This window comes from Oryx dammah, unplaced genomic scaffold, assembly GCF_014754425.2.
Source record: "Oryx dammah isolate SB20612 unplaced genomic scaffold, SCBI_Odam_1.1 HiC_scaffold_2, whole genome shotgun sequence".
In the NCBI taxonomy this organism is placed as follows: domain Eukaryota; kingdom Metazoa; phylum Chordata; class Mammalia; order Artiodactyla; family Bovidae; genus Oryx; species Oryx dammah.
The window spans coordinates 102,291,377-102,363,465 of record NW_024070186.1 but is presented as its reverse complement, the minus strand read 5'-3'; the positions used below and the strand labels follow the sequence as shown (position 1 = coordinate 102,363,465).

General features: G+C 40.8%; 2 protein-coding genes and 1 pseudogene across 2 annotated transcripts; all 3 read right to left on the bottom strand.

Annotated features, from left to right (window-relative positions):
- Nucleotides 1-24,255: 24,255 nt before the first annotated feature.
- DPPA2 (developmental pluripotency associated 2) lies at nt 24,256-45,559 on the bottom strand. The gene is made up of 7 exons (XM_040265672.1): nt 45,518-45,559; nt 34,621-34,768; nt 33,031-33,191; nt 32,661-32,714; nt 32,001-32,256; nt 27,680-27,875; nt 24,256-25,214 (listed from the first exon to the last, which is right to left on the bottom strand). Exons 1-7 carry the CDS (start codon nt 45,557-45,559, stop codon nt 25,106-25,108), a joined length of 966 nt encoding a protein of 321 aa, XP_040121606.1. The 3' UTR covers nt 24,256-25,105.
- An 8,453-nt stretch (nt 45,560-54,012) lies between these two features.
- Nucleotides 54,013-55,506, bottom strand: LOC120881957 (annotated as a pseudogene).
- Nucleotides 55,507-55,813: 307 nt separating this feature from the next.
- Nucleotides 55,814-64,095, bottom strand: DPPA4 (developmental pluripotency associated 4). Its single transcript, XM_040224937.1, has 7 exons — nt 64,075-64,095; nt 62,104-62,254; nt 60,814-60,983; nt 60,677-60,727; nt 60,279-60,558; nt 57,552-57,747; nt 55,814-55,844 (listed from the first exon to the last, which is right to left on the bottom strand). The coding sequence occupies exons 1-7, from the start codon at nt 64,093-64,095 to the stop codon at nt 55,814-55,816; spliced, it is 900 nt and encodes a 299-aa protein (XP_040080871.1).
- Nucleotides 64,096-72,089: the final 7,994 nt, after the last annotated feature.

Below are 72,089 nucleotides of genomic sequence, written 5' to 3'. Positions count from 1 at the left end.
TCTAGAAATTCTGCCACTGTATATACATCTGAGGAAAATGAAAACACCATTTTGAAAAGATACATGCACCCCAATGTTCATTTACAATAGCCAGCTATGGAAGCAACCTAAGTGTTTATCAACAAATAAATAAAGAAGATGTTATATACATATCTATTTAGAAGTTGAAATTTTATACAACAGTGTGTATTTGCATTTTTCTGACAAGAAGGTGTATACATTTTACAAGATTATCAGGAGATGAGGTCCCAGAGGTAATTTAAAAATTGGCCCACTGTGGGGGGGGTGGCGGGGAACAACTTATGGTATTTTTTAAATCACATTCCTGCTTTGTGTGCACTGTTCCCTGTATCAAAATGTCTTTAATTTCTCTTTCTACCCCAAACACTGCTTGGTTCGAATACCTAATTTGGATTGATACCTCCCTTCTGGAAGATATCCTTTCTTACTCTAAAAAGAAATGTACAGTTAGGTACCTTCTGTGAATTCTCATAACACCTGTGGCTCCCATATTATGTATATTATATATGAATATACATACATTCTGTCCTTTGAGACCGAGTTGCTGGAAGACAAGGATTTTATCTTGGTGTGAAAGGTGGAATAACACATTCCCAAAGATACCCTATTCCCTAAAACCAGTGAATATGTTAGCTTACATGGCAACAGGGACTTGGCAAAAGTGATTCAGTTGAGGATTCTAAGATAGGGAAGTCATCCTGGTTTATACAATGCAATCATGTGGTCCTTATATGAGAAATAGAGGTGGGTCAGAGTCGGAAAAGGAGATGTAACAATGGAAGCAGAGGTTGGAGTAATCAGACAGAGGGGTTCATAAGACAAGGAAGGCAGATAGTGTCTTGCATTCAGCCTAAAAAGGCAAGGGGCAGGCTAGGACATATTCCCTTTCAAAGCCTCAAAAAGCAAGGAATGCAGTCCTGCTGACATTTTGATTTTTAAGACTTTTGAACTCTAGAACTGTAAGATAATTTATTCTAAGCTGCTAAATTTGCAGTAATTAATGACAGCAGCACAAAGAAACTAGTACACTTGATAATGTACAGCCAATCATAGTGTAATAACATTGTATGGTGACAAATGACAGCCAGACTATATTGGTCATTTTGCAATGTATAAATATATCAAATCACTAGGCTATTTACCTGAAACTAACACAATGTTGTAAGTTAATTATACTTCAATAAAATAAAAAGAAACTGGTGAACTTGGTAATCTGTGTATTCTAGATCCTAGTACTGAGTTTAGAATAAATAAACTTTTCCTAGAAGAATTTCTCTCTAGAGCTAAGTGTGGTTGAAGTCCTGACCATGTTGGTTACTCATTTTATGCCTAAGCTAACTAGCCACTTTCTTCAATTTAAGTCTGAATTTAGCAATAAGGAGTTCATGATCTGAGCCACAGTCAGCTCCTGGTCTTGTTTTTGCTGACAGTATAGAGCTTCTCCATCTTTGGCTGCAAAGAATATAATCAATCTGATTTCAGTGTTGACCATCTGGTGATGTCCATATGTAGAGTCTTCTCTTGTGTTGTTGGAAGAGGGTGTTTGCTATGACCAGTGTGTTCTCTTGGCAAACTCTATTAGCCTTCGCCCTGCTTCATTCCATACTCCAAGGCCAAATTTGCCTGTTGCTCCAGGTGTTTCTTGACTTCCTACTTTTGCATTCCAGTCCCCTATAATGAAAGGGGTGTTAGTTCTAAAAGGTCTTGTAGGTCTTCATAGAATCATTCAACTTCAGCTTTTTCAGCGTTACTGGTTGGAGCATAGGCTTGGATCACCACGATATTGAATGGTTTGCCTTGGAAATGAACAGAGATCATTCTGTCGTTTTTGAGATTGCATCCAAGTACTGCATTTCGGATTCTTTTGTTGACGATGATAGCTACTCCATTTCTTCTAAGGCATTCCTGCCCACAGTAGTAGACATAATGGTCATCTGAGTTAAATTCACCCAATCCAGTCCATTTTAGTTTGCTGATTCACTAGACCATTCAGGTATGACCTAAATCACATCCTTTATGATTATACAGTGAAAGTGAGAAATAGATTTATGGGACTAGATCTGATAGATAGAGTGCCTGATGAACTATGGAATGAGGTTCATGACACTGTACAGGAGACAGGGATCAAGACCATCCCCATGGAAAAGAAATGCAAAAAAGCAAAATGGCTGTCTGGGGAGGCCTTAAAAATAGCTGTGAACAGAAGAGAAGTGAAAAGCAAATGAGAAAAGCAAAGATATAAGCATCTGAATGCAGAGTTCCAAAGAATAGCAAGGAGAGATAAGAAAGACTTCCTTAGTGATCAATGCAAAGAAATAGAGGAAAACAACAGAATGGGAAAGACTAGAGATCTCTTCAAGAAAATTAGAGATACAAAGGGAACATTTCATGCAAAGATGGGCACAATAAAGGACAGAAATGGTAGGGACCTAACAGAAGCAGAAGATATTAAAAAGAGGTGGCAAGAATACACAGAAGAACTGTACAAAAAAGAGCTTCACGACCCAGATAATCATGATGGTGTGGTGACTCACCTAGAGCCAGACATCCTGGAATGTGAAGTCAAGTGGGTCTTAGGAAGCTTCACTACGAACAAAGCTAGTGGAGGTGATAGAATTCCACTTGAGCTCTTTCAAATCCTGAAGGTGATGCTGTGAAAGTGCTGCACTCAATGTGCCAGCAAATTTGGAAAACTCAGCAGTGGCCACAGGACTGGAAAACGTCAGTGTTCATTCGAATCACAAAGAAAGGCAATGCCAAAGAATACTCAAACTACTGCACAATTGCCCTCATCTCACACGCTAGTAAAGTAATGCTCAAAATTCTCCAAGCCAGGCTTCAAAAATATATGAACTGTGAACTTCCAGGTGTTCAAGCTGGTTGTAGAAAAGGCAGAGGAACCAGAGATCAAATTTCCAACATCCACTGAATCATTGAAAAAGCAAGAGAGTTCCAGGAAAACATCTATTTCTGCTTTATTGACTATGCCAAAGCCTTTATTTGTGTGGATCACAATAAACTGTGGAAAATTCTGAAAGAGATGGGCATACCAGACCACCTGACCTGCCTCTTGAGAAACCTATATGCAGGTCAGGAAGCAACAGTTAGAACTGGACATGGAACAACAGACTGGTTCCAAATAGGAAAAGGAGTACATCAAGGCTGTATATTGTCCCCCTGCTTATTTAACTTATATGCAGAGTACATCATGAGAAACTCTGAGCTGGAAGAAGCACTTGCTGGAATCAAGATTGCCAGGAGAAATATCAATAACCTCAGATATGCAGATGACACCATCCTTATGGAAGAAAATGAAGAGGAACTAAAAAGCCTCTTGATGAAAGTGAAAGAGGAGAGTGAAAAAGTTGTCTTAAAGCTCAACAATCAGAAAGCGAAGATCATGGCATCTGATCCCATCACTTCATGGCAAATAGATGAGGAAACAGTGGAAACAGTGACTGACTTTATTTTTTTGGGCTCCAAAATCACTGCAGATGGTGACTGCAGTCATGAAATTAAAAGATGCTTACTCCTTGGAAGGAAAGCTATGACCAACCTAGACAGCATATTAAAAAGTAGAGATATTACTTTGCCAACTAAGGTCCATCTAGTCAAGGCTATGGTTTTTCTAGTGGTCATGTATGGATGTGAGAGTTGGACTGTGAAGAAAGCTGAGCACGAAAGAATTGATGCTTTTGAACTGTGGTGTTGGAGAAGACTCTTGAGAGTCCCTTGGACTGCAGGGAGATCCAACCAGTCCACCCTAAAGGAGATCAGTCCTGGATGTTCATTGGAAGGACTGATGCTGAAGCTGAACCTCCAATACTTTGGGCACCTCATGCAAAGAGCTGACTCATTGGAAAAGACTCTGATGCTGGGAGGGATTGGGGGCAGGAGGAGAAGGGGATGACAGAGGATGAGATGGCTGGATGGCATCCCCGACTCGATGGACATGTGTTTGAGTGAACTCCAGGAGTTAGTGATGGACAGGGAGGCCTGGCGTGCTGCAATTCATGGGGTGGCAAAGAGTCGGACATGACTGCACGACTGAAGTAGCCACTATTGATTAGTAATTTAATCAAACACTCTTTCTTGACTACTTATGCCTACTCAAAAGCAATCTATCTTAGCCCTCTTGACCTCTTGGAAGAGGTAGAAGTATATGAAGAATGAATTAACTAAGAAAAGTGGTAGACTATGGCCCTGTTCTGAGAAATTAATGATTGATTTAGAATCTGAACTATAAGTAGCTTTTAATGAGGCAGAAGTTCAGGAAGAGTATTCAGCCATTGGAGGTGGCTTTTCTTTCATAAAGGAATGAAAAGAAAATCAGATCAACTGAAGGCTCTAGAGAGCAAGGAAGAGAGGATATGACATATAGAAGATACAGGAAGAGGAGGATTCAAAAGTGCTTTATAAGGGAGTTCTTACTGGCTAAGAACAATGGAAAAGCATTGAAGGGGGATTTTAAAAAGGGATATGGGTGGGGATAAGGAATGACAAGACTTTAGGAATCAAGATATTGGATTAGGACAGATGTGCATTAAAGGGAGGGGATCTGAGGATTTGCTTCTTTGTTTTAGACAAAATTTTTAATTGACTAAGAAGACCTCTGCTAATAATAAGAGAAAGAACGTTTACATATATATAAAACTGAATAGCTTTGCTGCACAGCAGAAATTAACACTTTAAAATCAATTATACTTCGATAAAGAATCTTCTTGCAATATAGGAGACAGAGGTTTGATCCCAGGGTCAGGAAGATATCCTCGAGAAAGGAATTCTTCACTCCAGTATTCTTGCCTGGAGAATCCCATGGACAGAAAAACCTGGCAGGTCTATGGGGTCACAAAGAGTCGGACATGAATGAGCAACTAACACACACACACATACTTCAACAAAATAAATTTCTTTTAAAAAGTCAAGCCTTGTTTAATTCACCTATAAATTTGATATCATTCCAATAAAAACTCTAAGAAGAGACATTTTTTTCTTCTAGGAGCTAAACAATTTTAAAGTTTATATATAAAAATAAATGATAGCTTAGGAAAAAAAATTAAATAAAGGTAGGAGAATATGCCACTCCAAAATATGCAGCTTTGATATATGATTTTGAGTTTTCATTATTGCTGCAAAACAATAAACACAGGCAGAGGCTTTCTCTGAACTCCTAATATCTGCCTAAAGAGCTCAGCTGTCATAAATGCCCTACCCAGGAATTTTATCAATCAGAGAAAACTGACTCATCACTAGAGAGGAGACTAGAAGCCAACACCAAACTCAGTCATAAACTTATCATCAGTTCAGTTCAGCTCAGTCACTCAGTCATGTCCGACTCTGCAAACCTGTAGACTGCAGCACGCCAGGCCTCCCTACCCATCACCAACTCCCGGAGTTTACTCAAACTCATGTCCATTGAGTCAGTGATGCCATCCAACCATCTCATCCTCTATCATCCTCTTCTCCCACCTTCAATCTTTCCCAGCATCAGGGTCTTTTCAAATGAGTCAGCTTTTCACATCAGGTGGCCAAAGTATTGGAGTTTCAGCCTCAACCTCAGTCCCTCCAGTGAATATTCAGGACTGATTTCCTTTAGGATGGACTGGTTGGATCTCCTTGCAGTCCAAGGGACTCTCAAGAGTCTTCTCTAACACCACAGTTCAAAAGCATCAATTCTTCAGCGCTCAGCTTTCTTTATAGTCCAACTCTCACATCCATATATGACTACTGGAAAAACCTCCCATCTATTCTTCCAAGGGCCCATTCATCTTTTCTAAAAATCACTTACTTTCCCCTCAGAGGCCTACATCTCCCCTCCCTTTGCCTTATTAAGATATTTAAACCGAAATTCTAAGCCACTTACTTGAGTTACTCATTTGTTTGTGGATATCTCCCACGTATACATGAAATATTGGGCTTCCCAGGTGGCACTAGTGGTAAAGAACCTGCCCACCAATGCAGAAAATGTAAGAGATTCAGGTTCTATCCCTGTGCTGGGAAGATCCCTTGGAGGAGGAAATGGCAACCCACTCCAGTATTGTTGCCTGGAGGATTCCACGGCAGAAGAGCCTGGCAGCCCACAGGGTCGTAGAGAGTCGAACACAACTGAAGTGACTTAGCACGCATGCGTACATGAGATATATGTTAATAAACTTGTTTGTTTTTATCTTTTTAATCTATCCCTTATTACAGGAGTCTCAGTCAAGAACTCAGAAAGGTAGATTGAGGGTTTTTTTTTTTCTCTCCTACTATATTAATTATAAATCTACATTTAAAAAATACCAACCTATGACTTCCCTGGTGGTCCATTGGTTCAGACTCCACCTGCCAATGCAGGGGATGCAGGTTCAGTCCCTGGTCCAGGAAGATTCCACATGCCGTGGCGCAATTAAGCCCGTGTGCCACAACTACCAAAGCCTGTGCACCCTAGGGCCCCCACACTGCAGCTACTGAGACAGGCGCCCCTAGAGCCTGCGTTCTGCAGTAAGAAAAGCCATTGCGATGAGAAGCCCATACACCACAATGCTGGAATGAGGAAGGAGCAGGCCCTGCTCACTAAGCCCACGCACAGCAATGAAGACCCAATGCAACCCAAAATGAAAATAAATGATTATTTAAAATGCTAACCTATGAATATTCTTATGAATCAACAGATCAAAATACAAAGCCCAGATATAGACTCACATACACAGATGCATTTATATATTGCTTTTCAACAACAAATATAAAGGTAGCATTTCAATTCAGAGTGAAAATGGTGAGTCCATAGCTCACACCTTACACCATATATAATTCCAAGTAGATATAAAAACTTAAATATTTGAAACAAATCTCTAAATGTAATCAAAATAAATCTCAAAAATTTGTCTATTTATATGCACACATGTAATATCTAGGAATGAGGAAAAGCATTCTTCTAAGTAAGAAGAAATCCAGAAATCATTCAGAAAAAAGAATAGATAAACTAAAATACATAAAAACAAAATGGTATGGCATAGCAAACAAAACAAAATGCCCAAATAACCTGATGGAAAAAACAGACAACAAATTTGAACAAATAGTTTAAGGAGAAAGGAAATAAAAATGACTCTTTAGTTTATGAAAAAATGCTCAGTCTCAATAGTAATCAACTAAAACTGTACAGATAATTTCCCATGCAGAAAATTCCAAATAATATATTCTGATACTCATTCTTTAAGGAGATGGAGCAGGATTCCCCATCCCTTAAGGACAGGCTGTACATAGTAACTGTACATGGTAACTTCTCTCAAACAGTACGATTTGGATAAGAGGCAGGGGAAACCTAAACTTAACAGTGCAGAGACCTTACAAACACTAATTTAATCAGGTGACCAAGGTCAATGTCAATAGTAATATGGTGCTGACAGTATGTACTCTTTATGTGTGTGTGTTGATAGTATGCACTCTTGATATGATGTGATGAGAATAGTAAATAGTAATTTATCTCTGTGTTCTTCCTCCCCAAAGGGTCTTCAAGACCAATCTAATCATGAGAAAAATAGACAAAATTGAATAGAGGGACATTTTAAACAAAATACCTAACCAATATTCCTCAAAACAGTCAAGATGATCAAAAATAAGGGAAGTCTGAAAACCTGTCATAGTCAAGATAAGCCTAAGGAGATATGAAATTTAAATGTGAAGTGGTATCCTGGATGGAATCCAGGAACAGGAAAAGGGCTTCAGAAAAACCTAAGGATGTCTGAATAAAGTATGGAATTGAGTTAATAATAATGTATCAACACTGCTTCATTAATTGTAATAAATGTACTGTGCCAATGTAAGATATTAATTAATAATAAGGGAAATTGGGCAGGGGGTATATGAAAACTATCTTCACAATTTTTCTGTAGATCTAAAACTACAATAAAAAATAAATTTTATGTTAAAATAAAGCATTCTGTACAGATATGCCATTTTCAGTTATTAGATTGGCAATGCTTAAAATTTTATTTTATACTTCTTTGGTGAAAGTGTAAAGAAACAGGTGTCTTTATACATTATGAGGTGAGTAGAAGCATACACTTCTTTATGGAGGGCAATCTGGCAATGCATTTTCAGTTAGTATCTCTTCCCTTAGCAATTCCATTTAAAGGAATTTATCATAAAAAAGACTCATGGGATTTTGTCATTTGAAGCAACATGGATGAACGTGGAGGGTATTATGAAAATGAAATAAGTCAGACAGAGAAAGACAAATACTGTATGATGTCACTGACATGTGGAACCTAAAAAATACCACAAACTAGTGAATATAACAACAACAACAAAAAAGACAGACTCATAAATTCAGAGAATAAGTTAGTGGTTATCAGGAGAGGAAAGTGGGGAGAGGCAATATAGGGGTAGGGGGATAAGAGGTACAAACTATTATGTATAAAATAAACTACCATGATATATTGTACAACATAAGGAATATAGCCAATTTATAAATTACTATAAATGGAGTATAACCCTCAAAAACTGTGAATCATCATATTGTACACCTGTAACATAAAATATTATACATCAACTATATTTCAGTAAAAAAGAGATCAATATTTAAAAGAAGCAGTTCATTACAAAAATTTATCATCATTAATTTTATTTTGATCTTTTCTCACTGTTTATCTTTAGGGTTGCTTTATGAATACATTCTTTCCAAACATAACCCTAATGATGTTAATATTTATTCCTAATTCTCTTTCACCAACACGCTCCTTTATTGCCTTGGCAACCCAAGTTGTCTAGTTTGTTTGTCAAAGATTTGAAAGCAAGCCTCTCCCTCCTTTTGAAAATGACTGTTATAATGCCTTTAATGTTCTACTCTTTTTCCTATAAAAGCTCAGTATTTCAAGCGAATTTATTTAAGTGCCAATTATGTGTTAGATTTAAGAAAGAGTGATAGAAATGTAGCCCCTGCCCTTGAGAAGTTCACCCTCTGGGGAGCTACTGAGTCATTAAATAGCAGCTATGATTTTGGAGTCAGTTCAGTTCAGTTCAGTCACTCAGTCATGTCCGACTCTTTGTGACCCCATAAACCACAGCACGCCAGGCCTCCCTGTCCATCACCAACTCCTGGAGTCTACCCAAACCCATGTCCATTGTGTTGGTGATGCTATCCAACCATCTCATCCTCTGTTGTCCCCTTTTCCTCCTGCCTTCAATCTTTCCCAGCATCAGGGTATTTTCAAATGAGTCAGTTCTTCACATCAGGTGGCCAAAGTATTGGAGTTCCAGCTTCAACATCAGTCCTTACCATGAAAACTCAGGACTGATCTTTAAGACGGACTGGTTGGGTCTCCTTGCAGTCCCAGGGACTCTCAAGAGTCTTCTCCAACACCACAGCTCAAAAGCATCAATTCTTCAGTGCTCAGCTTTCTTCACAGTCCAACTCTCATATCCATACATGACCACTGGTTAAACCATAGCCTTGACTAGATGGAACTTTGTTGGCAAAGTAATGTCTCTGCTTTTTAATATGCTATCTAGGTTGGTCATAACTTTCCTTCCATAGAGTAAGCGTCTTTTAATTTTCATGACTGCAATCTCCATCTGCAGTGATTTTGGAACCCAGAAAAATAGTCAGCCACTGTTTCCACTGTTTCCTCATCTATTTGCCATGAAGTGATGGGACCAGATGCCATGATCTTGGTTTTCTGAATGTTGAGCTTTAGGCCAACTTTTTCACTCTCCTCTTTCACGTTCATCAAGAGGCTCTTTCGTTCTTCTTTACTTTCTGCCATAAGGGTATGGCATCTGCATATCTGAGGTTATTGATATTTCTCCTGGCAATCTTGATTCCAGCTTGTGCTTCTTCCAGCTCAGCGTTTCTCATGATGTACTCTGCATATAAGTTAAATAAGCAGGGTGACAATATACAGCCTTGATGTACTCCTTTTCCTATTTGGAACCAGTCTGTTGTTCTATGTGCAGTTCTAACTGTTGCTTCCTGGCCTGCATATAGGTTTCTCAAGAGCCAGGTCAGGTGGTCTGGGATTCCCATCTCTTTCAGTATTTTCCACAGTTTATTGTGATCCACACAGTCAAAGGCTTTGGCATAGTCAATGAAGCAGAAATAGATGTTTTTCTGGAACTCTCTTGCTTTTTCAATGATTCAGTGGATGTTGGCAATTTGATCTCTGGTTCCTCTGCCTTTTCTAAAACCAGCTTGAGCATCTGGAAGTTCACAGTTCACATACTGCTGAAGCCTGGCTTGGAGAACTTTGAGCATTACTTTACTAGCATGTGAGATGAGGGCAATTGTGTGGTAGTTTGAGCATTCTTTGGCATTGTCTTTCTTTGGGATTGGAATGAAAACTCACCTTTTCCAGTCCTGTGGCCACTGCTGAATTTTCCAAATTTGCTGGCATATTGTGTGCAGCACTTTCATAGCATCATCTTTCAGGATTTGAAAGAGCTCAACTGGAATTCCATCACCTCCACTAGCTTTGTGCGTAATGATGCTTTACATCACTAAGTGATGTTCTCACCTTAGTCTTAAAAAATACATTGCAAATCATACACACTCATATTCTCAAGCCTACAGAGTTGTGACTGTAAACAATAAAAGTGTAAAAGGTGCAAGTACTTTAGACCATAGACTAACCCTTCTTTGCCCGCCTTTTATCCCCACAGAGCAGAGGACAAATTATAGCTAGCTAGCTTTAAAAACATAGTTATGAAATAGAAGCATATGGAGAGAGTACAATAACCAAAAGCTGATTGTTTGGGTGAAGGATCAGACATAAACATTAATAGAAAGGAAGAGCATTTGGCAACTGGCTGGGACAAAAGTAACAGTGGCATAGGTAGGCTTTCCTCCCACTTTGATCCTGAGCTGACCCTGGAGATGGTGGGATCTTGCTGGCTTGCTGAGGAGCAGATCTACTGCCTTTTACAGTAGCATAAATTTACTCTGGGCAAACAGAGAGAAAAGGAAGAATCTAGAAACTCCTTAGTCTAGACTCCTTCCATCTGGCAGATGTCTTACCAAGGTTAGGACTCAACACTTTCACTGCTGTGGCTCAGGTTCAATCCCTGGAAAAAGAGATTACGTTGGCCCAGTAGACAAAAGAATAGAGTTTGTCCATTTCAAGGTTATAAGATACAAATAATAATACTGATCAGAAAATGGATTGAATATAAGTGGGCCAATGATTTAACTCAAGAGAAATTACAACTCAAGCTAGAAAAAGAGCCATTGAATAAATTCAAAGAACCATGTGTGCTTAGTCATCCAGTTGTATACAACTCTTTGTGACCCCATGAACTGCAACCCACCAGGCTCCTCTGCCATGGGATTTTTCAGGCAAGAATACTAAAATGGGTTGCCATTTTCTCCTGGATCTTCCTGACCCAGGGACTGAACTCATGTCTCCTATGTCTCCTGCACTGCAGGCAGACTTTTTACCCACTGAACCATCAGGGAACCATAGAGGAAGGAAAAAATAAAGATAATAACAGAAATTAAGGAAATAGACAACAAAACAGTATACAGAGAGTGATCAAAAGCAGAAATCAACTATAATGGACTTGGACATGAGTTGTGCAGATTCCTCTTCAATGAAAGAGGGTGTTGTCAGAAGACAGTCTCCAATGTCAGCCCCTGGAAGAATCCTTTAGCTGCAGGCAAATGCCCTTGCCTAAGGTCATACCCTTCCCTGAGCAGCCCACAACTCAGTAACTTGGCTAGGACATAGGGCAGAAACACTTGATTTAACGTGGGCTCCTGGAATGTGAAGTCAAGTGGGCCTTAGAAAGCATCACTACGAACAAAGCTAGTGGAGGTGATGGAATTCCAGTAGAGCTGTTTCAAATCCTGAAAGATGATGCTGTGAAAGTGCTGCACACAATATGCCAACAAATTTGGAAAACTCAGCAGTGGCCACAGGACTGGAAAAGGTCAGTTTTCATTCCAATCCCAGAGAATGCTCAAACTACCGCAAGATTGCACTCATCTCACACACTAGTAAATTAATGCTCAAAGTCCTCCAAGCCACGCTTCAGCAGTATGTGAACCATGAACTTCAGATGTTCAAGCTGGTTTTAGGAAAGGCAGAGAAACCAGAGATCAAATTGCCAACATCCGCTGGATCATGGAAAAAGCAAGAGAGTTCCAGAAAAACATCTATTTCTGCTTCATTGACTATGCCAAAGCCTTTGACTGTGTGGATCACAATAAACTGTGGAAAATTCTGAAAGAGATGGGAATCCCAGGCCACCTGACTTGCCTCTTGAGAAATCTGTATGCAGGCCAGGAAGCAACAGTTAGAACTGCACATAGAACAACAGACTGGTTCCAAATAGGAAAAGGAGTACGTCAAGGCTGTATATTGTCACCCTGCTTATTTAACTTATATGCAGAGTACATCATGAGAAACGCTGGGCTGGAAGAAACACAAGCTGGAATCAAGATTGCCGGGAGAATTATCAATAACCTCAGATATGCAGATGACACCACCCTTATGGCAGAAAGTGTAGAGGAACTAAAAAACCTCTTGATGAAAGTGAAAGAGGAGAGTGAAAAAGTTAGCTTAAAGCTCAACATTCAGAAAACGAAGATCATGGCATCTGGTCCCATCACTTCATGGGAAATAGACGGGGAAACAGTGGAAACAGTGTCAGACTTTATTTTTTTTGTGCTCCAAAATCACTGCAGATGGTGACTGCAGCCATGAAATTAAAAGACGCTTACTCCTTGGAAGAAAAGTTATGACCAACCTAGATAGTATATTCAAAAGTAGAGACATTACTTTGCCGACTAAGGTCCGTCTAGTCAAGGCTACGGTTTTTCCAGTAGTCATGTATGGATGTGAGAGTTGGACTGTGAAGAAGGCTGAGTGCCGAAGAATTGATGCTTTTGAACTGTGGTGTTGGAGAAGACTCTTGAGGGTCCCTTGGACTGCAAGGAGATCCAACCAGTCCATTCTGAAGGAGATCAGCCCTGGGATTTCTTTGGAAGGAATGATGCTAAAGCTGAAACTTCAGTACTTTGGCCACCTCATGCGAAGTATTGACTCATTGGAAAAGACTTTGATGCTGGGAGGGATTGGGGGCAGGAGGAGAAGGGGACGACAGAGGATGAGATGGCTGGATGGCATCAGTGACTCAATGGACGGGAGTCTGAGTGAACTCCGGGAGCTGGTGATGGACAGGGACAGCATGATGGCATGCTGAGATTCATGGGGTTGCAAAGAGTCGGACACGACTGAGCGAGTGAACTGGACTTAACTGAAATGACATTTTAGCACCACAACTGGTGCCAGAGGTTCTTCAGAGTCTACTTCCTGAAGAACCCTACCTGGACATTGGTCTTTGGAAAAATTAATACATGAATAAACCTTTAAAAAGGCTGAATAAGAAAACAAGAGAAAAATCAAATAAACAAAACATAGAATCTAACAAAAATCAACCAACAGAGCAGAAAAATAAATCTACAGTGATAACTTTGAAAACCTGCAAGAAACAAATTTTTGCAAAAATATGAAATAAGTAGCATAAAAATAGGAAACTTAAATAAACCAATAATGATTTAAGAAACTGAAATGATCATCACCTATTTCCCTCAATACAAATCATGCCTAGATGTTTTCACACGTGAATCACAAGCTTTCAACCACTAAACAATTCCCTTATTATACAAATTGTTCCAAACTAGAAAGAGATATTTCCAAATTCTGTAAATGAACCCATATAATCTACGTTCTTAAAAAATTGGTATGTAAAATATATTATCAAGCTAATCACTCATGTAAAGCAAAAGTTTCAAATAAAATATGAGCTAATTGAATCTAAGAGTTTTTAATGCATTGTAATATTAATTGGTCATAGCACATAATCAAAAGTTAAATATAAAAATAATTCTAATTAAAACATGAATAAATTTTTAAAATATTTTTAATCATGAGGCCATAATGGTACTCAAAAAGGAAAGAGGGAAAGAAAAGTTCTTTACAGTAGAATGTCAGCTAAAAATTGAATAAAGACTGATAAGATTTCGCCACCTTCTGTAATTATTGATTCAAATATGGATGACTGTTGGTTGCTAAAACTCATTAAGGAAAGGTTTGTTGGGAAGAGGCAAGGCAGTCACATAGTATCAAAGTATCACCTTAAAGAGTAGTTGCAAATTCCAAAATGAAATCTGCATCTAGACTTTGGAGAAATCTGGTGGTTACCACTTTAGTGTTAATATTTTTAATATAATGATGAGACAATCTGAATTGTGTACCTTCTCACATAATGCAGTATAAAGTCCTCAATCTCATGCATGAAGTATTCTTGTCAAAAATGTTTTATCTGAGTCTAATCAAGCTTCAGGCTTAATTTCTAGGTTACAGAAAACATAGAAAATTAGTCAAACAACACTATAAGGAGAAAAACAAACCAGAATATAGTCTACTGTACAAGAAAACGGACCTTTTCTCTTCAAAAGGTCAGTGTCATTAAAAACAAACAAAAAGAAACACAAGATCTTTTTTCATTAAAAGGAACTAAAAAGATATAAGAATCAAATAGAATGCCTAAGACTCTATTCAAGCCTAGATTTTTAAAAGAAAACTACAGAACATATTCTGGGGACAATTAAGCATATTTGAATATGAACTAGACATTAGATTCTATTATGGAATAGCTATTTATTTCTTAGGTTTCATAATGATAGCATGATTATGGAGAAGAATGTCCTTATTCTTAGAAGATGTATTGAGGGGCCAAGAATGTGTCTGCTTACTCTATTTGGCAGGGAATCAACAACAAATAGAAAATGAGGTTAATCAAATATGGCCAAAATGTTAACAAATGGTAAATTATTTCTGTACTCTCAACTTTTCTTTGGTTCAAATTTTTCAAATAAAAAATACAAAATATAATAACAAAATGAATCATGATACGCTAGCAGTATAAAAAAATACAAGTGTGTTTCAACATTTGAAATTGATCAGTTTGGGGTTTTTGTTTTGTTTTTATCACACTAATTAACTAAGGGGAAAAAGTAATTTCTTTCAGTAATGCTTTATAGTTTTCTGTGTACAAGTCTTATGCCTTCTTAGTTTATTCTTTAGTATTTTATGTCCTATTTGATGCTACGGTAAATTGAATCATTTTAATTTCCTTTTCAGATCATCAGTGCTAGTATAAAGCAATACAACTGACTTTTCCACGTGTTGAGTCTTATACTCTGCAAATCTAATTAGCTCTGATAGTTTTTGGTGGATGATTTAGAGTTTTCTATATGTAATATCATGTTGTGTGTGTACAGACATAAATTCATTTCTGCCTTTCCAAGTAAGATAATGTTTTTGTTTTTTGTTTTCTTGCCTAACTTCTCTGGTTAGAACTTCCAGCACCATGTTGAACAGGAGTGGTAAAAAATGGGCGTTCTTGCCTTGTTCCTGATTTTAGGAGGAAAACTTTCAGCTTTTCGCCTCTGAGTATGAGATTAGCTGTGAATTAGAATTAGTTCCATTCTATTCCTTGATTATTCAATGTTTTCATCATGGAATAGTGTTCTGTGCATGCGTGCATGTGAAGCCACTTCAGTCTTGTCAGACTCTTTGCTACTGTATAGACTGTGGCCTGCCAGCCAGGTTTCTCTGTCTATAGGATTCTTTAGGCAAGAATACTGGAGTGGGTTGCCATGCGCTCCTCCAGGGAATCTTCCTAGATTTTGTTAAATGCTTTTTCTGCATCAATTGAGATGTGTTTTTTTCTTCCTTCATTCTGTTAATGGGTATGTTATATTGATACTTCTCCAAAGAAGACATGTAGATGGCCAAAAGGCACATGAAAAGATGTTCAACATCACTAATTATTAGAGAAATATCAATCAAAACTACAATGAGGTAACACCTTACAGTGGTCAGAATGCCCATCATCAAAGTCTATAAACAGGGAATTCCCCAGTGGTCCAGTAGTTAGACAGTGAGTTCACTGCTGGGTGCCCAAGTTTGATTCTTAGTCAGAGAACTAAGACCCTGCAAGGCCAGCAGCCCAGTGGGGAAAAAAATAGTCTACAAATAATAAATTCTGGAGACAGTGTGGAGGAAAGGGAACCCTTTTATATTGTTGGTGGAAACATAAACTGGTACAACCACCATGGAGAACAGTATGCAGGTTGCTTAGAAAACTAAAAACAGAGTTGGCATATGGTTCAGCAATCTTATTCTTGGACATATACCCAGAAAAGACAAAAACTAGCTGGAAAAAATACATACACCCCAATGTTCATAGTAGCACTATTTACAATAGCCAAGATGTGGAAGCAATCCAAATGTCCAACAACAGATGAATGGATAAAGAAAATGTGGTGTGTGTGCATTGGAATACATACCAATGGAATATTACTCAGCAATAAAAAATAATGAAATAATGCCATTTGCAGCAACATAGATGAATCTACTAAATGGAATATATCACACAAAAGCAAATATCACTCATATGTGGAATCTAAAAAATAATGACACAAATGAACTTATTTACAAAACAGAAATAGAATCACAGAAGTAGAAAACAAATTTAAGGTTACCAAAGAGGAAGAGGGAGGAGGAATAAACTGAGAATTTTGGATTAATGAGTACACACTACTATATATAAAACAGATAGAGGCCTACTGTATAGCACAAGGAATATTTTATATCTTGTAATAATGTATAATGGAAAATAATCTGAAAAGTATACTTATGTATGTGTGTATGTATATGTATACCTGGGCTTCCCCATGGCTCAGTGGTAAAAGAATCCACCTGCCAAGCAGGAGACATGGGTTCAATCCCTGGGTCAGGAAAATTCCCTGGAGAAGGAGATGGCAACCCACTCCAGCATTCTTGCCTGGGAAATCCCATGGACACCTGGTGGGCTATAGTCCTTGGGGTCACAAAAGAGTTGGACATGGTTGGACATGACTTAGCAACTAAACAACAACAACAAATATGTATACCTATAACTGAACCACTTTGCTATATACGTGAAATATTATACATCAACTATACTTTAAAAAAAAGTAGGATCTTCTGCAAAACAACTGACTAGACTCTTCAAAAAACACTGTAAATGGGAATTTCCTGGCAATAGAGTGGTTGGGACCCCACACTTTCACTGCTCAGGGCACACAGTTCAATCCCTGGTAGGGGAACAAAGCTTCTGCAAGTCACATAGTGAGGGCCAAAAAAAAAAAAAAAAGAATATAATGAAAATAATGGGGAAATTGATTCTGAAAAAGATTTAATAACAATATAATGTGTAAACATTGACTGGATTTTGCTTAGAAACATTTTGAACAAACGTGAAAATGAAATACTCTGGTTACTAGAGATTATGGATGTGTATTATTTTCACCAAGATGATAATGGTACTATGCTCATGTAACGATTATCTTTTTCTTAAGAATTACATGCAGACTTTTTTGGTAAAATATCATTCTTTCTACAAGTTTTAAATAATTTAGTAAAAATTTGTATATGCTAAAATAATACATACCAAATATAGAAAAATATTAACACATTAAATTTAGGTGGAGGGAATATAGGTATTCACCATATTGTTTTTTCAATTCTATGTATTTTAGTGTTTTCATAATGAAGTGAAGTGAAATTCGCTCAGCTGTGCCCAACTCTTTGTGACCCCATGTACTATACAGTCCATGGAATTCTCCAGGTCAGAATACTGGAGTAGGTAGCCTTTCCCTTCTCCAGGGGATCTTCTGAACCCAGGGATTGAACCCAGGTCCCCTGCATCGCAGGCGGATTCATTACCAGCTGAGCCATAAGGGAAGCCCAAGGATACTGGAGTGGGTTAGCCTATCCCTTCTCCAGCAGATCTTCCCCACCCAAGAATCAAACCGGGGTCTCCTGCCTTGCAGGTAGATTCTTTACCAACTAAGTTATCAGGGATGGAAAGAGAAATAATTAGGAATATACTGTTCACAGTTTCATATACAGTTTCATAATGAATGTCTGGAGAAGAAAGTGGAAATCTATGACCTCTCCCATTAATGTATCACAGCCTTGTCCTGGTGAAGGGGCTTGCCCCATAAATGACTACTGGAAAAACAAAAGCAAAGACATCACTTTGCGGACAAAGGTCTATATAGACAAAGCTATGGTTTTTCCAGTAGTTATGAATGGATGTGAGAGTTGGACCATAAAGAAGGTTGGGCTGAGCACATAATTGATGCTTTCAACTTGTGGTGCTGAAAAAAACTCTTGGGAGTCCCTTGGACTGCAAAGAGATCAAACCAGTCAATCCTAAAGGAAACCAACTCTGACTATTCATTGGAAGAACTGATGCAGAGGCTGATGCCCGGATACTTTCTTTGGCCACCTGAGTTGAAGAGCCAACTCATTGGAAAAAACCCTGATGCTGGGAAAGGTTGAAGGCAAAAGAAGAGGACAGCAGAGGATGAGATGTCATGGACTCATCACTGACATGATTTAAGCAAACTCCTGGACATAGTGAAGGGCAGGGAAGCCTTGCAGGCTTCAGTCCATGGGGTCACAAAAAGTGGGACACGACTTACCAACTGGACAACAACACGACTTCTCTTCAGGAAATATGCAAGTAAGAAAAAGAGTGAAGTGATATTTAAAGTACCCAAGGGGGGGAAAAATAGAATTTTGTGTTTGGCAAAATTATCCTTCAAAAGTGAAGGAGAAATACTTTCTCAGACAAAAACGGGGACCTGGTCGGGGTAGATCGGTCTCCAAAGAATAATTAGAAATTTTTCAGAGGAGGGTGCGGAAAGAGTGGAAAGGCTGAAAAAAGTTTTCCGAAGGGTGGTGGAAGAGGCTGGCCATTACTGGACCTTACCAGTTTCTGATGTCGGTGTTTCAGCGCGGCGAAGTCCACAAGATGCACAACCCGAGTACCTGTGCAGCCCAGTCTCCGTGTGCCGCTGGGTTAATTCCGACCGGAGCCACAAGTGGAGATGTGGCAGGTTCCGGAAAGGTGGCTCACGCCTCTGGATGAAAGAAGAGAGCGGACTCCGGTTCCCTCTCTCCTGGGGCCCCGCCCACTGATACATTTCAGGAGCAAACCCCGCCCAGCCAGGGATCTTTTGAAGGTGCTGAAAGAGCAATGTCTCACAGAAAGGGAACTCTGAGGGGAGCTTGGGAGAGACTCTATCAGTTCAGTTCAGTTCAGTCGCTCAGTCGTGTCCGACTCTTTGCGACCCCATGAATCGCAGCACGCCAGGCCTCCCTGTCCATCACCATCTCCCGGAGTTCACTCAGACTCATGTCCATTGAGTCAGTCATGCCATCCAGCCATCTCATCCTCTGTCGTCCCCTTCTCCTCCTGCCCCCAATCCCTCCCAGCATCAGAGTCTTTTCCAATGAGTCAACTCTTCTCATGAGGTGGCCATAGTACTGGAGCTTCAGCTTTAGCATCAGTCCTTCCAAAGAAATCCCAGGGCTGATCTCCTTCAGAATGGACTGGTTGGATCTCCTTGCAGTCCAAGGGACCCTCAAGAGTCTTCGCCAACACCACAGTTCAAAAGCATCAATTCTTCAGCACTCAGCCTTCTTCACAGTCCAACTCACACATCCATACATGACTACAGGAAAAACCATAGCCTTGACTAGACAGACCTTAGTCAGCAAAGTAATGTCTCTGCTTTTGAATATACTATCTAGGTTGGTCATAACTTTTCTTCCAAGGAGTAAGCGTCTTTTAATTTCATGGCTGCAGTCACCATCTGCAGTGATTTTGGAGCACAAAAAAAATAAAGTCTGACACTGTTTCCACTGTTTCCCCATCTATTTCCCATGAAGTGATGGGATCAGATGCCATGATCTTCGTTTTCTGAATGTTGAGCTTTAAGCCAACTTTTTCACTCTCCTCTTTCACTTTCATCAAGAGGTTTTTTAGCTCCTCTTCACTTTCTGCCACAAGGGTGGTGTCATCTGCATGTCTGAGGTTATTGATATTTCTCCTGGCAATCTTGATTCCAACTTGTGTTTCTTCCAGTCCAACGTTTCTCATGATGTACTCTGCATAGAAGTTAAATAAGCAGGGTGACAATATACAGCCTTGACTCTATAAAGGTCCCTAATCCAATTGGGGTTTCAGGGAGGATCGGGAGCTGACTACTGAAAGAGTGATCTAGGCAAAGAGGAATGGGAAGAGCCTTCTGGGCAGAAATTGATGGTGAAAGGTCTTGAGGTAGAAAAAAAGCGGAGCTAGATTTGTAGGCAGAGGCGGATTTATAGTGAAGCTAATGAAGCTGAAGTTTCAGAACCTGTCATTTGCACTACTTTCAAGGCTTGGTACCAAGTTTTGCATTATTTTTCTCAAAGAGGAACTCTAGAATTGTGTAAGGTTTAGACCTCACAAAATGAGTCCACATAGGGAGCCAGTGGAAAAGAGGAACATGATCAGTTAATTGTTTATAAGAATGATCATCTGATAGGTGATGATTGGAGTAGGCAGGAGTAAAGTGGCGACGTCAGATGAGAATCAAGACAGTGGTCTGGATTACTGCGGTTGCAGTGAAGATGGAGAGAAGAAGATGGATTTCATATACAGTTAAGAGAGAGAAGTGCAGGACTTGTTCACTTACTGACCCTATCTATAAATAAAACAGTACCTACTATGCCATCAGGCTTCCCTTGTGGCTCAGCTGGTAAAGAATCTGCCCGCAATGTAGGAGACCTGGGTTTGATCCTGGGGTTGGGAAGATACCCTGGAGAAGGGAAAGGCTATCCACTCCAATATTCTGGCCTGGAGAATTCCATGGACTATACAATCCACGGGATCACAAAGAGTCAGACACAACTGATTGACTTTCGCTTTCACTATGCCACCAGTTAAGAGCTGTGATCTTACCCTGCTTCTTATAGTAATAGTAATTTTCAAAAGGTTGAAAACAAATGTCTCAAAAAAGTATAAAATGAACACATGACAAAGATTTTACTCATCATAATAAACTATTCATCCATTATTATCTTAAATAATGAGGGAACTAGTAATATGGTAGGTAAGACTTGTTCAAATGAGAATTTGTATCAGAGATTTAGATTATCAGCCAAAGGGAAGCTGATATAAATTTGCAAATAGTTGCAAAAACACTAATATCCTATTAAGCAATGAACTGTAATGTCAGGAGCTATTTCTACTACCAGATGGAAATAACTCCATCTCTACTAACAAAATCCATTTGTATTACTAGGGATAAGAATTATTTATGTTGCTCTCAGACAAGAATCGGAGAAGGCAATGGCACCCCACTCCAGTCCTCTTGCCTGGAAAATCCCATGTGTGGAGGAGCCTGGTGGGCTGCAGTCCATGGGCTCACTAAGAGTCAGACAGGACTGAGCGACTTCACTTTCACTTTTCACTTTCATGCATTGGAGAAGGAAATGGCAACCCACTCCAGTGTTCTTGCCTGGAAAATCCCAGGGACGGGGAAGCCTAGTGGGCTGCCGTCTATGGGGTTGCACAGAGTCGGACACGACTGAAGCGACTTAGCAGCAGCAGACAAGAATTATTTGCATTTCTATCAGTTTTCTGCCAAGTTGGCCTCTACTCTTATAAAGTTCTAAGACAGCTTATTCAACATAAGGTCAGAGATATACCCCCAGGTGAAGAAGAAAATGGCAAACCACTAGAGTATTCTTGCCTGGAAAATCCTATGGACAGAGGAGCCTGGCATGCTACAATCCATGGGGTTGCAAAGAGTAGGACATGACTGAGCTTGCACACATGCATACCCAGCACTGAAATGAAAGACACTGAGCAATCCTTTTCTGCCCATTTATAAGTTCTGGGCAATATTTTCTGTATGCCTATCTACACTGTAAGATTTAAAAGAGCAAGGATTTTGTTTAACTCATTGCTGAGTTATCAGCATCTAGAACTATATACAGTATGTAGTTGGCTTTCAATAAATATATATTGAATGAGTGGAAGATGAGAAATTAAGAATGTGAGTGTGAACAATGTCTGGTACAAGGACCTAGCAGTTGTAATGTGGAGGGAGGTACATGTGGAGGGAGGGACAGGCCTTTTTTTTAGAAAGCTCATAGATGTTTAAAGCCAGATAAGGATTCAGTGACGAGAGACACTGAATACACTGGCAAGGAGGTGTTCCAGATACAACTGTTTTCAAAGGTTTACACCAAATAAGAATGTGAGGACCAGAGCCACGATCTCCCTGGGCCTCTTCTCACTCTAAGCCTCTAAAAATTGAGGGAACAAGAGAGAGGGTTGGACTAGCTCAATGATTCTTGTAGCTACTTTGCACTCTTAAAAATTGAGAATTGTTGAGATTTTGCTGTCTATCAGTAGTTGCCAGATGAGACATTAAAACAGAGAAATTTTTCTAAAATATTTGTTCATTAAAAGTAACAATAAACCTATTACTTAAATATCTTTATGAAACATAATATATTTCTCTAAAAGAAAGGCAATGCCAAAGAATGCTCTAACTATGGCACAATTGCACTCATCTCACAATCTAGTAAAGTAATGCTCTAAATTCTCCAAGCTAGGTTTCAGCAATACATGAACCGTGAACTTCCAGATGTTCAAGCTGGTTGTAGAAAAGGCAGAGGAACCAGAGATCAAATTGCCAACATCCGCTGGATCATGGAAAAAGCAAGAGAGTTCCAGAAAAACATCTATTTCTGTTTTATTGAATTGACTATTCCAAAGCCTTTGACTATGTGGATCACAATAAACTGTGGAAAATTCTGAAAGAGATGGGAATACCAGACCACCTGACTTGCCTCTTGAGAAACCTGCATGCAGGTCAGGAAGCAACAGTTAGAACTGGACATGGAACAACAGACTGGTTCCAAATAGGAAAAGGAGTACGCATCAAGGCTGTATATTGTCATCCTGCTTATTTAACTTCTATGCAGGGTACATCATGAGAAACGCTGGACTGGAAGAAGCACAAGCTGGAATCAAGATTGCCAGGAGAAATATCAATAACCTCAGATATGCAGATGACACCACCCTTATGGCAGAAAGTGAAGAGGAACTAAAAAGCCTCTTGATGAAAGTGAAAGAGGAGAGTGAAAAAGTTGGCTTAAAGCTCAACATTCACAAAACGAAGATCATGGCATCTAGTCCCATCATTTCATGGCAAATAGATGGGGAAACAGTGGAAACAGTGTCAGACTTTATTTTTTGGGGCTCCAAAATCAATGCAGATGGTGATTGCAGCCATGAAATTAAAAGACGCTTACTCCTTGGAAGGAAAGTTATGACCAACCTAGACAGCATATTAAAAAGCAGAGACATTACTTTGCCAACTAAGGTCCATCTAGTCAAGGCTATGGTTTTTCCATTGGTCATGTATGGATGTGAGAATTGGACTGTGAAGAAAGCTGAGTGCCGAAGAATTGATGCTTTTGAACTGTGTTGTTGGAGAAGACTCTTGAGAGTCCCCTGGACTGCAAGGAGGTCCAACCAGTCCATTCTAAAGCAGATCAGTCCTGGGTGTTCATTGGAAGGACTGATGCTAAAGCTGAAACTCCAATACTTTGGCCACCTCCAATGAGTTGACTCATTGGAAAAGACTCTGATGCTGGGAGGGATTGGGGGCAGGAGGAGAAGGGGACGACAGAGGATAAGATGGCTGGATGGCATCACTGACTCGATGGAGAAGAGTTTGAGTGAACTTCAGGAGTTGGTGATAGACAGGGAGGCCTGGTGTGCTGCAGTTCATGGGGTCTCAAAGAGTAGGACACAACTGAGCCACCGAACTGAACTGAACTGAAAAGAAATTTAGACAGAAGAGTTACATTGTTTTACAAACCTCTTGCAAATTCATGTCTGGCTTAATAGAGCTGGGTTCTTTTTTTAAAAAAAGCTTTAGAAAAAATGTAATATAGGTCAGAAACTCAGCTCCAAAGAAAGGAAGATTTCTAGAGAAGAAATAAAATAACCTAAAAATCTTTTTTCTTATTCTTAATTGATCTAACAAAATACATGAAAAGATGTTCTAATCATATATCACTAGGGAATTGCAAATTAAAATTGTACTACTGCACACCTTTAAGAATGACCAAGATCCAAAGCACTAACAAACAACCCCAAACGCTAGTAAGGATGTGGAGCAGAAGGAAGTCTCATTCATTGCTGGTGGGAATACAAAACAGGAGAGTCACTTCGGAAGACAGTTTGGCAGTTTCTTACAAAACTAAACAGACATTTATGATTCAGAAACGACGCTCCTTGATATTTACCCAAAAGAGTTGAAAACTGTGTGTTCACACAAAAACCTACACACAAATGTTTATAGCAGCTTTATTCATAATTGCCAAAACTTGGAAATAACCAAGGTGGCCTTCAAGATATGAATGGATATATTATGGTACATCCAGACAATGGAGTATTCAGCATTAAGTCAAAAACTGCTAAAAAAAAAATGTATTAACTAAAACAAAACCAAATTACATTCTATCAATACATAGCTAGTAACAGTCACTTTCAGGTAAACCTTAAGTACAGAATACAGACATTCCCATCTGTACTTAAGGCATCAGGCCAGACTGAGGATGGTGAGAACAGAGTATAGCAGTCACTGGGATGTGAATCACTTTAACTGTGGGCTCTCCACCATTTATCCATTTTCTCCTGATTTCTAGTAAGGAGATTGAATCAGTAATCAAAAACTTCTCATCAGGCAAAAGTCCAAGACCAGATGACTTCAGTGGTGAATTCTACCTTTTTTAAAAATTGAGGTAAAACCATATAAAACATTACGTTACAGATGTACAGGGCTTCCCAGATGGCACAGTGGTAAAGAATCCTCCTGCCAGTGCAGGAGATGCAGGTTTGATCCCTGGGTCAGGAAGTTTCCCCTGGAGAAGGAAATGGCAAGTCCTCCACCAATATTCTTGCCTGGAAAATTCCATGGACAGCAAAGCCTGGCAGACTGAAGTCCATGAGTTCCCAAAGAATCGAGCACAACTGAACGACTGAGCAATTGAGCAGACACACACACACACACCCACTACAGACAGACAACATAGTAATTCAATATTTGATACTACAAAAATCTAGTTACCATGATTACCATAAAATTACCCCCTTCACCCATTTCCCCACCTCCCATTCCTTCCCCACTGGTAGTCACTTATTCTTTTTTAAGATGTGGCCCATTTGAAAGCAATGATGTTGATGTATCCAAACCAGGTTTCTTCCTCCTCCCCATTGCGATTAATCTTTTCATAATCTTCTTATTCCTATAAAACAAATCAGAAAAGAATTTTGAAAAATGTTTAGAATAAGATAGATTATTCCATACCAAATCCTTGAAAATGATCAATAAAATAAGGACTATACTTCTGGAGTCTGAGTACCACCTAAAGGATTTTAAAATTAAAAAGATTTTATGTGGTAAACAAAAGAAAGATTGTCCACTTAATATCAGGGCTCCTATTCTGTATACCACAATTGGTTCTGCCACCTTTATCTTTACACCTTCCCTTTCCTCCTCACAGCTTCTCTCCAAATGCCCTCTCTGTTCACAAAGCTCTTGGTGTTCCCTGTAAAAACAAAACAGGAAAAGGAAGGGAGGAAGGAGAGAGAGACACACAAACAAGCTCCCTTGATATTACTGTGTCAACTGCTATCTCCTCTTGCTCAGTTCAAGTAGTAGAGACCAACATGACCTGTTCCTATTCTTCACATGCTCTACTCCAACTATCACCTGACCTCTCAGCCGACTCTCAAAAAGACCACCAGTAGTGTCCCAAACTGACATTCGCAACAGCACTGCATTAACCATCATCTTACGTGGCTGTCTTACTGCCAACCATTTCCTTCTGAAACTCTCTACCCTTGGCTTTCTCACTTCTCTCCCAACCTCTAGCTGCACTTTTCCAGTTTTCATTGCTCACTTGCCATCAATAAGCTGATTCTCTTTAAGATTCTTCTGCAGTCCTTTCTAATTCCCAAAGATGTTTCTCTCTAACCCATGCTTTCTGGACACTGGACACATGTCAGGCATATACCACATATAATTTTTGGTGATCGAACTGAATTTCTGTTAATACCTGTCCTCTAATAAGATGGCATCCTGTTCTCTACACTCCTGCAACTCTTACATTTCTCTTTAAGTTCTTTGTAAAGTTCATAAATTACATATTTCCAGAATTACAATAATCTCTTACCTTCCAATCTAGTCTCTGTAGCAAGATTTCAGTCTATCATCCAAAAAAAAAAAAAAAAAAAAAACTATAATTTCCCATCACACCAATCTTGTATCACCTCCAGCCAATTCTATTACCATAACCTGGATTTTGTATTCATGGATGACCATTGGGAATTATGTGTCTACATAAAACCTAAAGCACTGCTTGTGTGTATTCCTAATGTGTATTTTCTTGGATGGAGGATATGTCATTATTATCATTTTCTCAAAGAAGTCTTATGTCCCAAAAGTGACTGAGAGACTATGACCTGCAGGATAATATAAGAGACCTTTAATATAGATATAAAACCAGTAGTCTGCTCCTCCCCTTTACAGACTTACTCATCAATAAGCTTCAATTTATTGGCTTATGTGCAGTCTGTAAGTAGGTCATATTCTTCCACTTTCAGGTATTGGTATGAGTTGTTTTCACTACCAAAATGCCCAAATTGTTAATTTCTAACTGGTGAGCTCTTCCTCAGTACATGTATAATCTTCTAAAATTTCCCTAAGTCACTCCAATATAAGTACTACCCATATATTTTCATAGCATCTCTTAGTCATTTTCATCCTGGCATGCTAAATGGGTTTTGTCTTATTAATTTTTGTATCCCCAGCTAAGTATTTGACGTATAGTAAGAATTTTTTCTTTCTTAAAACAGATCTCTCGGACTTCCCTTGTGGTTAAGTGGATAAGAATCCAACTGCCAATGCAGGGGATGAGGTTTCAATCCCTGGTCTGAGAAGATTCCGCATATCGAGAAGCAGCTAAGCCCATGCACCACAAATACAGAAGCCTGTGCCTAGAGCCTGTGTCCCACAACAAGAGAAGCCACCACAAGAAGAAGCCCATGCACTGCAATGAAGGGTAGCCCCTGCTCGATGCAACTAGAGAAAGCCCACATGCAGCAAAGAAGATCCAGCACAACCAAGAAACAACAACAAAAAGAATAGATCTCTCTAAAATTGAGACAGTTAAGGTCCAACTTGTCAGATACTTTGTTAAGGTTGCTAAGAAGAAGCCGTACTTATCTGAGTTCTAATCTACCACTAAATTATATTTGCTTCCTATTTCCCTGAAAGTGACAGTCGCTCAATCATGTACAACTCTTTGTGACCCCAGGGACTATACAGTCCATGAAATTCTCCAGGCCAGGATACTGGAGTGGGTACCTTTCCCTTCTCCAGGAGATCTTCCAAACCCAGGGATCAAACCCAGGCCTCCCACATTGCAGGTGGATTCTTTGCCAGCTGAGCCACAAGGGAAGCCCAAGAATACTGGAGTGGGTAGCCTATCCCTCCTCTAGTGGATCTTCCCAACCCAGGAATCAAACCAGGGTCTCCTGCATTGCAGGCGAATTCTATATGGCTTTCTGGATATATGGCATATAGATTCTTTATCCATATGGCAAATTAATGAAACAGCATGCTTCCCCTCTGCCTTCTCCCACCAAATTATTCAGAAATCCATCTAGCCATCTGTGTGCCATACTTAAAAATATACTTAAGGGGTACCTCTTAGCACATTCAGGGCATAACAGGTTATCTTCCATGTCTGGGGGTGCAAAAGTGCAGGCAGGTAACATGAAAAGGGAGGTCATCCTCCTGGGGGTGTCAGGCACCCAAGTTTGACCTGCTTGGAACTGCAGGCGAACCCAACCTTCTGTGTCTGCCAAGAGCGGTCTACCATGGACCACACACCACCGGACACCTAGACGGGGAAGAACAAGCAAATATAAACTGCTAAGATCAGATAACAGCACCCCAATTCAACCCCTCAGTGAGTCCCTCTTAATTTCACTCTTATATTCTGTTGATGAATCAACTGAATAAGAAGCATAAAAAATGTAGACCAAAAGACACCATAATCTGATTCACAAACTACATAGCACAAGGGTCACTAACAATCAACTTTTGGGAAACCTTGCTTTATGTCTAGGATTTTGCTAAGTGATTTATATGTATTAATATATTTATTCTTAAGAACTTTATGAGTATTTGCTTTAATTTACAGGTGAGGTAAATGAAGTTTACAGTGTGAAAAGAACGTAATTTTCCCAAAACCAAAATAAGGATATAGGTATTGTAGACTCATGGTCCATTTGCCTAACCCCTACACTGTACTACCTCAACCACAGAAAACAGGCAGAAAGATCTTTGTTTAAAAGTCTAAGAAACAATCTAACTGGGGAGATGGGATATTTGAGAGACAACAGAGGAAGTCCTATATACTGGGAGTAGATATCCAGTGTCTGAAATTTAGACAAAGGATCAATCAATGTAGGCTTAAGTATCTATAAAATCTCCCCACACTCTAAAACAAGAGTAGAGATTACCATGCTCTTGGACAGTAGAACTAATATTGTTTAAATGGCTATACCACCCAAAGCAATCTACAGACTTAATGTGATTCCTATCAAATCACCATGAGATTTTTCACAAAACTAGAACAAGTAATCCTAAAATTGATATGGAACCATAAGAGCCTGAATTACCAAACAATCCTGAGGAAAAAGAGCAAAGTAGGAGCATAACCCTCTCAGACTTCAGATAATACTACAAAGTACATTAATGAAAACAGCATGGTATTGGCAAAAAAACAGACATTTGGGCCAATGGAACGGAAAATAGAGCCCAGAAATGAACCCACACACTTGGCTCAACTAATCTTTGACAAAGGAAGCAAGAGTGTACAATGGAGAAAAGACAGTCTCTTAGCAAATGGTGTTGGGAAAGTTACAACTGCATGTAAATCAATCAAGCTAGAATACATTCTTATGCCACATACAATAACTAACTCAAAATGGCTTAAAGATTTAAATATAAGACATGACACCATAAAAGTAGAAATTTCCATATAATCCAGCCATCCGTCTACTGGGCATATATTCAGACAAAAATATAATTCAAAAACATACATGCACCCCAGTGTTCATAGCAGCACTATTTACAATAGCCAAAACATGGGAAAAAAATCTAAATGTCCATCAACAAATGGATAAAGAAGATGGAATGGAATGGAATAGAACATTGTGCTCACTCACTCAGTCATGTCCAACTCTTTGCAACCCCACGGACTGTAGCCCACCAGGCAAGAATTTCCCAGGCAAGAATATTGGAACAGGTTGCCCTTTCCTTCAGGGGATCTTCCTGACCCAAGGATCAAGCCCATATCTCCTGTACTGGCAGGTGGATTCTTTACCACTGTGCCATCTGGGAAGCCTCGATGGAATATTCAGTTCAGTTTAGTCACTCAGTCGTGTCCGACTCTTTGCGACCCCATGAATTGCAGCACGCCAGGCCTTCCTGTCCGTCACCAACTCCAACTCCCAGAGTTCACTCAAACTCACGTCCATCAAGTCGGTGATGCCATCCACCCGTCTCATCCTCTGTCGTCCCCTTTTCTTCCTGCCCCCAATACCTCCCAGCATCAGAGTCTTTTTCAATGAGTCAATTCTTCACATGAGGTTGCCAAAGTATTGGAGTTTCAGCTTTAGCATCATTCCTTCCAAAGAACACCCAGGACTGATCTCCTTTAGGATGGACTGGTTGGATCTCCTTGCAGTCCAAGGGACTCTCAAGAGTCTTCTCCAACACCACAGTTCAAAAGCATCAATTCTTTGGTGCTCAGCTTTCTTCACAGTCCAATTCTCACATCCATACATGACCACTGGAAAAACCATAGCCTTGACTAGATGGACCTTTGTTGGCAAAGTAACGTCTCTGCTTTTGAATATGCTATCTAGGTTGGTCATAACTTTCCTTCCTAGGAGTAAGTGTCTTTTAATTTCATGGCTGCAGTCACCATCTGCAGTGATTTTGGAACACAAAAAAATAAAGTCTGATGCTGTTTCCACTGTTTCCTCACCTATTTCCCATGAAGTGATGGGACCAGATGCCATGATCTTCGTTTTCTGAATGGTGAACTTTAAGCCAACTTTTTCACTCTCCTCTTTCACTTTCATCAAGAGGCTTTTTAGTTCCTCTTTACTTTCTGCCATAAGGGTGGTGTCATCTGCATATCTGAGGTTATTGATATTTCTCCTGGCAATCTTGATTCCAGCTTGTGCTTCTTCCAGCTCAGCGTTTCTCATGATGTATATAAGTTAAATAAGCAGGGTGACAATATACAGCCTTGACATATTCGTTTTCCTATTTGGAACCAGTCTGTTGTTCCATGTCCAGTTCTAAGTGTTGCTTCCTGACCTGCATACAGGTTTCTCAAGAGGCAGGTCAGGTGGTCTGGTATTCCCATTACTCAGCCATAAAAAAGAATGAAACAATGCCATTTGCAGCAGCAACATGGATGGACCTGGAGATCATCATACTAAGTAAAGTAAGTCAGAAAGAGAAAGACAAATCCCATATGATATCACTTACATGTGGAATCTAAAATATGGACACAAATGAACTTATCTACAAAGTGGAAACAGATTCAGACACAGAGGATGAAGACTTGTGGATGCCAAGAAGGAAGGGTGTGGGAAGGATGGATTGTAAGTTTGAGATTAACAAATGCAAGCTATTATATATAGAATGGACACAAGGATCTATATTCAATATCCTGTGATGTCATAATGGAAAAGAATAGGAAAAAGAATGTGTGTGTATATATAACTGAATCACTTTGCTATACAATATAAATTAATACAATTTTGCAAATCAACTGTGACTTCAATATAATACATTTTAAAGAAATAAATTTAAAAAGAGTAAAGATACTACGGCACAATATACATGGTGGCTAGGCACTCTCCTGTATCCTACTAGGTGCTTGATAACTGCTGGGTGAAGAGAAACTAAAAGGGTGAGTAAGTCTGGGGTGCCAGTCGCTCATATGGCACATTAAGGAAAATTTTGGGGAAAGAAGTGTCATCGTTGGGGAAGCAGGTCTCCAAGACAGCTTTGTGGCTGGATACTGCTTTTGAAAATTAGTAAAAGGTGCTCATTTCTCTTCACAGAAGGAAGTACAGCCGGGGGGGCTGGGGGCAGTCAGCAGGCCAATTTTAGCTCCCAGTCTTTTCTTTTTTTTTTTGGTCTGGGTTCTTTGTGTAGTGAACAATGTGCATCACCACACAAGTCAGTGCTGAACAACAGGATTCAGAACACCTCTGGAAATGGGGTAGAGGGAGGAAAAGAATTCAAGCCACAGAAGACAGTGACTTTGTACTGACCAGAGGTAGGTTGTTCTGGAATTGAAAACAGAAATACCAAATAGAGAAGCCGGAACTGAAGAAAGATGAAGCTAAGTTATGCTCACTCAAGATTTCTCAAGAAATATTTCAATTATTTATTGCCTACTTTTAATATGCCAAGTTGTATCTCATAAGCCTCACAGTCAGTCTATGAAGTCGAAGAGTTGAAATCTTCAGTTTTCTAAATCAGGATACTAGGGTTTACACTGGGAAACCTTGGGTTTCTCCAAGAGAAAGGGGAAGATCTCTGGCCGTGGCTGGCCTCATTATCAGATTATGCTTTCTTTCCACCTTCTGCTTAGTGATGAGAAAGTGTCCCCAACTCAATCACCTGACTCAGAGCCATTCAGGCAAAACTTGACTATCAATCAAAAGATAAGCCCTCTGTGAAGCTAACATTGCATCTGCAGCTATTTTAACCCTTTCAGTGTAACTATCATTAATATGTGTCTTCTGGGACTTCCCTGGAGGTCCAGTGGTTAAGACTTCACACTTTCAATGCAGGGGGCAAAGGTTCAATTCCTGGGTGGGGAACTAAGATCCCACATGTCATGTAGTGAAACCAAAAAATAAAGCAATTTTTTAAAAAAAGAGTGCCTTATTTCTCTGGCATGGTAACCACTGTTTAAGGTTGATCTTACCTGAGGCTTGTGGCAGAAAGGATTCAGAGGTACGAAGGGCACGTGAATTCACAGCCTTTGGCTGAACAGCCCTTGCAGCAATTCTTGACCATGCTGCCAGCATGGCTACCTGAGCTGAAGTTACCACCTCAACCGTTTTAGTCCTTTCCTCACTCTCACTCATCTTCCTTTTCTGTACACTTCCCCTCTTGGTCACCATGCTGTGTTTCCTTGAACATGAGTGCATTCGGGCCTCCCGTGATGATTTAGGAATATACTGCAAATGAAATTCACAGTGAGTATACAGTGAGGTGCCACTGCCCTAAGCACATTTGGGCCGCTTTTATCATTCTTCATGCATTGACCTGTGTTTGTCAGTGTAGAAATGGTTTAAGAATGTCAGTTCCCTCAAAGTAGTGATTCTCAGCTGGGAGAAATTTTGTTTGCTAAACTGTGTGTAGGAGGAGGGAGGTCATTGACACATTGTGGGTAGAATCCAGGGATATTTAGCCTACTAAACATCCTAAAATGCATGGGACAACCTGTAGGAGAAAAAGAAACTAATTGGTCCCAGATGCCAATTGTCTTGAATGAGAAACCTTGCCTTCGAGGTACAAGGTATAGAGATGGTGGAGAAGAGGGAAAATTTACAGAACTTACATCACCACATTCCTCACTCACCTGATCTTTTTCAGGATAAGCATGTTCCTGGAGTCTCCGATAAACTTCTATTTTCTAAGGAAATTAAGAAGGGAAATAAAAATTAAAATTAAAGGGCTTTCCTGGTGGCTCAGAGGGTAAAGCGTCTACCTGCAATGCAGGAGACCTGGGTTCAATCCCAGGGTCAGGAAAATCCCCTGGAGAAGGAAATGGCAACCAACTCCAGTACTCTTGTCTGGAAAATTCCACAGATGGAGGAGCCTTGTAGGCTACAGTCCATGGGATCACAGAGTCGTACACGACTTAGCAACTTCACTTCTCATAAAAATTAAAAGCTGGCAGAGCTCCCATGCTTGTTCCAAGCACCAGAGATTGCCACCAGTGCACTCACCTGGCCGTCGGTACTCAGCTTAAGTTGTTGGCACCAGTACCGCAAAGTGTCTCGACTCACATTGTTAATCGGAGGCAATGTGGTAGGCAAGGGACAAACTGATCTTCTAAAGCTAGAGCTTGGACAATCTTCCTCAAGCTCGTTTGTTTGAGGAAGAGGAACTGAGGAAAGAAGGGAACCCAAACAGCAATACATTAATCTATTTGTAAAATTGTTTTTAATTTTATGAAGTTCTCACTCCCCACAACTCAGTTTGCACATATACATATCCAGTATTTTTTCCTCATCTTACAAAGAAGGTAATAGATTCAGAATTCAAGGACTTGCCCAAGATCACACCACCATGAAAATGGCAGACCTAGCACTCATATCCACATTTTGAAATTATTAATTTTTTTATACTTCATTCAGCAAACCGTTTTTTTACAGCCATCACCGACTTCCTGAATAGAACATTACATTGGATTGCTCTCCAAAATGTCCAGATGCTGGTCCACAAACTATCCGTCCTCGTAGAAATCATTCAAACCACCGCATCCAACAACAGTCTTCCATTCTGTCCACATGCCTCATTTTCCTCAACAAAGAAAAGTTACCCTGTCTCACATCACTTTGCTTAGATTTAACTTGTCACTCTCTGCTCTGTCTTGAAGCCCTTGTTATTTGCCCCTGCCAAATAAAATCATTCTAAAAATACGTCTTTAATGCCTCTATATGAAGCACCAAGAACAGATACGAAGAGTCTACTAGATATTTTATCAGTAATTACTCACCAAGCAAAAGATTAGATGTTTTCAAAGTGATTTAGCCTTCCAAATACCATCTGATCTTATATGTGAAATTTAAAAAAGCTAAATTCAGGCACAGAGAGTATATTGGTGGTTGCCAGGAACTGAGGGCAGAGGAAATGGGGTTTCCCTGGATCAAAGGGTACAAATTTTCAGTTATAAGATGAGTAAGTTCTAGGGATCTAATGCATATCAACATAACTATAGTTAACACAATAATGTATTCTTAAAAATTAAGAGAGTAAATCTTAAAATGTTCTCACCATGGTGAAGGGAGTTAACTGTGCGAGATGATGAATGTGTTCTTATTTTGTCATCATTTCTTAATTTCTTATTATTGTTCTTAATCTTATTTGGTCATCATTTTGCAATAGACACATACATCAGTCATCACATTATATACCTTAAAATTACACAATGTTTTCTGTGTCAATTATATACAACAAAAAACTCAGAAAAAAATGATCTGGTCTCTGTAAGAGGTATGTAGAAAGTGTATTCACCAAAATGAAAGAAGGCTAGCCTTCGTGGTTTGGGAATTTGAGCTCACATCTAGTTGCCGCATAAGATCATGCTCTATTCAAAGCACTCCACTGACTATTTTTTTTGTCTTTTTCAAAGTAAGACAGTAAGGGTGCTGAGCAAATGAGAAGTATGAGAGTTTGAGAAATCTCTTACCACAGGTTATCAAGGTGAGAATTAAGCTGGGTGTCACATAGCTAAATGTCAGGGGAACTTATTTTTCCTGGGCTTCCCAGAGTTGGAGGGTCCGCAAACTGAGCTAACCCTGTGATCTTAATACCTTGATCGTTTGTATTCAGTGCCCCCTCTTTGACTTCTGAAGTTGAGGAAACACCTGGTTCCACTTGATGGTCTTCAATAATTTCCTCATTAACCGGATACAGTGTAAGAATCACATTTTCTTCATCTAATGGCCCTTCAAAGAAATTCTGGAAAAGGAAGTGTCAATTACTGTTCTCATTTAATGAGGTACACTAAGATGTTTAACTTCATGGCACAACTAATGAATAAGAAACTAAGAAGTCAGCAGTTGGATGGAAAGACTGAGATTCCCTGAATTTGATATTGATTAGTAGATCTTTTATTGTGAAGTGTGAAAGTGAAAGTTGCTCAGGCATTTCCAACTCCTTTCGACCTCATGGATAGTCCATGGAAATCTCCAGGCCAGAATACTGGAGTGGGTTGCCATTCCTTTCTTCAGGGGAATCTTCCCAACCCAGGGATTGAAGGCAGGTCTCCTGAATTGCAGGTAGATTCTTTACCATCTGATCCACCAGAGAAGCCCCTGCTGCTGCTGCTGCTAAGTCACTTCAGTCGTGTCCAACTCTGCGACACCATAGACAGTAGCCCACCAGGCTCCCCCGTCCCTGGGATTCTCCAGGCAAGAACACTGGAGTGGGTTGCCATTTCCTTCTCCAATGCGTGAAAGTGAAGAGTGAAAGTGAAGTCGCTCAGTCGTGTCTGACTCTTAGCGACCCCATGGACTGTAGCCTACCAGGCTCCTCTGTCCATGGGATTTTCCAGGCAAGAGTACTGGAGTGGGTCGCCATTGCCTAGTAGACCCTTTATTAGATAAGAAAAACAATGAGGAAATGAGCCAAAGTATATTTACACCAACTCAATGACATGAGTTTGAGCAAGCTCTGGGAGTTGGTAATGGACAGGGAAGCCTGGCATGCTACAGTCCATGGGGTCGCAAAGAGTTGGACACGACTGAGCAACTGAACTGAACTGACCGATAAGAAGAAATTAAAGCATAGATCTTGGGTTTGGGGAAACCATTTCCCTCATAGCCTGTCTCTTCATCAGCTAAAACATATTTTCATTTTATCTCCTAAACCTATGTGGAAGGTGTTTCTGCCTTCTCATCTTCTATTGTGTGATTCAAGTAAGCATCAACTCTCATTGGCAGGAGCAAATTATCTTCTATTTTTCCAAAATCCATCTATGCCCCTTTCTACAGACTGCTCTCTTGCTTATTTAAAATACTTTAGCTGGGAGGGAGTCTCAAACATGGGGGGGTTATATATAAACATCCACTCCGATATTCTTGCCTGGAGAATCCCTGTACAAAGGAGCCTAGTGGGCTACAGTTCATGGGGTCACAGAGTGGGACATGACTGAGTGACTAACACTTTCACACTTTCGCTTTTCATAGCTGATTCACCGTATAGCAGCAGAATCTAACACAACATTGCAAATCAATTATACTCCAATTTTTAAAAGTAAATAATAATCATTAAAATAATATTTTTAAAAAAATAAAATATTTCCGTTAAAGACAAAATTCCCTCATGCAACCTGTAAATTCTTGAACAGCAAGGCCCCTGCCTTCCTTTCCAGTTTAAGACCCCTGAGCTTTCCGAGCTTCAGCCATAGCAACCTTGTTTAACCCCCAGAACCTGAGGGAAGCAAATGTATCTGTTTCACTCTCCACAGCAAACACAGGGTACACAGTGGACACTCAGTGTTCTTTTAACAATTTCATGAATGAAAGATAAAGTGGATAGGTAGAAAGGAACTGATATTCATGGGTTTTGTACAGTACGCATGCACTGTGCTAGGAGCCTTCTATAGTTCTCACTTAATCCTATAACACACTTATAGTAATTTACTGGTTTTCATATTTTACAAATTAGGCAACTGAAAGTGTTACTTGCTCAGTCATATCCTACTCTTCGTGACCCTATAGACTCGGAGAAGGCAATGGCACCCCACTCCAGTACTCTTGCCTGGAAAATCCCAAGGACGAGGGAGCCTGGTGGGCTGCTGTCTACGGGGTCGCACAGAGTCAGACACGACTAAAGCGACTTAGCAGCAGACTCTGTCGGTGGGAATTCTCCAGGCAAGAATCCTGCAGGGGGTTGTTGCCATGCCCTCCTCCAGGGAATCTTCCCCACCCAGAACCGGAACCTCCTGCATTGCAGGACTCTTTATTGTCTGAGCCACCAGGGAAGTAACTGAGGCTCAGAAATTAAATGCCATAGAGTCACATATGCTTAAGTTTCTTAACTTTTCCTCTCAATCCAAGGGCAAACAAACTCCATTCCAGCTCAATTGTAATACACTCTTTTCTGAACAGCTAGATGCATCTGCATTTGACAGCCTTTCCCTCTGTTCAGTCATCAAGTTGTGTCTGACTCTTTGTGACCCCATGGACTGCAACACACCAGGCTTCCCTCCCCATTTAAATCTTTTCAAAAATTTCCCCTTGCTTTCACACTTCAGCTTGCAACTAGGGATTTTGCATTTGTATGCCACTTTTTCATTTAGTCTGGGACATATTTTACTGGTCAGCTTAAAAAAACAAATTGGCATTAATGGGGGAAGTATCATTCCAGTCAAGAGGTAAACAGTTTTATAACTTGCCCATAAATTCTATACTTAATATTGGCCAATTCTGTCCTTCAACCCACATTGTGGTCCCTGTGTGTGTGTGTGTGTATGTGTATGTGTGTCTCAGTTGTGTCCGACTCTATGGGACCACGTGGATTGTAGCCCACCAGGCTCTTCTGTCCATGGAATTCTCCAGGGAAAAATTACTGAAGTGGGTAGCAGTTCCCTTCTCCAGTGGTTCCTGTGAATGAAACCTGCTCAGTTTATATTCTCATCTAGTTAAAGACTCAGAGAAGGCAATGGCACCCCACTCCAGTCCTCTTGCCTGGAAAATCCCACGGATGGAGGAGCCTGGTGGGCTATAGTCCATGGGGTCGCTAAGAGTTGGACACGACTGAGTGACTTCACTTTCGCTTTTCACTTTCACGCATTGGAGAAGGAAATGGCGACCCACTCCAGTGTCCTTGCCTGGAAAATCCCAGGGATTGGGGAGCCTGGTGGGCTGCCGTCTATGGGGTCGCACAGAGTCAGACACGACTGAAGTGACTTAGCAGCAACAGTAGCAGTTAAAGACTATCCAAGCAAAGTCAGGAAACCTGTTTTGTAGCAAGGCCATTGGGAATGGGTTGCTTCTTATCCCTGAAGGGAAGAAACCACTAGTCAATTCACTGTGTGAAGCATATTACCCTTTTCACTCTTTTCACTGCAGCCGGCCATTTCTTTACCATTTTATCTTGCCCAACTACAACATGTTTTTCTATGAAAAAAGTATCTTACTTAGAACTAGAAAGAGAAATATTTAATTTCTCCCTTTTACTTTCACCCAAGCTGTATACCACAACCACATGAAAGAAAATAATTCACTTGCAAAGAGGAGATTCTCAGAGATTTCTCACATCCAGAAATTAAGACTTGTGGCAAGAGAGAACTAGAAGTGAGCTCTAGCAAAGCTTTAAAAAATGAATCTGTGGGAAAATGAATGAAATTAAAACCAAACTTACCTTCCCGTAATTTGAGTATGCCATTTCAAGTAATGCTCAGAGAAAGGCAGAGCCACAGTGTTCAATCTCTGCAGTTTAATCCTCTGAACCAGAGGGTTTCTAGTCCAGTTTCTCTTTCCTTTTGTAAGCAAATGTCCCCTACTTCCTCTTTCCCAGAAGAGCTGTATTCCTCCCTCCTCTCTCCACCCTCCCTTGTTATCTGTCAGTATGATAATTTCATCAGCTTTATACACACTCTTGTCTATTAGGTGAGAGTTAAGTTACTGGGTAATTAATAATCACTCCTGATCTTTTTTTAAAATTTGTGGGTTTTATTCCTTTAAGATGAGACTCAGAAAATTAAAAATGACAAACAGTTGTTAAGTTACAAACAAAAGAACAATATTTGTAAATAATATTGATGATAGATTGAAGGATGTTTTATGGAAGGAATAGACGTTCAAAGGTATTTTGTAACTGATTTATGGCTGAGGGTGTGTTACTCGCTGGGAGATTAGATTTAGATTGTAGTGTTTGGATAACAGGATCACTCCAAGATGTAGCTCTAAACACAAATTTCAAGCCCACAATAATGGTGAGCTGAGTAGAAGGGAAAGGTTAAGCTATTCAGAATAAGAACAGCAAGGGACAAAACACCAAGGCAAGAGATCTGCTAACAAATGCAGAAGGAACTGCACAACTGCAGTTCTTGGGAACTGCTAGAGGATAGTGCTGGGGGCAGGATGTGACAAGAGATGAGGCTGGAGAAGTCATAGATGTTTTCATAGGCCATTCTAATGAGTCAGAGCTTCTAGAGGAAAATCTTCACAAACAATATGGCAGCCCTGGCATCCACTGGTCTCATAACAGGCTTTCTCTGCCCAGAGGCCATCTGTCTCAGGACCCAGGGTAACTTTCAGTCAGTTCAGTCACTCAGTCGTGTCCGACTCTTTGCAACCCCATGAACCACAGCACACCAGGCCTCCCTGTCCATCACCAACTCCCACAGTTTACCCAAACTCATGTCCATTGAGTCGGTGATGCCATCTAACCATCTCATCCTCTGTCGGCCCCTTCTCCTCTTGCCTTCAATCTTTCCCAACATCAAGGTCTTTTCAAATGAGTCAGCTCTTTGCATCAGGTGGCCAAAATACTAGAGTTTCAACTTCACCATTGGTCCTTCCAATAAACACCCAGGATGGATCTCCTTTAGGATGGACTGGTTGGATCTCCTTGCAGTCCAAGGGACTCTCAAGAGTCTTCTCCAACACCACAGTTCAAAAGCATCAGTGCTTTGGCACTCAGCCCTCTTTATAGTCCAACTCTCACATCCATACATGACTACTGGAAAAATCATAGCCTTGACTAGACGGACCTTTGTTGACAAAGTAATGTCTCTGCTTTTTAATATGCTGTCTAGGTTAGTTATAACTTTCCTTCCAAGGAGTAAGCGACTTTTAATTTCATGGCTTCAGTCACCACCTGCAGTGATTTTGGAGCCCCCCAAAATAAAGTCAGCCACTGTTTCCACTGTTTCCCCATCTATTTCCCATGAAGTGATGGGACCAGATGCCATGGTCTTAGTTTTCTGAATGTTGAGCTTGAAGCCAACTTTGTCACTCTCCTCTTTCATTCTCATCAAGACGCTCTTTAGTTCTTCTTCACTTTCTGCCATAAGGGAGGTGTCATCTGCATATCTGACAGGTAACTTTAACTTAGTACTATAAGGTATTCAAAATATAAGGATTCTGCCTCAATTTGACTAAGAACTAGGAGGTACAGTAGTAAAGAATCCGCCTGCCAATGCAGGACATTTGGGTTCAATCCCTGGGTGGGGAAGATCCCCTGGAGGAGGAAATGGCAACCTACCCCATTATTCTTGCCTGGAGAATCCCATGGACAGTGGAGCCTGGCAGGCTACAGTCCACAGGGTTGAAAAGAATCAGACATGACTGAGCACACACAAATGCATGGTTGGAAAAATAAACTATGAAACTCCAGCCAGACCCTCAAAATCAAATCCTTGAGCACAGGACAAGATCCAGAAATCTGTGCTTCAACAAGCCTTCAGGGTAGTTCTTCCTGCACCTAAAGCCTATAAACATTGGCTAGATCAGGGTGTGGCCAAATGGCTTTGGATTAAGCAGACAATGCTTGGAATTCTGGCTCCTCCCTTTCAGGGTGGAAACTGAATTGGCCCATAGAGATTCAGTCAAGAAAACACTTCATCTCCCCACTTGGGTGTGGTCCCACCTGACAGGCTTTTTCTGGATGATTTAGAAGAGAGTTGATCTGGTAGCCAGTACAGAATGAGTCCAGTGCCTTAGGTTAAGTTAGGACTTTGAGTGGAAAGACTATTCATTACTGTATTTCTTAGCATTTATTACAATGTAATTATCTTATTTATTTTCTTGGGCTTTTTTTCTCCTGCTTTTTGAAAACATTACATTATGGGAAAGTTCAAACATATAAAAACAGACAGTAATATCTTCAGTCCTCATGGATCAGTAGTCAAGCTTTGATGACGATTGACCCCAGCTAAACTGATTCAGGCTTCCTTATTAGGTCAGATGGTAGAGAATCTGCCTACAATGCAGGAGACCCTAGTTCGGATCCCTGGGATTCCCAGGAAAATTCCCCTGGAGAAGGAAATGGCAACCCACTAGAATATTCTTAACTGAGGAATCCCATGGACAGAGGAGCCTGGCGGCTACAGTCCATAGTACTGTTAGTCGCTCAGTCGTGTCCAACTCTGCGACTCCACAGACTGAAGCCCGCCAGGCTCCTCTGTCCTTGGGATTCTCCAGGCAAGAATACTGGAGTAGATTGCCATTCCCTGGGCATTTTCCCAACCCAGGGATCAAACCCAGGTCTCCTGCTTCACAAGCAGATTCTTTGCCGTCTGGGCTACAGGGAAGAGAATTGGACACAACTGATACAATTTAGCATGCACGCACGCAGTCTGATTTAATCTAAACTGCCACCTATTCCGGAGAAAGCGATGGCACCCCACTCCGGTACTCTTGCCTGGAAAATCCCATGGACAGAGGGATTTTCCTACCAGGGATGGAGGGGCCTGGTAGGCTGCAGTCCATGGGGCCCCGAAGAGTCGGACACAACTGAGCGACTTCACTTGCACTTTTCACTTTCATGCATTGGAGAAGGAAATGGCAACCCACTCCAGTGTTCTTGCCTGGAGAATCTCAGGGACGGGGGAGCCTGGTGGGCTGCTGTCTATGGGGTCGTACAGAATCGGACTCGACTTAGCAGCAGCAGCAGCCACCTATTCTCCCTTCCTTGGGTTATTTTGAAGGAAATACCAGACTTCATATCTTTCACAAATTCAGGGACAAAGGACTTTTTGTTAACTACAGTTATATATGGATCTATGAAATAAAATGCACTACCTAGGGCTTTCCTGATAGTCCAGTGGTTATGAATCCACCTTGCAGTGCAAGGGACACCAGTTGGACCCCTGGTCCAAGAAGATCCCAGGGAGCAACTAAGACCATACTCCACGACTATTGAGCCTGTGCTCTAGAGTCCAAGTGCTGCAAGTATTGAAGCTCGTGCACCTAGAGCCCATACTCTGCTACAAAAAATGCCACTGCAGTGAGAAGGCAACAAGTAGCTCCCGCTCACCAAACTAGAAGAAGCCGGTGTGCAGCAACAGAGACCCACTGCCGCCAAAAATAAAATTATAATACCTTTCTAAAATCTTTTAAAAATGCATTACCTATTTCAAATATATTTTATTTACTACATAAGTTAAATATTTAAAGCATTGTATTGTTTTGTTTAGATAAACGTTTTTCAAAAGCTTTTTTCTTTTAAGTCGAAGGAAATTTTGTCCCCTGCATTGCAAGGCAGTTCTAACATATAACAGAAAAAAACTGAAGCAACTCTGGTTGAAAGTTAAAAACCTGTAAGACAGCTCACAGAACACTGTGGTTCTGAGAAACAGTGGTTCTGGACACTGTGGCACAATGTCCCTCTCAGGCAGAAGGGATAGCTACTAAGTTCTTCTATTTCCCGAGGAGGAAAGTATAACTTGCACTCTGAAAGGGGTTCCTGACTTTGCTACATTCTTCATTTCAAGGATTCCCACTTACAAGGATTACTGAAATTTTATTCTACTTTAGAACACTAGTTGCAGATCTTCACCTTCTGATCAAGACTATATTAGCAGATTTCTTTTTCTTTCCTTTTTTTTACAGAAAAAAAAAAATCTCTGTCAGGAAGCAACAGTCACAATTAGGAGACTCTTAACTTCAGAATCCAAATGAGTAAGGGCCATCTTGTGTTCTGTAATAACTCCGAGGGTGTGGTTAGGACAGAGCATTGGCAGTCAGGTGAGACGAGGTAGCAAGGACAACTTTTGATGAATGGACAGGGAGTTAATCTAGCTATAGATTCTTCATTAATAGTCGCAAATTTAGCCCCCACCAGCAAGTGATCTTGGCCAGTCAAACCAAGTCTTGTCTCACCCTCCTCTTTCCATACTGAATGCATTCTGCATTTTCATCAGGATAACTCTCCTATGAGACACATGGAATAGCTGTGAGACATGTTGAAGTTGGAAAGCTCAATTCCTGTTGTTCTCTTCAAGTGGCTGAAGATCGGTGCCAAAAGCAATTGCCACTATATGAGGATTGTGGGTGAGGAAGGATGGGGACTGAGGCCAAGAAATGTAAACTGAAGTTATTTCCTCCTATGTCCCTATCAGTCATTTGTTCCCTCCTGAGTTTTCCACCTCTTACTCTTTACAAATTCTATCCTACTAGCATACAAAGATGTTTAACTTCATCCTACTTAAAACACTCAGCTCTTTTAACACTATCATTTTATTTAATTACTATTCTCTCTCTGTCTGTTCTTTCCCAGTTCAGCTTTCTGAATGTATCTTTTCTTTAACCTTATCTTTTAGCTGCACTAGACCTTCATTGCTGGCGAGTGGAGGCTACTCTCTAGTTGCAGGCTTCTCATTGTGGTGACTTCTCTTGCTGTGGAGCACAGGCTGTAGCGCATGTAAGCTTCAGTAGCTGCAGCACACAGGCTCAGCAGTAGTAGCGCATGAGCTTACTTGCTTTGTGGAAGGTGGGATCTTCCTAGACTGGGGATTGGACCAGTGTCCCCTGCTTTGGAAGGCAAATTCTAAACTACTGACCCACCAGGGAAGCCTTATACACATCTTTTTACTCTGTGTAGTTCCTTTCCACCTTTGTCTAATTGTTTTTCTGTCTCCTTTCCCACTCCTAAAATATTGATGTCCATCTATTCTTGATCACGTTTTATGCTTCTGTAGAACAGCTTTATCCATTTTTCCAGTTTCAGCTTCCATCTACATGCTGGTGAGTCCTATATATATATTTCTAGCCCAGTCTTTTTGCCTGCCTTACTGACCCAAGTTGTGGCATATCCTGCTTATGCCTTTCGAACATAGTAAGAAATAAACTCAGTGGACTGCCCCAGCAATCCAGTGGTTAAGACTCCATGCTTCCATTGCAGGGGACATGGGTTCTATCCCTGGTTGAAGAAATTCTGCATGCCCATATGCAGCAAGGTGGAGTAAAAAAGAAAAAAAATTAAAGTAAAGAAAATAAATAAATAAACTCAGTGACATCCCTACCAAATTTTTACCACCTTTGGTATTTCTTCTCCTTAGCCATCTAAAGGTGAAAACATAAAACACTCCTTTCCCTTAAATTCCAATAGGTTTAAGTCCTATGGAGTCAAACACATAACTTGCTTGCTATTGTTTCTCTTCTAATTCTACTGCCGTTGTCTTATTTCTTGTCTAAAGCATCTCTAATCATTTAACGAAATTTCTTGCTGACCATAATACCTCTCAGCCAACCTATTCTTTTTTCTTAATTGAAATACAGTTGATTTACAATGTTGGGTTAGTTTCAAGTATACAGGAAAGTGATTTGATTTTGTATATATATATATATATATGCACATATACATATGTGCATATTCTTTTTCAGATTCAACCCATTCTTTTTTTAGCATATATAGATTTAAAATTTATTAATTTTTTGATTGAAAGATAATTGCTCTACAGAATTTTTCAACCCATTCTTGATGCTGTGAAATACCAATATATGTTACCTCGAGCTGAGTTTCATGACTAGGGAATTTAGAATCTATGCACAAGAAGGTGGGATAGGAAGCAGTTTGAAAGGTTTTGTATTGGCCTTCCTGCTGCAATAGTTCTTATTCCTCAGGCCAAGGATCCAATATGACAGTTACTTCATGTGACAAGTATATCGATTCCAGTTTTTACATTCAGAGACTGGAAAAACAGTCCCCGGTTTCATAAAAAGCAATGGGCCTCCTTGAGCTAGATGTTAGCCAGGACTCAGCTACTACTGAGCTCCTTGAAGCCCCCAAGCTAAGAAGAAGAGGGTCATGATGATAATCTGAGATCATAGCCAATACAGATCCTATGTCCAATAGTCTTTAAAAGTCTTATTTATCCTTTTCAGTGTACAGTCACATTGTTAAATGGCTATATATCCCTTTGGGGAAAGACTGGAGGAATAAACATAAGCAATATATACTTTATTTTTTATGATGGTTATAGAGTCCTTCATAGGAAGCCAACCATCTCATCAGCTAGTGGATTCTAGATCTAAAACTCAGTTCAAGTCTGGGAGCTAAGCAAGAGATGGTGACTTTTTTTATTAGAGTGACTGCCCTCAGCTTCTTGATCCTCTATTTTTTTTTTTTTTTGCCTACACTGTGTGGCTTCTGGGATCCCAGTTCCCCAACCGGGGACCTCCAGGGAAGTCCTCCTGTTCCTCTATTCTTGACTTTAATTGCAGGTGCTAAGAAGCATCTTTTTTCAAATGAAGGGAGATAAGTGATAAATGTATCAATGGAGTAGGAAATGGCAACCCATTCTGGTATTCTTGCCTGGAGAATTCCATGGACAGGGCAGCCTGGTGGGCTATAGCCCATGGGGTCACAAAGAGTCAGACACGACTGAGTACACATCAGCACGTGTATCAAAATATTGTTATACACTTCAGACTTGTACAGTGGTTTATGTCAATTACATCTCAATAAAACTGAAAGTTTTTAAAATAAAAGTAGTTGCTCACCTCCACATTAAAAAAAAAAAAAATGAAGCATCCTTGTTGGCTGCCCATCTACATTGACCCTAGGCACCGTGATCTATTAACTATCTCCACAGCCTCCAGTGAATCAAGCCCCCTTGGCTGCCCTCCATCCTTCCTGGTAATTGTAGCCTCCTGGTTTCTGCTTGTTAAGGGGCACCATCTGGCTCATTGACTTCAGGGCCCATCACCCCAAGAATGACATTAACGAGCCCAGTTCTGTGCCAGCCTCACCTACCATCAGCCTGGTCTGCAGAGGACCATTGACATTCTCAGCCATACTGCTTCTCTCTTCTCCATCACATTCCTGATGGCCATGGTTAGCTGGGCCCTTCCATGGAACATCCTCTGGTGGGTTTCCAGCCTCACATAACATTCCTGCCCTGCAGGTCCACTTTGCTCACCTCTTTATTCCCTCCTCTACCCTCTGCCAAGGAAGCTTGGGCATTTATACTTTGCTTGGTGTTGGCTGTCACTTTCTCCTCTCCCCAGACCTCTAAGAACTATCCTAGCAGTGAATCTGCCCTATCTTATGGGATCCTTGCTAAGATCTTAAATCCTGTGCAAAGAGAAAATATTCCTTCAACACAATGAATTCTTGCTTATCTAATGTCATGCTGCTTCTGCTGCTGCTGCTAAGTCGCTTCAGTGGTGTCTGACTCTGTGCGACCCCATAGACGGCAGCCCAACATGTTCCCCCGTCCCTGGGATTCTCCAGGCAAGAACACTGGAATGGGTTGCCATTTCCTTCTCCAATGCATGAAAATGAAAAGTGAAAGTGAAGTCACTCAGTCGTGTCCAACTCTTCGTGACCCCATGGACTGTAGCCCACCAGGCTCCTCCGTCCATGGGATTTTCCAGGCAAGAGTACTGGAGTGGGGTGCCATCACCTTCTCCAATGTCACAGTCCAGCCCTTTTGATCAGTTGCTTTTAAAAACTAGCGAAAGAATTATCTCCCTAACTCCTGCCAGTGTATGCTGGCTGATGTCTGCAGATCCTTCAGTAGATGTTCTCTTTCCTCCTTTGCCAGGCCCATCACGTCCTCAGCTGGGTTATGCTGGAATGTAATTCTCAGTTATTGGCCTAGTAGTTGGGAGAGGAATATGAAAGACATTTTTGATGGAAGCACCTGTCATGACTATCTTTGGGGAGAGGGGTGCTGTTGTGCAGCATCCTCCAGCATACAGGTTGTGTTAGCTCTTACTAGGGGACTGCAGACCAGCTCTGAAAAGTCTGAGAATTCACAGGGCTGTACAGAGCCAACACTTTCAGGGGTATCCATTCCAATGTCCGCACCCGATGTTTCAGGGTCCAAGATTTTTCCCAATCAGTTTGCTGACTTTAGCATATTAGACCTGCCTTGGCTAAAATTTTAAGGCTCTGTAGCTCTGCAACTTTAGCTATTAGAGCTTCTGTTTGCTGTTCAGCTGTGTCCATTCATCTAACAGCAGGAGATGTGGGCCTCTGTAAATTACTAGATGCTTTTTGGCTCTCACATCTCATATTTAGTCTTCCAATGCTTATTAATGGCCCTCAGTTTCTCATTATCCCATTGACGGACATTAATACAACTTATCAGTAAGCAGCCAATTCCACTAACTTTATAGGATCTTTGACACCTTTATTTTCCAAATGCCTGAATTATAACACTTATGAGGGCATTCCCCTCTACCGTGACATTTTGCCAGACCTCCTCCAGTGACAGTTTCAGCGACTGGACCATTGTTGTGTGCCAGGGACTATCCATCCTCTGTATAGTACTCAGAATGCTGTCCTTTTGTGTTCACCAGCAGATCAGTGAGCCAGTTCCAGAATCTCATAACTTGTTTTCTTCTGACTGCTTCTGGCACCAAATGTATTTGTTCATGTCTTTCAAGAAGCAGATGGCATGAAGGGACTGAGTGTGCAAGAGATTTGTTATACAAAACAACTGCAAAAGAAAATAAGAAGGGAGACAGAAGGTTAGGAGAGCTGTAAGACCATGATGTAGGTATGACCCATGTGAAGGAGAGGAAGGGAGTTTGGGTAGGAAGAGTGTTGAAATACAGGGCCATTCTAAGGACGTTTCAGCAAGCCTGATGAGGAGTCCTTGAGTCTAAGCCATAAGACTGCCCCAACTTTAGAATCCCTGCTACTCTTAGTTGCTGGGAGAAATAGATGGGAGTTACAGTGCAGGTGTGAACTTTATAGCAGCGGTGTTCAAGATGGGGCCAGTGACTTGCAGTACACAGCTGAAAGGCACATTTGCCTGAGTGTCACACCGTAGAGCTATACTCCCTTTACTAGAAGCCCTTGAAGGACGAAGAGAAATAGAGTACACTCAGGTTGTGAGCACATCAACACTTTATTCTTTTCTCTGAAATTATAATTACACTCCTCAATGATGAGAAAAGAACATGGGCCAAATCACTTGGCTTAGAAATCAATTCAGGAAAAGCATTGACATCTGCCAGTAATGAGTGAGCTACAGCCAATGGAGAGAAGCTTTATGGAAAAATATTTTCCAACTTCAGTTCAGTTCAGTCTCTCAGTCGTGTCTGACTCTTTGCAACCCCATGAATCGCAGCACGCCAGGCCTCCCTGTCCATCACCAACTCCCAGAGTTCACTCAGACTCATGTCCATCGAGTCCGTGATGCCATCCAGCCATCTCATCCTCTGTCATCCCCTTCTCTTCCTGCCCCCAATCCCTCCCAGCATCAGAGTCTTTTCCAATGAGTCAACTCTTCGCATGAGGTGGCCAAAGTACTAGAATTTCAGCTTCAGCATCATTCCCTCCAAAGAAATCCCAGGGCTGATCTCCTTCAGAATGGACTGTTGGATCTCCTTGCAGTCCAAGGGACTCTCAAGAGTCTTCTCCAACACCACAGTTCAAAAGCATCAATTCTCCAACTTATGAACTGTTAAATGGTAAGTGCCTTGTTGCATCACTTTATTTCCATTTGAAGCTAATTAAAATTAAGCTTCTTGCCCTTTTCTGACCAGCACTATTATCAGTCTTACCAGAGACTTTCTGGGTCCACAACTCAGAAGTGGCAGTAACAACAGCTAGGGCAACTGCAACAGGGTTTTCCCATCTTAATCTTTTTCTCAAATGTAATAACTGTACAGACTCTTAGTCTGAGGTATATATCACAAATCTTTTACCCATGTGAAAGGTAGTGACTACTTTAATCTTCTTCCCTCATATAGGGCATTGCTGAGGCATTGATGAACTCTCTCTTTTTTGTTCTTTTAGTTGATGTATCTATATATATTTTTTCTTTCATTCTTATCAAGATAGTATCAGGTCTCTTCTCAAATGTGACAATTTCTGGACCTTTTCTGCTAAGGTGAGCATATTCTGCAAACAGGTCTCTCTCATGACCAGTGTCCAAAAGTAAGATACTACTACCAATTTTTTTTTTAATGAATGCTGTTTATTTCAATAGTTCAACATGGAGTGTAGAGAGAGTAATATATGAAAATAGATACTAAGAATAATGTCCTCCCCTTCTTTATCTGCCTGCTTTCTTTATGGCCTTGCTTTATGCCAAAATTAGGCAAAATGCCTCAGTGTAAGAATTATGATTTTATACCACTAATGCCTTCCTAAAAAGTGACTTTAAAAAATAATGTATGTTTACACAAAATTGCTTTTTCTTTCCTGCAGAGAATAAGAGAGAAATAAAAAGATAATAAAAGAATTCACATTCTCATCTTTGTTCGAAGCAGCACAAATTCCCAATTTACTAACCTTGCTATCACTACTCAAATTATATTGTTGGCACCAGCTACATCAAGTGTCTCAAGGTAGCCCATCCATAGGAGCAGACTGGTTGGCCAGGGAAATATTCTGTTTAGAGCAACTTAATAGTTGATATTCTCTTTGGGAGCAGCAGAAGCTAAGAAACAATGAAATAAAATGGTCATAAATAGCATTTGCATAGACCTTCAATGAATGAAGTATATTTATTATACAGTTCGGTTCAGTTCAGTCGCTCAGTCGTGTCCGACTCTTTGTGACCCCATGAATCGCAGCACGCCAGGCCTCCCTGTCCATCACCATCTCCTGGAGTTCACTCAGACTCACGTCCATCGAGTCAGTCATGCCATCCAGCCATCTCATCCTCGGTCGTCTCCTTCTCCTCCTGCCCCCAATCCCTCCCAGCATCAGAGTCTTTTCCAATGAGTCAACTCTTCGCATGAGGTGGCCAAAGTACTGGAGCTTCAGCTTTAGCATCATTCCTTCCAAGGAAATCCCAGGGTTGATCTCCTTCAGAATGGACTGGTTGGATCTCCTTGCAGTCCAAGGGACTCTCAAGAGTCTTCTCCAACAACACAGTTCAAAAGCATCAATTCTTCGGCACTCAGCCTTCTTCACAGTCCAACTCTCACATCCATACATGACCACAGGAAAAACCATAGCCTTGACTAGATGGACTTTAGTTGGCAAAGTAATGTCTCTGCTTTTGAATATACTATCTAGGTTGGTCATAACTTTTCTTCCAAGGAGTAAGAGTCTTTTAATTTCATGGCTGCAATCACCATCTGCAGTGATTTTGGAGCCCAAAACAATAAAGTGTGACACTGTTTCCACTGTTTCCCCATTTATTTCCCATGAAGTGATGGGACCGGATGCCATGACCTTCATTTTCTGAGTGTTGAGCTTTAAGCCAACTTTTCCACTCTCCTGTTTCACTTTCATCAAGAGGCTTTTTAGCCCCTCTTCACTTTCTGCCATAAGGGTGGTGTCATCTGCATATCTGAGGTTATTGATATTTCTCCCGGCAATCTTGATTCCAGCTTGTGTTTCTTCCAGTCCAGCGTTTCTCATGATGTACTCTGCATATAAGTTAAATAAGCAGGGTGACAATATACAGCCTTGACATACTCCTTTTCCTATTTGGAACCAGTCTGTTGTTCCATGTCCAGTTCTAACTGTTGCTTCCTGGCCTGCATATAGATTTCTCAGGAGGCAGGTTAGGTGGTCTGGTATTCCCATCTCTTTCAGAATTTTCCACAGTTTATTGTGATCCACACAATCAAAGGCTTTGGCATAGTCAATAAAGCAGAAATAGATGTTTTTCTGGAACTCTCTTGCTTTTTTGATGATCCAGCAGATGTTGGCAATTTGATCTCTGGTTCCTCTGCCTTTTCTTTTTTTTCCTCTGCCTTTTCTAAAACCAGCTTGAACATCAGGGAGTTCACCCTTCACGTATTGCTGAAGCCTAGCTTGGAGAATTTTGAGCATTACTTTACCAGCGTGTGAGATGAGTGCAATTGTGTGGTAGTTTGAGCATTCTTTGGCATTGCCTTTCTTTGGGATTGGAATGAAAACTGACCTTTTCCAGTCCTGTGGCCACTGCTGAGTTTTCTAAATTTGCTGGCACATTGAGTGCAGCACTTTCACAGCATCATCTTTCAGGATTTGAAACATCAACTGGAATTCCATCACCTCCACTAGCTTTGTTCGTAGTGCTGCTTTCTAAGGCCCACTTGACTTCACATTCCAAGATGTCTGGCTCTAGATGAGTGATCACATCATCATGATTACATCTCTCATTAATTATATGAGATGTTAATATATTAATATGTCTTTAAATTTTTATAATTTTGTGAGACCAATATCATCATCATTACTATTTAGGTAATGGATAATATCAACCATCTATTAAAATAGCACATGTGGTCTCAAACCTAGGTGTTAGACTTCTTACTTCCTTAGTCTTTGCAAGTTATTAACACTTTGCAAAACACACATGTGTATCATCTCTTTTGTTTTATAGGCCCCATCCACAGGTCAAATCATTGCATTAGATACTAGTTGAGTTATATTAACAAAGTCTTCGAATTTAACACAGTTGATTGTTATCTTCATTTCACAATACCCTCCACACTACATACAACCCACCTGCATTCCATTTGTTGTTGTTGTTCAGTTGCTAAGCTGTGTCTGACTTTTTCTGACCCCATGAACTGCTACACTCCAGGCTTCCCTGTCTTTTACTATCACTCTGAGTTTGCTCAAATTCATGTCCATTGAGTCAGTGATGCCATCCAACCATCTCACTCTCTGTCATCCCCTTCTCTTCTTGCCCTCAATCTTTCCAAGCATCAGGGTCTTTCCCAGTGAGTTGACTCTTCGCATCAGGTGGCCAAAGTATTGGAGCTTCAGTTTCAGCATCAGTCCTTCCAATGAATCTTGAGGGTTCATTTCCTTTAGGATTGACTGGTTTGATCTCCTTTTTGTCCTAGGGACTCTCAAGAGTCTTCCCCAGCACCAGCATTCTGTTACTGCCTTCTTTTACTCTAGATAACTCCTTATACACTGCATTCTCCTTAAGGCCAGATATTTGCTTACAGAGGAACATATTTAAATGCATTCTTATTGCAAGAAACATGGCTATCATTAACCACATTATGACACAACACCAAATATTTTTCTAGAGTTAATCCATAACTCTAGACCTACAATATACTACTTTTCTCATTACACATTGGCCCAGAAAATTTATCAAAATCCCAGCAGGATTTTTGTTGCAAAAGGTGACATGCTAATTCTGAATTTATATGTAAAGGGTTCCTTAAATCAATAATAAGAAAACAAATAATCCCTACCCCTTAAAAGAGCAAAATTCTTTAACAGCTATTCCATCAAGAATCTATATGGAGGGTAAATTAACACCACAATTAAGATACTGCTGTACACTCAAGTGGGCTTCCCAGGTGGTGCTAGTGGCAAAGAACCCTCCTGCCAAATCAGGAGATGTAAGAGACCTGGGTTTGATCCCTTGGTTGGAAGATTCCCCTGGAGGAGGGCATGTCAATCCACTCCAGTATTCTTGCCTGGAGAATCCCATGGACTGAGGAATCCAGTAGGCTATGGTCCATGGGTTCATAAAGAGTGGGACATGACTGAAGTGAGTTAGCACACACATACATTAAAATGGGTAAATTTAACTGTATGTAAATAAAACTGTATGTTCAATAAACCTAAGGCTAGAGAGATTAAATTCCCAAAGCCAACAAATTTTGAAATGGCTAATAAGTGCTTGGTAATTACAGATCACTTCAGTGTAGAAAAGGAAGATAGAGACAAAACATGGTAGATATTACAACAATTACTCTTGCCTGAGTGCCTATCACTTTACTTACATAATTTTGTTTTTGAAAAAAAATTTTTTTTTCAACCTAGCAAAGGTGAGCTCTTAACTTCACTGAGCTCTAAGGCTAGAAATTTAACTTATATCTAGCTTCCCTCAAAGCTTGAGCTCTTCTGTTTTGTTTTCTTTTTTTTTTTCAGTTTTTAAATATTTCACTTGGCTGAACTGGGTCTTTGTTGTAACATGCAAATTTTCAGAAGAGCTTTTTATTCAGAGAATGTAATTTCAAAACCACAATGAAATCTGAAGATGTCCTATAAAAAGTGACAGCTGTATGATAGTAGAAGCATATGAGAACATTGGTTTGGCAATTATACATGAGTTCAAGTGGAAAGTGGCATGTGAACTCTCAGGTGAGGAATGTGGGTATCTAGTTCCCTGACCAGGGATCAAACCCTTCCCCCTGCATTGGGAGCTCAGGGTATTAATCACTAGACCACCAGGTAAGTCCCACTTGTGTTTCTTAACAATAAGATGTGAGTTTCAATCCAGTATAGATAAAAAAGATAATTTTAGTAGTTTTGAGAATCAGAATATATCAAAAAATGTTACCAATGAAGTAAGATTTAATCAGGGCTTTTGAGGAAGAGCAGAAGGAAGTTCTGTCGTTCATTTTCATTAGCGCTAATGAGTCCTGAGACAGAGAAAATCCTGCCCAGTCTCTGCGAGCCCCTTATATAACCCTCCTCAGTGTTATAAATTCCCCTCATGTCCTCTTGTCATCCATCATAAGAAAAAAAGAGAACCTCCTCAATATATTATATATATATATATATAAAATATATACTGAGGTCTCAGTATACAAATCCTAGGAGTACAGACATGCAACAGACATCATTTCCTCTCTGATCGCCAAATTATTTTTCTTTGAGGTAAAATTTACAGTAAAATACACAGATCTTAAGTGTCCTATTTTGATAAGTTTTGAAAAATGGTAGTGAACTCCCTAGTCAAGACAGAAAATACTTACTTCACCAAAGAAGTCTCTCTTTGCCCCTTCCAGGCAATGACCACTCCCACCCTATGCATTAGTTGAATAAAGAGAAGTGTCATTTTCCACTTTGGGTAGGTGGACTGTAGATGATGAAAAAAAGTTATGGAGGAAGAACACTGGGAGTCAACACAAAGAGTTTTTCCTGTCCAAGAGGTAACTCACAGCAATTACTTTCCAAAAGAATATAGACAGACAGGGTAGAGGTTGATTTTAAAATATAGATTTCTAACTAAGTAAGTTGCAATCTGTCTTCTTTCCTACTTCACTTCAAACCTTTTCATTCATCATTGAATAAACATTTATTGAGCACTGACTACATGTTTGGCGGTTCTAGGAGGTTGTTGTGATACCCACACGCACAAACAAATTGACAAATCTTTTTATACTATTGGGGAAGACAAACAAATTATAAATTAGAGGAGATAAGTATTATGGAAAAGGGGGCATGGGGTATAAGGCACTTTAGGAAGGCCTTGAAAGTCATTACAAGGATTTTGGTTTTCCCTCTGAATCAACAGGATCCAAGAGAGGGTTTTGAGCATTGTCATAATCCAACATATTTCAGAAGGATCATTTCACATACACAATGGAGTATTTTATTTTTCAGTGTCTATAATCAAACTTTATTTTAATATAATCTAAACACATATCATTTAGAAAATACCAAGAAAAATTTATGTACAAGAGTTGATGCTATTGCATTTGAAAAAAGCTGGCAAGTTCCTGCTACGAGCATATCCCAGGAGATACCACTGAGGAAACCTAATATATTGTAGTAGATGTTGTGGCATTTGGCCCAGTTTGACAGCCCTCAGGGTTAACCTGAAGTTGTCAATGTTTGATACTAGATGTAGAACATCTTGTAAAACCACTTCATTGATTTGCAACAAAATCAAAACCCTGCAATCATTAAGACTTCTTATACATATCTAAATTTTTAAGCAGACTGTCATATTTTAAGTCCAAGTTTCCTGGAATAGTCTGCAGTGCTAATCTTGCAAACAAAATATCAATCTCTATCCCATCAAACAGTTTGATAACTGGTACAAATAAATGCCTCTTCAACAGTTCTTAAATCTTTTACTTCTCCCTGTAATTTCAACTTATCATGAAAAATTCACTTCAATCAACATGTCTTGTTGCAACACACAATGCATCAATATTGGCAGCTTTTTAGTATATACTCCTAATCTGTAAGATCCAGGTGTAAACATTTTCCCATCAGCATGTTCAGTTACAGATTGTGGAAGATTCTTGCTTTCACTGGTTTCTCGTATCCAGTCTTTTACCAGGTTAATTTTCCGAAAATTAAAATCCTGCACTGAAGTTCCTCTTTCTCTTCAAAAACCCCAAAGGGCTTCAAGAGTCTCCACTAGTTTCTGTGTAGTAGGCAGTTAGTCTCCTTGGGGGCTGCTAAGCGGGAGAGGTAACGCCATAGTGCTTCTGTGGCGGGTGTGTTTGCTGCGATCCCTGCTTTGTACTGGAAACAGCTTTGTCTCAGCGCCAGCACGGCCCAGTCATACTCCGCCCCCTCGCCTGCAACAGCAGCCAGCCATACTCTGGGCAGGATCCGCTGATATGAGAAGGAGGGGCGTTGGCTGCCTCAGCCCTGGTCCAACCTCACTCCTGCTCTGGCTTAGAGAATTTTATTTTAAAATAAAAGTTTTAAGTTTAAAATTTTCTAACTGCCTTTTTACTAGAGGCACTATAATGTATCATTTAATCCGGAACACTTAAAAAATTATATATAACTCACATACACATAAAATATAGACATCTTAAGTGCATAGGTTGTGAATATTTACATATGGATGGGTCCATCTAAGTAACTGACACCCAGAGGAAGGTAAGTTCACCTAATTACGCTGAGACAAGAGGGATAATCAGGACTGATTGCTTCCCTGTGAATAGATTCTTTGGGGCAAGAATATTGTCAGTGATACATTGTATCACGTCAGGAAACACATTTCTGCTTGTACCATGCCTGGTGATGATAAGGTTGAATATCTGGTTAAGGTGTACATGACCAAATTTCAACTGTTGCCTATAAGATCCATCTTGTCCAATGCAGAGATTTACTGGAGGCATTTTCAAGCAAATTAATTCCAGTCAGTGACTTAGTATTTTTAAAATGTCCCCATCTCATTTATCCTCTGCTCTCTTAGGGCTGGGCATCTTTGGACAGACAGTCACTTCTGCTTCTGTTTCCCATCAGTTCATAGGCTTTCTTTTTTCATGTAACCTTGTAAGCAGGCTGTGCACCCTGGAAGCAGGAAGCTGGAGAGAGTGGAGCGGCCCAGAGTTCAGCTGTCTAAATTCACCGTGGAGTTGATTGTAGTCACTTCTCTATCATTAATTATAATCATAGCTGTACCCTTTTACTGGTAATATGATCTCACTGCAGACTTTTTGTTAATACTTTATTCCTATAAAGTAAATGAAATGTTTTAGAATTGAGAGGAAATAGCAAGTTGCATTCTTGAAAAGAACCAAGAAACCCACCCCGAAATCCCAATAAAATCTCCCTTAAACTTTAGGACCACGTGTGGAAAGCATGTGGCCATGTCATCAAGGAATGACAATATTCAAGTTATATTATTCTCTAATATGTTCCTGTCCTGTGCAGCTCATGGCCAGGAGAGACCCCGCAGGGAACTTAAACTATTTGCCCAGTGGCCCAAGAATGTTACTAAAAGGCTACCCAAAGTGACCTCCATTGTATTCAATTTGCTTGACAAAAGATTGTGGCAGGAAACAGGATAGCTGAAATGGGAAAAGATGAGTGCACACTCACATACTTCCTCCTGTGGGACATGGTGTTTGTGCTGGGGCCTGAAGGCTGACACTTCTGGCTGTGGATGGGGAGAATCTAGCTGGAGACTCTTCCCCCCACCACCTGAGGCTTCAATTTTCTAACTGCCCTAGACCTCTGGTGTTCAGTCATGATGATACCAAACGTGGGCCCCCAGCAGGCCAACAGAGAACTTGGGATGAAGCCCAGAATGGTTTCCTGCACAACGGTGGGATGAGGAGATGGATCCCTGGGAACCAAGTCTGGGCGGAACCAGCCCCTCTATCCAGAAGGATGGATCTCCTTCCATCCTCCTCCTTCATAGACCCCTTTCCTAAGCTAAGCCCAGAAGCACACTTAGCTCTCTTCAGCAGAAAACATGACAATTCCCTCTGAGCATCCTCCTACTCCATTTGTGCCTTTCAGAAAATACCTCCGATTGCAGCCTCTACTTCTCTCCTCCCCTTATTCAGCCCACACATATCATCTACATTCTCCACTGCTTTCAATCTTCTCCAATCTATTATGTTATCTGTAGTTTCTTCAGCTTCATTTGATATGACACTGCTGTTCCTTGAAGCTGTCTTCAGCCCCCGTGCAGCTCTTACCCTTATTAGTGTTTAAGTATAATTACCAAGTAATTATCTAGTAGCCAGGTTTCTTCTTACGCACCTGTAGAAGGTGCCAGGCCCTTTAAACATGAGAATTATTCCACATGATTTTTCTAATAGATCTTGTATCCTACCCTCCTCGAAAGAGTAAGTCTCAGTTAATTTACTTGCTTAAAACTTTTCAGTGGCCCATCACCCAGGGATGGTCTGAAGCTTATTTTCCATGACATTCTGTCACTACTGGCAACTTCTTTGTCCTAAGTCTTTTCACAACCTTGGCATTGGTCCCTATACTGAAAAATGATCTTACATCCTCCTTTCCATCTAGATAATTCTTCCTTTAAATTAAAAAACTTCCTGTTTGATCACAGTCATCACATGGTGATACAGTTGTTTACATAGCAGTTATCCCCATTATGCTGTAGGCCACTTAAATGAAGGATTTTTTTACTAGTCATTATTTCTGTGTAGTACATATGCCGGGATATAGTAATTATACAGTGGTTACTGCCTCAAAGTTATGGGTCTCCAGGTAGATGCATTAAGCCTTGACATAAAAATGTTCTTTTTCCCAGGAATATACTTTCCTAGCGAGAATTTTTGTGAAACTCTTTACTGACAACTTGTGCTTGAAATGCAGGGCTAATTAAGATAAATATGTATCTCTTTTCTCCCTCCAACTAAAAACCGGATGCCCACATTCAGTGTGTAGAAAAGTACCAGGTAATTACCTGTGTACACACTCAGGGCACAGCATATTGTCCTCCAGGTGTGGGGGTGGAAAATCACCAGAAGGTATCAGGAAGAATGCGGACACCTTCCTTCGTTTTCCAGGCACCCATGCCTGCCCAGCATGAAACTGTAAACGAACCCAGCCTTCTGTGTTAGCTGGGAGACTTCTCCCGTGGACCACGCACCACCGGACCTCTGGGGAAGAAACAGAGAGGCAAGTATGAGCACAGCAAGACCCAGTCCTAATGTCTGAGTCTGCACCATGGCCTCTGACTCAACTGTCTTGCTCAAGTGCCAGCTCTCAGATACTAACACTGGACACCTACTTATTCCACTCTGTTCCTCTTAGAAAATAATGTAAAAACATTACATTTTTTTAAAGAAATTAAAAATTTCCTGTTAAAATTTTTTAAAAGAAACAAATAATACAGTTGGATGTGTAGAGGAAAGTGGGTAGATGACAGTGTGTTCTGGGGTGGGGGTGGGGTCAAACCTTACCTCTGCCCATCTGGGATTCTGACAAAAATATTAACAAAGGAAAAACAGTTGATGAATTCATGCAGCACACACAGTTCAGTGGAAAAAAAGCAAAAAAAACACAAAAAACAAAAAACTAGCTTAAAATGGCAGCTTAGAATATTCCATCTTATATAACACCTTCCGACAAAGAATACATTTGTAAAGAAATGACAGGACAAAGGGAAGCAGTTTTATGCTCCCAAGGGTGGCAAACAGTGGGAAGGTAAATATATGAGAGGAAACAAATGGATGAGGTATGTTTGCAGGTTACTCTGGATAAATCTGTCTCCAGCAAAAAGAACATAGATATCCTGCCTTTAGGCAAGAAAAGGAGAGCCTTTTCTGGGTTTGCTGCTTCTTAATTGCCCTCAGCTCAAGATTTTTATGGCAAAGAGCATTCATTTTGGCTTCCTTCAATAGAAACATTAAGCCAGATTAGGTCTGGGAAGGCCATCAGTTCAGGGATCTCATATCTTAAAAATTTTGTTTAGTTTTTAGCAACATCAATGGTTTAATGGAGAGGGGTATCTTACACATCTGAAGCAAAGTCCTGGAATAACACCCCACTGTGTGCAAAAGACAGTGGACAGGATATGCTCCCAAGCTTTTCTCCTGAGGGGCAAGGGAGGTCACCAGGGGATAAGGGTCTCAACAGACATTGTAATGACTAACTAGTACATGGTCTTCCTTAATTTATCTCCTTGAAAAAAGAGCCTCTTGATGAAAGTGAAAGAGGAGAGTGAAAAAGTTGGCTTAAAGCTCAACATTCAGAAAACTAAGATCATGGCATCCGGTCCCATCACTTCATGTCAGATAGATGGGGAAACAGTGGAAACAGTGGCTGACTTTACTTTTTGGGCTCCAAAATCACTGCAGATGGTGACTGTAGCCATGAAATTAAAAGACGCTTTCTCCTTGGAAGGAAAGTTATGACCAACCTAGACAGCATATTAAAAAGCAGAGACATTACTTTGCCAACAAAGCTCTGTCTAGTCAAGGCTATGGTTTTTCCAGTGGTCATGTATGGATGTGAGAGTTGGACTATAAAGAAAGCTGAGTGCCAAAGAATTGATGCTTTTGAACTGTGGTGTTGGAGAAGACTCTTGAGAGTCCTTGGACTGCAAGGAGGTCCAACCAGTCCATCCTAAAGGAAATCAGTCTTGGGTGTTCATTGGCAGGACTGATGTTGAGGCTGAACTCTAATTCTTTGGCCACCTGATGCTAAGAGCTGACTCATTTGAAAAAACCCTGATGCTGGGAAAGATTGAAGGCAGGAGGAGAAGGGGCCAACAGAGGATAAGATGGTTGAATGGCATCACTGACTCAATATGCATGAGTTGGAGTGAACTCCGGGAGTTGCTGATGGACAGGGAGCCCTGGCGTGCTGCAGTCCATGGAGTCGCAAAGAGTTGGACACAACTGAGCAACTGAACTGAACTGAATTTTATCTTCTGTAACTCTTACAAAAACATGATGAAATAGGTATATTATTATTAACCTACTTTACCCAGAGTAACCTGGAAACTAGAGATACAGGACTTTAGCCCAGGCAGTTGATTTTAGAGCCTGCTTTTACTTTGTAATTCTTTAAAGAAGGGGGAAAAATTAAGCCAGATTGCTGTCTTCTTCTGATGACTTCATTAATTTAGAACAGTGTTTATCAAAGTGTGGTCCCCAGATTAGCAGTGCCTGGGAAATTGTTGCAAATGTAAATTCCCAGGCCCTACCAAGACCTGAATCAGAAAAATCTGTGGCTGGGACTTAGGCATCACTATGCCTTCAGGTGATATTGATAATATGCTGAAGTTAGTCAGTGGCTAATATCAATTAAGCTTCTTTTCCCACCTGAACCAGAACCTGTTCTTAAAAATGAGCTTACTAAGACTTCCCCGGTGGCACCATGGATAGGAACCTGCCTGCCAGTGCAGCGGACATGGGTTGTAGCCTTGGTACGGGAAGATTTTACATGCCATGGAGCAACTAAGCCTGGTGCCACAATGCCTGAGTCCAAGTGCTGTAACTACTGAAGGTGGCTCTCCTAGAAGCCTGTGGTCCACAAGAGAAGGTTCCGTAATGAGAAGCTCACCCACTGCAGCTAGAGAGTAGTGCCCAATGCCTGCGACTAGAGAAAGCCCACGTTCAGCAATGAAGACCCAGTGCAACTGCAAAGAAATATATAAATATATATATTTTAATAACGATCTCACCACAGGTCTCTTGTGATCCTACTGACTCCGTCTTCACGGCCCTGGCTGTCATTCTGCTCCAGGAGGCAAACACAGCTGCTGAGTCGGGGGCAGAAGTTGATACAACTGCCTCAAGAGGCGGAGGAGCTCCCTCAAGGGCAGGTGGCCCCGGTGCAAGAGGAGCAGCCCCATCAGAAGATGTTTTCTCAACAGAGCATTCCAGTGGTAATTCCCCTTTTTCTATCTTTATCCTTTTCGATAGTGACAGGATCCTGGCCTCCTGTGTTGTGGCAGGAATGTTCTACAAAGAGGGTTTAAAGATGAAAGGCTATTATTCTACTCACTTTCTGATGCTAAAATAAGTAATTAGGATGAGAACTAAATCTTCTACTGAGCCACATTCCCTACAAATTACTCACTTTTTGATGAGGGTAAGCATATTCACAGAGTCGTTTATATCCATCTAGTTTCTAAGACAAGAGAAGAGTGAGTGATTAATCAGACTAAGGTTCATGGTCTTCCTCCCAAGAGCCTCATTCCCACTCTGGACTCTCACCGGGCCTTTGGTGCTCAGTTTTAACTGCTGGCACCACGCACGAATGACATCCCTGTGGACCAGGTTGACAGGCGGCAGGACTGCAGGTAGAGGGGGGATGGGGATCCTCGTCGGTGTCTTCGGGGGTTTCACACCGGCACAGCATTGTGCTGTGTCTCCTGGACCGCAAGCTGAAGGGGAATGGGGTAGAATGAGCAATAACTAACCTTAATGTAGACCTTTCGAATGTCAAAAGTACAATCACTGTTAGTTCTCAGTAGTCTAATTCCCACTGTAAATTCAATGATTCCCAAAAGACTACCTAACCTCCAAGGATGTACGTGTGCAGTCACGTCTGACTCTTCGAGGCCCCATGGACTGTAGCTCGCCAGGGTCCTCTGTCCATGGGATTTCCCAGGCAAGAATACTGGAATAGGTTGCCATTTCCTCTTCCAGGGGATCTTCCTGACCCAGGGATCAAACCCTCATCTCCTGCACTGGCAGGTAGATTCTTTACCACTGAGCCACCTGGAAAGTCGCAAACTTCAAGGGACAGAACTTCAAACCTAAGACTGACACTATTTCGGAATCCCTCAGTTTTCTTACTTCCTAAAACTCCCCACTACTCACACACACTTGCTCTTTTGTTAGAGCAAGAAGCCACAGACTCTGAAGAGGTTGACCCAGAGACTGCACTTCTCTAAAGGTTAACCTAGAAAGTGCACTTCCAATTTTTGAGGGAATAATAGAAGCTTTTAGAACTGAGGTCATAAATACTCAGTGATATCTTGCCCTCTCACCACAAGACAAAATAAACCACTCAGCAATGCTATACAACTACTAGTACCCATAACTCTTGCAGCCCACCCCAGCCAGGGCAGCGCTCCGGTTTCCTGATGCACCTCACATACTCTTACCATTCAAGAAGGATTGGAAGGACACGCCTCCATAACAGTCACAACTATAGTGACACTAAGTGTAGGTGGTTTACCTAATTATTCTAAGTGAATTACAACTGACCCTCCACCCTGACCTTGACCCAACTTAGCATAAAGTGAAGCTTCAAGGGTGGGATTTCAAATTTATACCCATCTGTACTCAGATCACTACACATTGAGCTCCTTATCTCCCAGTGGCAGAGTAGGAGAAACAATGCTCAGAACCAGGAGGTGAGACTTAAGCTAGGCTGGTTCAAAGTGTAGGATTTACAGAATACAGGATGAAAATTTCTTTCCTACTTTTTCAGAAAAAAAAAATCCCTCAGCCTTCTCAGACCCAAGGAAACACGATTTGAGGCTGTAGCTCTCTTACCTGTGCTATTTTTTGTATCTCTTTTTCTTTTGGTCCCCTGTACTGCGTTTTTTGCTTTCTCTGCTTCACCAGAAGTTCCCTGTCCCTCTTCAGCTTCTACTGACGTAAGCTTGCAACTCATATGTTCTTCAGATTTCTCTTTGGAGTTGTTCTGGGGACAGAGGAACCAGCTAGTCATTGTTTTGGGGTCCACCCCACTGCATCCACTGCCTGACTTCAGATACCTCACGTCCAAGTCACCAAGACAACCATTGAACTGTGCTGGCAATGTAGAATCCCTTCTGGACATCATCTTAATACTCGGGTTTATAAGAAAGGTAAGCAACGATGGGGAAATGGAAGGCCGATTTGAAAGTATGAGAAAAGGGGAATTCCATGGTTGTCCAGTGGTTAGGACTCTGCTTTCACTGCCAAGGGTCCAAGTTCAATCCCTGGTTGGGGAGTGGGGGAACTAAGATTCTACAAGCCAATCAGCACAGCTCCCTCCCCCCCAAAAGAAAGAAAAGATAAAAGACATAGAAGAAACTAGTCTCTGCTTGGAGAAAACCCTAGATCTCTCATCATATCCATTCTCCCTCACCTGGAAGGTTTTTTTTTTTTCCCTATTCCCCTCCTTGACCGCTACCAGATAAACCTCTCCTGTACTGTTGCTCCAAGCTACTGTCACAAAACTCCTTTCCAACCTATTTACTTTGCCGGAAGGGATATCACTCAACTCTACACACACCACCATCCCTTATATTCATATCCTTAAACTTTAATCCTCTTTCAGAAGCTCACTTTAAGTGTTAAGTTCATCTAATAACTTTTACTTTATAGACCAATACAAATCAACTGATTCATTCCTGCCACTTGATCTTGGTTTATATTTGCTTGTGTGATTTGATCCATACCTGTTATTCCATTTGATTAGGAGGGTAGAATTCATTTCCCTTTTGTTGTAAGAAATACTGGTTAACTCAAAAGAAACAAGAGAATGGTAGGGATAAAACTGTTTGATACAAAGAAACTAACATCTGTTGAGTCTATACGTTCCATCAGGTATTGTTCCACAGGACAACACTCCTTTTCTTTCTTTCAATTTTCAGATGCAGAAGTTGAGGCTCAGAGGTTACATAACTAAGGGCACACAGGTAAGCATTTAAGATAGAAATTAAACCACAAATCATTATTAAAAATCCCACTTTTGTTCCCAAATCTAAATCCTGTCACCTCCAAGATGGAAGTATGGGACAAATTAACATTTGTATGGCATTTTACATCTCTATAGCAGGTTTACATTCATATTCAAATCTCACATTTGCATAGCCCTTACACAAATTACTAACTTTGGGGCTACACAAAAGGGTTTTTTTTTGGCCACACCAAGAGGCTAGTGGGATCTTAGTTCCCCAACCAAGGATCAAACCCTGGCCCCAAGAAGGATGCTGAGTCTTAACCACTGGACCGACAGAAACTTACCTGCTTATAAAAGTCGTAATTAAAATTGGGAGGGCAAAAATGACCTGGTTCTGGGAAAGAGATCTGGAGAATGCTTAAGTTTCTCTGGCAGAGTAGCTCAATTTTTCTAGACAAGCCCCACAACCTCTCCAAATTTAATTGCTGTCTGCAGTGCTCCTCTGTATGTCTGGTTTCTGATTATTTCTTGGCCCTAATGACTCAGGGAAACAATGAATGCAGATCCAGTGACTTTGGTTTTGAACCTGTGTCTATAGAAGGAAACTAAAGGACCTCATCCAATATACCAGGCAACGATCATATCAAGGAGTTTCTTTTTTTAACAAGAGAAGGAAATCCTTAATTTAAGAATCAAGGTAGCTTCTTTTCTACTCAAAAAGAAGTGAGGGAATTCTAAGGGAACTCTTAGAATTACAATTCTTAAGGCACCTTCTTTTCTCCTCAAAAGAGAGATTAAGTGTGCCCGACAGTGATTCACAAAGACAAAAGCAAACCCATTCAGATTTTACTTACCTCCTTGTTTGTGCTCTCCATGCTCAGAAAGGTCAAGGTTGATAAAATGAAGACTCTCCTTACTTCTAAAATGGCTCCGGCCCAAGATTGCTCTTTTAAAAGTCTCCTCCTCCTTCCGCCACCCATAAGCTCTTTCCCTTTTCTCCTCCCCTCTGTCCCTCCCCCATAACATGTGAAAGCTAAGCTTGCCTGCTTTCGAGTGACTGTTGTATGAATGAAAACATTCAAGGCCCTTTCCTGTGAGTTTTTAACATTATCAATGAGGGTGTGGTTACGAAGACTCTGGGAAGTTGAAAGCTCCTTTAGAAAAATTCCAAGGGAACGCTTAGAATTCCAACTTTAGGAGTTAGACACGGCTCAGAGGTTAAAGTGTCTGCCTCCAATGCGGGAGACCCGGGTTCGATCCCTGGGTCGGGAAGATCCCCTGGAGAAGGAAATAGCAACCCACTCCAGCATTCTTGCCTGGAGAATCCCATGGACGGAGGAGCCTGGTGGGCTATAGTCCATGGGGTTGTGAAGAGTCAGAAACAACTGAGTGAGTAACTCTGAATCATCTTCATTTTCCCAGTGTAACTGAAGGTAATGTTTCTAAGTTCTAAAGTAAGAGATACTTAATCCTGGGCAAGATACAGTCTGTAATTTGTGTGTTAATAAATGGAATGTGTGGTGAGATTACAATTTAGAAATTCTTAGGCCAACCACCATTTGGGGAAATACAATTCTGAAAGAATTCACCAACCACTAAAAAAAAAGGGGGGGGGGGATACCTTATGTCCTACAATAAAGAGGATTAGAATAAGTTAAAAATTTTGAGCATAATTAAAATTAATACTACTGAATTATTGAAGAAGCAAAAAGCCAAATAACTTTCTCATATTAATATGTATTATATACATAGTATATATATTACATATATATAATCCAAGCAAATAGGCATTCAATTATGATGCTTGAAAAGGAGGAGCATTTGGCAGCCTGAGATAGGGGTTTAGACTTCATTAAGGAACTCAGGAAAGTAGATCTGAAACACCAGGTGCACTTACCTAACTGAATAGAGGAAGGTGGGGAGGGACCAGCCCAACCCTGTTCTGAGGAGGAAAGTGTAAACTGAGTCGGGACAGTGTGACCTTTTCATCTGTAGGCTAAAAGCAATAGAAAGTTAATGAAAAATTAAAGATGGTGGGGGGGATGAATGGGAGTGGGTGGACTCTGATGAGCATTATTTTAAAGATCTCTCTAGGACATCCCTGGTTGTACAGTGGATAAGAATCTGCCTATCAATACAAAGGACACAGATTCAATCCCCTGTCCAGGAAGATTCCACCTGCCAGAGGGGAAGTAAGCCTGTGAAACACAACTATTCAGCCCCCACTCTAGAGGCTGTGTACTGCAACAAGAGAAGCCTGTGCTCTGTGACTAGAGAGGAGCCCCTGCTCACTACAACCAGAGAAAGCCCAAACAACAAGCAACAAAGACCTGGTGTAGCCAAAAAAATTTTTTTTAATTTAATTTAATTAAATTAAAAAAAAATAAAAGGACGATCTCTCAACTGCAGTGAGGAGAAAGAAGTGGAGATGTGTTGAAATGGAAGACAGATTAGAGAGACATGAGTATTTCTGCCAGGTTTTCTTTTCTCTTTGTTTTTGTATTTTCTCTTCCTCCCCAAATTTTGATTGAATAAAGTAAGGTGAGTTAATGAAGCCTATAGTCGTTTACCTGGAGGCAGTGAATCTTAAAAAGTCATTAATCTGCATATACAGAAGACAAAACAGGATTATATCATACACAACCACCATTTCACATTTGATGCGATAGAGATTTTGTGGGAGGTGTGACTGTGGAGGCTGGTTGGAGAACTTGTTTGAATCTCTCTGCACTGTGTATTCATAGAAATGCTCTGTTCAAAGTTAGGCTTATTTAAGATTTATTGTTGAGTCATTAAGTCGTGTTTCACTCTTTGGGACACTGTAGGCTGTAGCCTGCAGGGTTTCTTTCTCCATGGGATTTCCCAGGCAAGAATACTGGAGCAGGTTGCCATTCCATTCTCCAGGAGATCTTCCTGATCCAGGAATCAAACCTGAATCTCCTGCTTGGCAGGTAGATTCTTTACTGCTGAGCCACAGGGAAGCCCCATTTAAAATTTATATACAATTCAATTCATATCCAGAATGATTTTTACCAGTTTAATTATTCAATTATGACACAATTTCTGACAATTTACCTTTTAAATAGTTTCTCTCATAGTGGGAAATTATTGCTCTTTACGGGGTTATTTTATTTTAAGAAACAGGCTAGTCATTTAGAATTAAATCTAGACAGTAAAGTAGGCCATCAGGTTTGTTAGTAACTTTGGTTAAAAAAGGGAAAAACTGGGGACCTTCCTGGTAGTACAGGAGATAGAAATCCTCCTGCAAAGGCAGGGGACACTGGTCTCATCTCTGGTCCAGGAAGATTCCACATGCCACGATGTAGCTAAGTCCCTGAGCCACAACTACTGAGCCCTCGCCTAGAACTCCAAGAAGAGAAGCCAGCGCAATGAGGAGCCCATGCACCACAACAAAGAGTCGCCCTGACTTACCACAACTAGAGAAAGCCTGCGTGCAGCAATGAAGATGGAGCAGAGACAAAAGTAAATAATTCTTTTTTAAGGAAAAAATTGGAGGTAGCTGGTAGAGCTGATATCACGAAGTGGGAAAAAAAAATCTGTCTCTTTATAATCTCCATTCCAACTTCCTTCCTCCCTGTCTTCCTTCCTTCATTTATTAGGCACAAGGAAAGTTATGACCAACCTAGCTGCTGCTGCTAAGTCGCTTCAGTTGTGTCCGACTCTGTGCGACCCCATAGATGGCAGCCCACCAGGCTCTGCCGTCCCTGGGATTCTCCAGGCAAGAACAGTGGAGTGGGTTACCATTTCCTTCTCCAATGCATGAAAGTAAAAATTGAAATTGAAGTTGCTCTGCTGCTGCTGCTGCTGCTAAGTTGCTTCAGTCATGTCCGACTCTGTTAGCGACCCCACAGACTGCAGCCCACCAGGCTCCTCTGTCCACGGGAGTTTCCAGGCAAGAGTACTGGAGTGGGGATCCATTGCCTTCTCTGGACCAACCTAGACAGCATATTAAAAAGCAGAGACATTACTTTGTCAACAAAGGTCTGTCTAGTCAAAGCTATGGTTTTTCCAGTGGTCATGTATGGATGTGAGATTTGGACTATAAAGAGGGCTGAGTGCAGAAGAATTGATGCTTTTGAAGTGTGGTGTTGGAGAAGACTCTTGAGAGTCCCTTGGACTGCAAGGAGATCCAACCAGTCCATCCTAAGGGAAATCAGTCCTGGGTGTTCATTGGAAGGACTGATGTTAAAGCTGAAACTCCAATATTTTGGCCACCTGATGTGAAGAGCTGACTCATTTGAAAAGACCCTGATGTTGGGAAAGATTGAAGTCAGGAGGAGAAGGGGCCGACAGAGGATGAGATGGTTAGATGGCATCACCGACTCAATGGACATGAGTTTGGGTAAACTCCAGGAGTTGGTGATGGACAGGGAGGCCTGGCATGCTGTGTTTCATAGGGTCACAAAGAGTCAGACATGACTGAGTGACTGAACTGAACTGAACTGAACTGAATAAGAAGGTGATTTCAATTCTTTCTTCACAGAAGTTCCCAAAACATGAGCAAACATAGTGGTATGAATTACATACCTAGTTTCCTTTGACACCCACTTTAAAGGACAGGACATGCTCATCCGGGCAGTTTACCATGAAGCCACTAAAATTTAAGTTCTAGGTACTTGACTTGCACTGGCTCATCCCAGTTCCAGTGAAGGCTCTAGCAGTTGTGCATTCCTAATTTTATTTTTCTTAAAGAGGGAACTCCACAGTTGTACAAGTTTTAGGTGATTCACAAATTCTGAAATGTTTGCACAAAACAATAGCATTCTTGACAATCACATCTAGTGTCTTCTCCTTTGCTTCCCTTTCCCAGCTTCCCTTCTCTCCTTCCAGTTAACTGCTCCAGGAGAATCATTACTTGCTTATTAGGTTTCTAGCTTCTGATCTTTCTGTAGATACTAAGTGCCAAAGTCATTGTGAAATTACTTTGAAATTTAATATACATCCGAAACTGGTAACACTTTGGGGCTGACAAATTGCAAAAAAGCAGTCACTCAGGTGGACCAATTAGGAAAAAAGTTGCCACTTTCCCCAGGCTGATGCAGCTCTGAGTGAGGCCACAGGGCTTGGCAAGAGGCCCCTGAGCTTTATTCCAGCTTCAATTCATTCTTTCTCTCTAGCTCCTGTGTGAAGGTCACAGCCTGTACTATGTACTTTTACCCTGGCAGTTCTGTGTACCTGGTTATTTCTTTTCTTTTTTTCCCACACTGTGTGGCATATGGGATCTCAGTTCCCTGACCAAGGATGGAACCTGTGCCCCCTACAGTGGAAGCGTATGTTCTTAACTAAATGGACAGCCAGGAAAGTCCCCCTGGTTTATTTAAAATATGTTACTGAGGACATCGTCAAATGCTTTTTGAGGCCAAAATAAATTTTATCCATCAATACTCTAGAGATTCATCAGTGCCGTGGAGGATACTAATGTTTCCCAAATGTTGCTCTTCACCAAGCCAACTGATAGTGTTTGTAGATTGATGAGTGTTGATTTACCAAGTCTTTGCATGTTACTGGGGAAGAGTGGCAACTGTGAGCCTGCAGGCCTTAATGAACCAATTTCAACTGAAAGCAGGGTAATACTTGGTTCCATACTAGTCTTTGTGATCATACAAGCTCACTTAGATAACAGTGACCTTCTTCAAAGCAAAGGAAGGAGAGTACAAAGATTTCGACCAGATATGGTGACTAAAACTAAGATAGGGAAGAACTTGTTGTAGTCTACTATAAATTAGCCACTAAAAGGATGCTGCCCATAAGCTTAAATTATACATGATGGCACATCTCTGGGAACCCAGCTCTAGGTAATGACCCTTAAGCTAAAATGCCTTTGTTTAAGCTTACAGGAAACATCCTAAACAGGCCCACCAATGAATGAATGCAGAGAGGCAGAAATTAACATATCCCCTCTGAACAGGTAATGACTGACTTCACTCCCTCCCCTTTTAGCATAAAAGAGACCGGAATTCACACTGTGAGGTGTGAGGGATCTTAGTTCCCAGACTGGGGATCGAACCCATACCTTCTGCAGTGGAAGTGCAGAGTCTTAACTACTGGACCGCCAGGAAACACCTGGAAGCCTAACTCAGGCAAGAAGGTTCTTTGGAGCAGGAATTCACCAGCTTCTCAGTCTGCTGACTTTTCAAAAAATGTCACTATTGCTTGTCCCAACAACTTGTCTCTCAATTTATTGGTGTGTTGTGCGGTAAGTAGTATGAACTTGGACTTGGTAACGAGACCATTCCTCCAGTTTCCGGTATGAGAGACAAATCCCTATTCCTCCTCCTCATTCCCCACCAAGTCCTGTTGGGTCCGTATCCTCAAAGTGTCACAGCGCTGTTACCCCTCATCTTCATCCTCCCAGCTACCATTGTGCTCAGGATTTCATTTCTTCTCCCCTGAAGCACTGTATAGCCTCCTTTTTGCTCTCCTTATCTTTATGCAGTCTCCCCCTTTTAAACCATCCTTCACACAAGGCTTCCTGTAGAAGGCTGTGCTGTCCACCTCCAGGAGACATAGGCCTGAATGGTGTCCCCTGGAGTCCTTTCAGTTCTAGAGTTCTAGTGACACAGGGAATAGGAAGCATGAATACATTAAATTTTTTTTTTTTTTTTTTTACCTAGGTGACTGTCCCAAGGAATTTAGGAGTGATATTTTGTATAAAAGCAGACTTAATTTAATTCTGTGGCATGTATGCATTTTTTCTCAGAAGCCTTAACTACTTTTAAATATAATTCACTCTCTTTGACTTTAAATGTTACCCAGCTCTGAAATACAGTGGCTTTTATAAGAATTGCTTTCCTCCTGAGCTAAAAGCATAATCATGCATAGAACAGGAAGAGTAACTTAAATGAGAATGATTACTAAATAACTGCAACCTAAAAGAGAAGATAGGTAATAACATTGTGCATTCAGACAAGCCTGCCTCTCATCTAAGTATCTCAAAGGAAGGCGGGTAGCTGATGCTGTGTTACGGTTGAAAATTACAACTGTTCAATTTCCTTATTTCTGAGTGCTTCCCTTCTCAAATATGATACTGAGTTGAAGCATCTCTAGAATTCAGTGTGTATTGGTTTTGAACACAGGTTTCTTTCTTCTCACCCTCTAACATCAACCCCGAGGTGTGAAGACGTCGATGGAGCACTACCTGCCTTTGCTGCATTGAAGTATTTGCTATCATGGAGAAAAACATAATGAGAAGTGATGGATGGACATTGTTCTGAGCTCTTCTAAAGTTCTGATGGAAAAATACAGAGATGAGGATGGACATAAAACATTTTTTTTGCTCCCCAGAATCTATTTAATCACAACGCTAACACTTCAAGAACTCATAGGAGAGCTGGCCTGTTCACTCTGCAGGGGCAAAAGATTTACAGGATGTGCTCAGTGGCATAGATGGAAATTATGCCTATTCGAGCCCTGAACTAAACTACTAAGAGCTTTTTGCATATTGATAGTAGATCTAGAAATTTCCAGAAATACATTGCAACTATCTTCTTTATACACTTTCTTTTGTGAGTTTGTAACCTTGTATTGTTTTGGTGACTTGAAAATGTTCATATAGTACCTGACTATACTCAGTCACTTCAATCGTGTCCAACTCTTTGTGAACCTATGTACTGTGTAGACCACCAGGCTCCTCTGTCCATGGGATTTCCCAGGCAAGAATACTGGAGTGGGTTGCCATACCCTCCTCCAGGGATCTTCCCAACACAGGGATCGAACCTACGTCATCTGTATCTCCTGCACTGTAGGCAGATTCTTTATGGCTGAGCCACTGGGAAAGCCCAGTACATGTCTATTGTTGTTGCTGTGTAGTTGCTCAGTCACATCTGGCTCTTTGCAACCCCATGGACAGCAGTGTGCCAGGCCTCCTTGTCCCCCACCATCTCCCAGATTTTGCTCAAACTCTTGTCCACTGAGTCTGTGATACCATCCAGCTGTCTTATCCTCTGCTGCCCCCTTCTCCTCCTCCCTTCAATCTTTCCCAGCATCAAGGTCTTTTAAAATGAGTCAGCTCTTTGCATCAGGTGACCAAAGTACTGGAGTTTCAGCGTCAGCATCAGTCCTTTCAATGAATATTGAGAGTTGATTTCCATTATGATTGACTGGTTTGATCTTGCAGTCCAAGGGACTCTCAAGAGTTTTCTCCAGCACCACAGTTCAAAAGTCTCAATTCCTTGGTGCTCACCCTTCTTTTGGGTCCAATTTTCACATCAGTATTTGACTACTGGAAAAAACATAGCTTTGACTATACGGGTCTTTGTCAGCAAAGTGATGTCTCTGCTTTTTGATATGCTGTCTAGGTTGGTCATATAGCTTTTCTCCAAGGAGCATCTTTTAATTTCATGGCTTTAGTCACCATCTGCAGTGATTTGGGAGCCCAAGAAAATAAAGTCTGTCACTGTTTCCATTTCTTCCCCATCTATTTGCCTTGAAATGATGGGACCCAATGCCATGATCTTCATTTTTTTGAATGTTGAGTTTTAAGCAGTTTTTTCACTCTGCTCTTTCACCTTCATCAAGAGGCTCTTTAGTTCCTCTTCGCTTTCTGCAATTAGGATGGTATCACCTGCATATCTGATGTTATTGATATTTCTCCTAGCAGTCTTGATTCCAGCTTGTGCTCCATCCAGCCTAGAATTTCGCATGATGTACTCTGCATATAAGCTAAATAAGCAGGGTGACAATATACAGCCTTGATGTACTCCTTTCCTAATTTGGAACCAGTCTGTTGTTCCATGTCCAGTTCTAACTGTTTCTTCTTGACCTGCGTACAGGCTTTTCTGTAAGGTAGTCTGATATTCCCATCTCTTTAAGAAATTTCCACAATTTATTGTGTTCCACACAGTCATGA

Bases quoted from the DNA above. Each gene is read 5' to 3' on its own strand.
- DPPA4 (XM_040224937.1), bottom strand. From the start codon at position 64,095: ATGGAGAGCACAAACAAGGAG. The intron at 57,748-60,278 runs GTGAGATCGTTA...TTTCTTCCCCAG, and splicing joins AGGATCACAAGAGACCTGTG to AGGTCCGGTGGTGCGTGGTC. The intron at 55,845-57,551 runs GTAATTACCTGG...TTTACTTTATAG, and splicing joins TGCCCTGAGTGTGTACACAG to GAATAAAGTATTAACAAAAA.
- DPPA2 (XM_040265672.1), bottom strand. From the start codon at position 45,559: ATGGCTGAGAATGTCAATGGTCCTCTGCAGACCAGGCTGATG. The intron at 32,715-33,030 runs GTGAGTGCACTG...TAATTTCCTTAG, and splicing joins AGCTGAGTACCGACGGCCAG to AAAATAGAAGTTTATCGGAG. The intron at 32,257-32,660 runs GTGAGTGAGGAA...TTTCATTTGCAG, and splicing joins CTTATCCTGAAAAAGATCAG to TATATTCCTAAATCATCACG.